Raw genomic sequence first — 72,089 nt, 5'->3', positions numbered from 1 at the left:
CATGGATGAAAGACCTAAATGTAAGACAGGAAGCCATCTAAATCCTCGAGGAGAAAGCAGGCAAAAACCTCTTTGATCTTGGCTGCAGCAACTTCTTACTCAACATATGTCCAGAGGCAAGGGAAACAAAAACAAAAATGAACTACTGGGACCTCATCAAAATAAAAAGCTTCTGCATAGTGAAGGAAACAATCACCAAAACTAAAAGGCAACTGACAGAATGGGAGAAGATATTTGCAAGTGACATATCAGATAAAAGGTTAGTATCCAAAATCTATAAAGAACTTATCAAACTCAACACCCAAAAAAAAAATAATAATAATCCAGTGAAGAAATGGGCAAAAGACAGGAATAGACACTTCTCCAAGGAAGACATCCAAATGGCCAACTGACATGAAAAAATGCTCAACATCACTCATCATCAAGGAAATACAAATCAAAACCACACTGAAATACCACCTTACACCTGTCAGAATGGCTAACATTAACAACTCAGACAACAACAGATGTTGACAAGGATGCAGAGAAAGAGGATCTCTTTTGTACTGGTGGTGGGAATGCAACCTGGTGCAGCCACTCTGGAAAACAGTAGGGAGGTTCCTCAAAAATTAAAAATAGAACTACCCTATGACCTAGCAATTGCACTACCAGGCATTTATCCAAGGGATACGGGTGTGCTGTTTCAAAGGGACACATACACCCCCATGTTTATAGCAGCACTATCAACAATAGCCAAAGTATGGAAAGAGCCCAAATGTCCATCGATGGATGAATGGATAAAGAAGATGTGGCATATATATACAATGGAGTATTACTCAGCAATCTAAAAGAATGAAATCTTGCCATTTGCAACTACGTGCATGGACCTGGAGCGTATTAAGCTAAGTGAAATTAGTCAGAGAAAGAAAAATATCATAGGACTTCACTCATATGAGGACTTTAAGAGACAAAACAGATGAACATAAGGGAAGGGAAACAAAAATAATATAGAAACAGGGAGGGGGACAAAACAGAAGAGACTCATAAATATGGAGAACAAACTGAGGGTTGCTGGAGGGGTTGTGGGAGGGAGGATGGGCTAAATGGGTAAGGGGCACTAAGGAATCTACTCCTGAAATCATTGTTGCACTATATGCTAACTAATTTGGATGTAAATTTAAAAAAATAAAAAATAAAATTTAAAAAAAAGTATAACGTGATTCACTTAGCCAATCACATTCTCTTCCCTGGCCCACCTTTGTGTGAAAGGTGGAGGCACTCAGGTTTACAGAGCTCCTACTCTGTACTGGATGTGATTTTAGATGCTCCACATAGGTCACCTTATGTATCCCTCCTAACACACCACAGAGCAGGCATTAATAGCTTTATTTACTAAAGAGGAACCTGAGGCTCAGAGAGGTCATGCCACTTGCCCTATATCACATAGCTCCTACATGGCATACCAATCTTCCCCATCCCCATGCCCTTGCTTCAGGCTGCTAACAATTTCACAGTGGCTGAAGGGGTGAATAAGTTATCCTTGTGAGGACATTGAGAGCAATAAGTCCCCTTGACCAGGAAGAGGAATTGGCCCAGTCTGTGACAGAGGTGCAGTCTGGCTCAGTCGACTCAGTAAAACACAAAAGATACCCACCTCTAGGACGCTTGTGTGCATTAAATGGGTGAATGCCTGGCCTATGGTAGAGGCTCACTCCTGTGCATTCCCCGCTCCACTGTCCTGATCTGACCACACTGTCGTTATCCGTGGATACTTTGGTTTCCAGCCTTTGCCCATAGTTCGTGCCTCTGTGTATCAGTTGCGCTCCCAGCAGGAGACAGGCCGTGTGCTCAAACGACTTAACTGAAGAGATTTTACAAAGGCACTAACAGGCAGGGGTAAGGCAACCGACAAGAGCTACTGAAGTACTAGCTGTGCAGATAAGCCCTTTCTACCCCCAGACCTGAAAGGCAGAGGAAGGGGACAGAATTATTGGAGTCTAGTAAGAGCAGGCACTGAAGAGGGAGGTCCGCAGTTCCACCAGGAACTGGGGCCATACATCAGCAGTTCTCAAACTTCGGAGACAATCAGAATCACCTTGGAGGGCTTGTTAGGATACCAAGGGTGTGCCCTAACCAAGGGGTGCCTGGAACCAGGGGGCCTGGAACTTGCATTTCTAACCAGCTCCCAGGACATGCATCTTCTGCTGAGGTAATGCCCACTGCCATGAAGGAACAGACCACAATGGGGAGAGGAGAGGGCAGTATAAATACCCGACCTGTCTCCCCTTCCACCTGCAGTCTTCTGCTAGTGTTTCCCATTGGCTGGACCCAGCCTGACACTAGGGAACAAGGAGCAGAGTGGTGGTGGCTGGGGAGGTCCTGCCGCTGGGACCCAAAGCCAGGAAGACAATGGGGCTGAGAGGTGGAGAACAAGGGCCACCAGAGACTGTCCCAAACTTCCCCTTGCCCTCCATTCCACCAGTCCAGTGAGCAGAGGACCCAATTCTCATCCAATACTGTTTTCTGCCCTCTGGCTTCCTTGAGTATTATTCTTGAGTGCTAGAATACATTATATTTTGCTCAGAGGCCTAAAGAAAATTATGACTCTCCCAACTCAATTAAATGAATAAGCTCTCATGTGTTGTTACCCTGCAGTAACTTTACCCATTTCTTACATTGAGAGATTCACATCTGGAATAAAGCTTTCTTTGTTAACCCTCCTCATTTCAGCCTTTTCCTCACAGCTGTTTCCAGGGGGCCTGTTTTCTGATTAATATACGGTATTTTTTTCTTAGAATTTGGGTGGCTTTTTTTAAAACTAAGGAAATGATAATAAAATGGTACTTCTTGAACTTCCTCACCCTTTTGCTTCTTTTTTTAAGTTTACTTATTTATTGAGAGACAGAGAGAGAGAGAGAGAGAGGGACTCTCCGCAAGGGTGGGGGAGGGGCAGAGAGAAAGGGAGAGAGAATCCCAAGGAGACTCTGCACTGGCAGCACGGAGCCTGATGTGGGGCTCGATCTCACAAACCACAAGATCATGACTTGAGCTGAAATCAAGAGTCGGACACTTAACTGACTGAGCCAGCCGGGTGCCCCCAGTTTTTTGTTTCTTATATTTTTTGCTCCCAACTTTGAGAATTAAAACCCTTTTTTTTTTTTTTTTTTTTTTAAGCATTGAGCCCGAATCTCTGGTGATTTGGCATGAACAGTTCAGGAGGAAGAAGATCTAATTAAAGTGCGTTTTCTGTTTGTGAATGCAATCGTGAACCATTGTTAGTAGTTCCTCAAGAACACCAAGTCCCCAAAGGTATCCCTGAGACTGACACAGTTTCCCCCCAGCAACTCTCAGAACCCAGGCAAGATTGGTAAGAAGAAAAATGAGGCCAATAGATGCTCCTGGCCAGGAGCCCACAGGGCTGGAACGTGTCCAAGTGTGACTTACAGGAAGTGTATCTTTGGCAGCTTCTGAGTCACTGAGGACATTCCCCCTCACGGAATGCCCTCCTGCTGCCCCACAACCCACCAGGGTTCCAGCTCTGCATCCCTCACTGAGGAGCCTTGCTCTGCACCTGCAAAGGTGAACGGGTTTGTCTTAGGTCTCGATTTTTACCCAGTGGTAGTGGTGACCAGTAGTGTGGCGTTGAGACGAATTACAGTGCTTAGCTTCTGGTAAAACAAGGAAACACATGAAGGAAGAAGATAATTCCAAATCGTGGTAAAGAGAGAAATCCTAACAATGAGAGTAACTGGTGGAGGCAGTTTTAAATAGAGGGGTGGTCAGGAGAGACCACTCCATGGTATTTGAATTTAAACTGAAGAATGGTACTTTAATACATACTCAAAAATGAAGTGAAGTCCTGGGGAAAGGGAAGACTTTGGCCTGTTCCTGGGACAGGACAAGGCCAGCGTGGCTGGAAGGAGAACGATCAAGGGATGGAGCAGTTTGAGGTAAGTTTTAGAGAATCTGGCCTAGGGTTGGTGCCCTTAGGATGCCTCTCACATTTGGACTCAGGCTGGCCAAAGAGCCGTTTGCACTCAGTGTCCTGTGCCCACACCTTGTAAGCGAGAGTGCCGTGTGTCTGACTTCCAGGGTACATGTTGAATGGACTGCAGCCTTTATTGCTGGGACAGCTGCAATTGGGTATCTAGCTTATGAAGATTTTTTGTTAAAGATTGTCACAGCAGGGCCGCCTGGGTGGCTCAGTTGGTTAAGTGTCCGACTTCAGCTCACATCATGATCTCATGGTTTGTGGGTTCGAGCCCCACATCAGGCTCTTTGCTAACAGCTCGGAGCCTGGAGCCTGCTTCAGATTCTGGGTCTCCCTCTCTCTCTGCCCGCCCCCCACTTATGCTTGGTCTCTCTCGGTCTCAAAAATAAATAAACCTTTTAAAAATTTTTTAAAGAAAAGATCGTCACAGCAAATCTGTAGTAAAGCTTCACATCCAGGAGGACAACCCAAGATAGAACATGCTTTTGACATGGAGGGTTAGGGAGACAAAGCTGTGTACCACTGTTGTTGGAGGCCAAAAGTTCCCATTCTATGATGGATCTCACACAAAACACAACAAAGTCAGAAGAGACAGTGTGGGACCTCCGACCATTTAGGAAAAAGAAACTTCAACCGACAGTTTTGATGCTGCAACCGAATTGTGATGATGTTACCTGAATGTTTAATTGGAATGACTACCACTTCTAACTCACCTCCCCTTTGATATATTGCAAACTGCGGTGTTCGTATTAACGGCATTTCCCTTACTTGTTGAACCATTGTGGTGCACATCTGTTTAAACAAAGAAGAAAAGGAAAAGAACAAAGAAAAAAATCAGCCTCATGGCCTATGGGTCTAAAAACATGAGCTCAGTCAGTAGAGCAGGTGACTCTTGATCTGAGGGTCCTGAGTTCAAGCCCCATGTTGGGTGTAGAGATTACTTAAAAAAAAAAAAAATGAAGAACATCAACTTGGTTTAATGTTATTGAGAGGTCAGGGAAGATGAAAACAGAAGTTTATTAGGTTTGGCAATATGAAGGTCATTGACACATTTAACAGATCTACCGTTTCTATAGAATAGTGAGAAACCATATATCAGATGTGCCATCATCAAGAATCTTCACAATAGCCCTTAAACCTAAAGATTATTAACCTTTCATATTACTCAGTTTATACCTGGTCTTGAAGATACTCTGGAGCCTGAATGCCTGGGTTCTAACCCTGGCTCCCATACCTACTGACTGCATTACCTGGACACATTTTTTAACCAGTCTGTACCTGTTTCCTCATCTGTAAAATGAGAATAATGATCATACCTCCCTTACAGAAGTTGAGAATTGTGTGAGTTGATATATGCAAAGCTCTTTGAAAGCTTGTTAAACACTTACTACCTACTTTATCACCACCATCCCCCCCCATTGTAGATGAAGGAACAGAGACTCCTAGAACTTTCTGTCATTCCCAAGACTAATAACAAGGAAGGATGTCAACCCTGTTCTCCTGGACTCTCCCTCTGAGCTAGAGTTTGAGCAGTTATTCCCACTCAGTCACCTGCATCTCCTGGAAGTTTCCTTTAAGAGCAAGAGGCCTCTTCAGGAGGTGAGCCAAGTGATCAGCAGGACCCGGTAAACAAGTCTACCCTGTGGCAACACTTGTCACCTCGTAAGCCCAGAGACCGTACATTTATAGATAATGTACATACTCCTTAACCATACAGTATGAGCATCACATCTAGTAGACAAGAACCATATACCTACAAACAATAACTCAGGTTACAAAGCCATAGTTTCCAAACATGATTATCATCTTCCCAAGCTATTCACTCCTTTTCAGTCTGGAGATTACTTATCTATGTCAAGTTTATTCATTCTTTATCAATGTTCCAATTATTTTAAGGAGACTGGAAAATAAATCACAGCACACGAACAACTACTATTGATAAACTCTTTAGGAAAACAATAGGATATTCTGTATCCAGGATCCAAATAAGGTTAACACTCTTTGACACATGAAATTCCATTTCTGAGAATTTGTCCTGAGGAAATAATCCAGCAGAAGGAAAGGAAATAAGGGGCACGAAGATGCTATATTATTCAGTGGAAGATTATACAGTCAGGCCTTCTCATCTCCACAGCAATATGACAATTACTTATGCTCCAATGTGAAAATTTTTTACAATACAAAATTATGTCTGTACTCTTATCATACAACAGAAGTGCACAAAAATCATTTATGCAGATTGAAGGAAATAATAAAGAACATTGCTTTGGTCGATATTGTCTCAACATCAGCTTTATGACCTGGGGCAAGAACCTCAGCAAAGACTCAGTTTCCTTATCGTAAAAATGGATATAATAATAACAAATATCTCTTAAGCATTTACCATGTGCTAGCATTTACCAGTACCATGTACTGGGCGCTACATGCTTTAGAGGTCTTATCTTATTTAACCCCTCAGCGACCCTGTGAAGTTGATATTATTCTTACCATCATTTTCCAAATATAGAAACTAAAGCCCAGAGATGCGAAGAGACTTGTCCAAGGTCACATAGTAAGAAGAGATGTGACATTTGAACCCAGACTCCCACCCAGCTGATCTCTGAGCCAGAGCTCATGATTACCAGGCTATGGTTGAAACAAACTGTGAAAATTAAAGTTAATACGTAAGAAGCTTTTAGCATATAATAGCTGCTACATACATAGATCTATTTGCCTTGTGGATAACTAGGTAAGGGGAAACATTAGAGTGGGTGGAGGGGACATTAAGAAGGCACGCAGCTGTGGAGGCAGTGCAGAATGTTGGGACCCAGAAAAGTATAAGAATAGCAAATTTGTGTGAATTGCTTGCTTTGTACTTGCCACTGTCCTAATTGTTAATTCACTCAGTCCTTGTAACAATCCCGTGAAGTAGAAGGTATTACTATTCCCATTTTATAAGGTGCTGATCAATTAAGAAACTTGCTTGAGAAGGACCTGGTTGGCTCAGTAGGTTAAGCAGCTGACCCTGGATTTCAGCTCAGGTCATGAGCTCTCGGTTCGTGAGATTGAGCCCCCAGTTGGGCTCTGTGCCAATAGCAACAAGCCTGCTTGAGATTCTCTCTCTCCCAATCTCTCTGCCCCTCCCCTGCTCTCTCTCTCTGTTTCCCTCTCGCTCTCAAAATAAATTAATTAATTTTTAAAAAAAATGAAAGAAAGAAACTTGCCTGAGTTCACATAGCCAGTAAGCAGAGGAACCAGGAATCAAACCCCAGGCAATGCTGCCTTTTCAGCCCACCTCCTTTGCTACCTTGCTATAACTGACACTCAGAAAGATTATACCGACTGCTCTATTATGTGGTCATCTCAGATCTAGGATTATCGGTAAATATTTTCCCCATTTTATTGGAAGTTCAATTACTGTTGCTATAGTGTTAATAAGTTTTTTTCAAAAGTAAAAATGTCTAAAAGCGGGGAAAGGACTTGAGTAGACATTTCTCCAAAGGAAATATACAAATGACCAGTAAGCACATAAAAGATGTTGAACGTCACTGGTCATTAGGGAAATGCAAATCAAAACCACAATGTGATACCACTTTGCACCCATTGGATGAATGGGTATTATAAACAAAAATAAATAAATAAAACATAACACGTGTCAGGGCATCTGGGTGGCTCAGTTGGTTGGGTGTCCGACTTTGGCTCAGGTCATGATCTCCTCCTGGTTTGTGAGTTTGAGTCCCACATCGGGCTTTGTGCTGACAGCTTGGAGACTGGAGCCTACTTAGAATTCTTTGTCTCCCTTTCTCTCTGCCCCTCCCATGCTTGTGCTGTCTGTCTCTCTCTCTCTCTCAAAAATAAATATAAACATTAAAAAATTTTTAAATAAACATAACAAGTATTGACAAGGATGTGGAAAAATTGGAATCCTGTGCATTGCCGTAGGGAATGTATAATGGCTGCCGTGAAAAACAGTATGGCAGTTCCTCAAAAAATTAAACATAAAATTACCATATGTTCTAGTATATATACCAAGGAGGGTCAAATAAATTTCTGTACATGTTCATAGCAGCATTATTGAGAACAGCCAAATGGTGGAAGCAATCTGTTATGGGCTGAACTGTGCCCCTCAACCACCTAATTTACATGTTGAAGTCCTAACCGCTAGCACCTCAGAATGTGACCCTATTTGGAGATAGGGCCTTTAAAGAAGTAATTAAGGTTAAAGGAGGTCATTAGTGTGGGCCTTAATCCAATACAACTGCCATCTTTTTAAGAACAAGAAATTAGAGGGCGCCTATGTGGCTCAGTCAGTTGAGCCTCTGACTCTTGATTTTGGCTCAGGTCATGATCCCAGGATCATGGGATCGAGCCTGGCATCTGGCTCCACACTGAGCATGGAGCCTGCTTAAGATTCTCTCTCTTCCTCTCTCTCCCTCTGCCTCTCTCCCTGGCTGAAGAAGAAGAAGAAGAAGAAGAAGAAGAAGAAGAAGAAGAAGAAGAGGAAGAAGAAGAAGAAATAAAGAAAAAGATAGGATGAACATGCACAGAAGGAAGACCAAGATACAGAGAGAAAATAACGTCTACAAGCCAAAGAGAGAGGACTCAGAAAAAATCAACCCTGTTGACACCTTAACTTTGGATTTCTAGCTCCAGAACTGTGAAAAAATAAATTTTTCTTCCTTAAGCCACCCAGTCTGTGGTACTTTGTTATGGCAACCCTGGCAAGCTATCATACAACCAAGTGTATACCAACAGATGAGGGAATAATCCACATGTGATATATATATATATATATATATATATATATATATATATATATATATACACAATGGAATATTATGTAGCTTTAAAAGGAAGGAAATTCTGGGGTGCCTGGGTGGCTCATTCAGGTAAGTGAAGGACTCTTGATTTCGGTTCAGGTCATGATCTCACAGTTTTGTGAGTTTGAGCCCCACGTCAGGCTAGGCATACTGACCACACAGAACCTACTTGGGATTCTCCCTCTCTCTGCCCTTCCCCTGCTCTCGGTCTCTCTGTCTGTCTCAAAAACAAAAAACAAAAACTTTAAAAAGAAGAAAATTCTGGGGCACCTGTGTGGCTCAGTCGATTGAGCACCAGACGTCAGCTTAGGTCTCACAGTTCGTGGGTTGGAGCCCTGCGTCGGGCTCTGTGCTGACAACTCACAGCCTGGAGCCTGCTCCTGATTCTGTGTCTCCCTCTCTCTCTGTCCCTCCCCTGCCTGAGCTCTGTCTCTCTCTATCTCTCAAAAAAAATTTTTTTTTTAATTTTTTAAGAAGGAAATTCTGACACATACTGCAACATGGATGAACCTTGAAGACATCCTGCTAAGTGAAGTAAGACAGTCTCAAAAGGATAAATATCACACAATTCCACTTATATGAAGTACCTAGGAGTAGTCCAACTCATAGAGACAAGAAGTAAAATGGTGGCTGCTAGGGATGAGGGTCTTAACAATGGGGAGGTACTAACTAATGGGTACAGTTTCAGTTCCGAATGGTGGAAAAATTCTGGAGAAGGATGGTGTCGATGGTTGCACAACAATGTCAATAAACTTAATGTCACTAAACTGTACACTTTAAAAAATTGTAATCTTACAAATGTAATGTTTAATGTTAAAGTTTTTTAATAAAAAAATAAAGAATTTCCAATAACAAAATAAAATGAAAGCTGTATTAGTACAAATAGGAAAACAGAATATTTCTGTTTTATCATAGATATTTTAAACAAAAAGAAGTTAATACCAAGAATTGGTTATAAGGTGTTGGAAGGAGCAAAAGAGGGAAATCACCAAAAGATTAACAATTGTGGAAAGCAGCTACTAACCCTGGAGCTGAAGAAGTAAAAGAGAAAATGGTGTTGTCACCCAGAGCCCAGGAGCATGCATCTCTGAGGATGCCAAACCCAGGAGACTGCACTGGCAGGCCACAGCTTCTGCCACCACTATGCCCAGGGTCACTTCCAGAAACAGAGATGGGGAAAAGGCTTCTCCTTCTCTCCCACCTTTGTCTCTGGCCAGTGCTTCCTATTGGAAGATCCTAACAGAAGCCAGCTGAGCAAGGATTCTGGGAAATGTAGTTTGCAGGGTTCCAGACTAGGGAGAGCAGAGAGGGGGAACCTGATTGGATGGCAGATTCCATCCAACTCCTAAGTCTTTAAATATAGTGATCAGAATATGCGCAGTACCACAGTTGCTGGATCGTGGGGTATTGTACATTTAATGTGACTAAGCTCTGCCTGTCTGCGACGACAGCCTGCAACCTACCAACTATGCATGAGGGCTGCAAGAGCCCCATGTCCCTACTAATACTTGACAGTGAAGGACTTTCGGATGTTTGCCACTTTAATAAAGTAATATTTCTTAAAAATATAAGTGAATGAATGAATGAATGAGTGAATAAATAAATAAATAAATAAATAAGGTGATCAGAAAGAAGGTAGCAGCAATGTGAAAGAAAATGAAGTTTTGAATTTCACAGGATTCTTATGGACATGTGTTACCTTCTAGCAACCCACCTCCAGTTTTTTATTTTTTTTTATTTTTATTTTTTAACATTTATTTATCTTAGAGAGACAGAGAGAGACAGAGCATGAGCGGGGAAGGGGCAGAGAGAGGGAGACAGAGTCCGAAGCAGGCTCCAGGCTCCGAGCTGTCAGCACAGAGCCCGACGCGGGGCTTGAACCCAGGAACTGCGAGATCATGACCCTAGCCGAAGTCAGACGCTCAACCGACTGAGCCACCCAGGTGCCCCAACCCACCTCCAGTTTTCATGGAACTTCCCAGTACTACTAATCCATGGGATTATGTGGGGCTGGCATTCAGGGAGCATGTTGCCTCCTACTCCACAAGGCCAGCAAGGAACCCTTGAAGAGTGATCAGAGCAGGCCTAGTCACAGCCATGTGAGGGAACTGCTGGGCATAAAAAGGATCTCTTTCTTTAAGAGATCTTTAGCTATAAGGACTCTGTGAGCCTGAAGGTATTGGAATCATCTTCCTACTTAAGGAGAAAAGGCTTGGTTTTTTAGTCACTATTATCAGCTACTGGTTAGTGTTGGACATGGGATAAATTAAAAACCCTAAGACAGCTTCTTCTGCTTCTTTTAAAAGTTGTATCTTCAAAGCTTTCTCATGTGAAATACTGTTGATTCAGATCTCCTCACTTTAAGTTTATGCAATGGACTTTTTTTTAATGTTTATTTGTTTTTGAGAGATAGGGGGTATGCAGAGAAAGGGAGAGACAGAGGATCAGAAATGGGCTCTGTGCTGAGAGGGGAAAGCCCAATGCAGGGCTGGAATTTACAAACGGTGAGATCATGACCTGAGCTGAATTGACATTTAACCGACTGAGCCACCCAGGCGCCCCTGCAATGGACTTTTTTTAAACCTTAAATTCAGGTTCAACTAGTCCAGTGATTTTTTTTTTTTTTTATATTACACTCTAGAGTTACACTCAGAAGCTGCCCTCAGGGTGCAGGTCCCAGCACTTTGGCCCTATAATTATGTGCTTTGGGACCTTCTGTAAATAATTGCCTTGGATGGGGTCCAAGAAGCTTTTTATTGAGCTCTGGTGTGTACAAAAAGGTGTCTCTGTGACATGTCAGTGCATTTGTTTGCTTAGTGAGGACAGAGGTCACCAAAGCCAGGAAAAACCTAGAAACCACAGCGTCTAACCCCATCACTAGGTGAAAATCAGAACACCTTGCATACAACCAGATGCTTTTGGAGTTTCCTATGCCTCTAGTTACTAATATGCTATTCATATAAATGGAATTCTTTCTGTTGCAGGTGACAAAAACCCAAATCAAACTAGGCACAAGGGGGAACTTGATGGTGTCTTAAATGAACATGTCAGGGAAATCCTCAGCCATGACTGGATCTGGATGTAGGAACCTGTCTCTGTCTCTAGAAGGTCTTGTCTTCTTCCTTCCTGAGACTGCCATGTTGTAATTCTGTTCAAGCCTCTCAGGCAAATACAAGCCCAGCACTTACTTGGTCAGGACACACCCAGAGAGTGGTATGCCATCTGGAAAGTCATTCCCCAAGCCAGGAGTGAACAGGTGCAAGGAGACACAGGTGGTGACATACCACGGATGGGGTGACGGGAGTCATCTGTCCCAACAAAAGAAGGAATTTTATCATTGATATTGTTTAGAATTGCCTGCACTCATGATGATAAACAGCTGCCTGACTGAGTCAGTTTTTGGTACTGCTTTGAAATTATCTACACGCAGTGCTTCATTCTTGCACCCAGGCCACTGGATCCCACCGCCCTGGCTTTGGCTCATGTAGGAGTCCCTCCTCTCACTCAGTACATTTCCCTGATGGGCTTACCAGTCCACAGCTTCACCTACCACCTCCTGGCTGGTGGCTTCCAAATATCTCTCTCCCCTGCCAGCACACACTTTCACTTACATCCCACTATGTCTGAAATGAACTCCACCTTGCCTCTCCCCTCCGGACTTCTGATCTCAACAAGATGCATGTCTGTTCCAGGCAGCTAAGAAAGCTCTCCAGAATGCATGGGCTGCTTCCTTAGTCATTATGACAGTCAGAAAGAGCCTCCCTCAAGCTGCCCCTACTTGAGGGCCTTTCAGAGACAAGCCCCTGTGCTGGACATACTCTGGGGCTGACTGAATGTGACCTGCATTGACATCAAGTTGTCTGTTCACGTATCTCCTTCACAAAAGCCCAAGACCCATGGAGCCTATGCTCTCCCCAGGTACTTCCCAGACACCCAGACAAAAAAGGGAACAGAGTGAGAGTCTCATTCCAAGAAGTCTCCTTCTTCCCTTTTTTCCCACATGGACTCCTGCTTTTTTGGTGCTCAGGCCTAAAGGAGGCATTCAAGAATGCCTAAAGAGGTTCTCTGAGTGGCCTCCCACATACAGCTGGCAGGCCCTGAGCCCCACGTGGGGTGGTGGAGGCAGGGTTTGGGGGATACGGAAGCCCCACAGAGTTCAAGCATTTCTGAAATTTATCTCCAAACCTCACCCCATATACCAGAATTTCAGTAATTTATTTGGATTTATTTCCACAACATCGCAACCTTTATTCCCCAACCCTGACAAGACTAGTCCACACATGATATTCATTAAAATGTTTACCAAATGCCCAGCAGTCTTTTTTACATTTACACACTCACCTTTTCTTTCCCAACACCCTGTGAGGGCTGGAAGAGTGATTTCCCCACTTTAGACAAAACGAAATTAACATAACTTGGCTACCATCCCACAGCTGGCAAAGTGGGGGAGCCAAGATCCACACCCAGACCTATGCTCCAAGATCTCATACGATGCTCATTGGCAGGGAAGGATGTCAATACCCCGGGCAGGGCTACTCACAAGATGCCTCCCCCACTGGCCTGTCCCAGCAATCAAATCAACACACCAACAGAGACATCCCTTTGAGTAACAGCTGAATTGTTATACATTGGCTGGGGTGAATTCATTATCAGATTGCCTCCTGAGATTATAGGACCAAGGATGTAGGCATCTTGCCAGGAAGAAAAGGAAAATACTAGCAGGCTGCCAAATGCTGTGTGGAAAAGGGGATACCTGCAAAGTGGGCCCTCATGGGGGAATGAGCACCTTAGGACGTGGGAATTTCTAGAGTAGAACCAGAACCAGCAACAGGACATTGATTTGCCTTCTGGCTGTGTCTAGATTCTCTCCCTCCACAACAGGGTCAGAGGTCAAGGGCAGGCATCATCCCTCTAGCTGCATTCACCTACCTGAAATCCTACAGCTAAGTGTGCTCAGCAGAGGGACAAACACAAGGAAGGACAAAAGAGATTCCATATGAGGTTGTCACTTACACTGGTGCTCTTCCCTAAAGCCGCTGACTTTTCTGACTCCATCATGATCTTAAAGAGACATCAGTTCTAACTATGGTTCATTCAAACATTCCCTGAGGACTCCATGCTGGATTCTAGGGAGCCAAGTAGACACAGATCTGCCTTTCAGGCCATAACTGATTTTCTAGCCTCTTCTAAAATCCCAAACTCCCTTGTCAACTTGACCCTAGAGTTTCTTAGCCTAGGATTCATTGGCTCCTGGAAGAAATCAATGGAACTTTCATATTTTTCTTTATGAGTATGACTTTTTGCGGGGAATAGTCCCTTCCTTGGCTTCACCAGACACCCATGAAAGAACCCACTGCTTAGGTCATTACCAAGGCACTGCTGCAATGTTATTCTTCCACAGAAACTTCCAATAATACATACTGTGCTGCAAATCCCTCCCATTTGCTGCAGCAGGTTCTATAAAGGGAATGAGGGCATGAATTAACCAACCCTGCAGTTATAAGTTTCTCTATATAACTTATTTTTTAAATGAGGACTAATTTTATTCACATTCGGTAACAGGAAGCTGGAGCTGTCAACACCGACGTTTATACATGTCATAAAGGCCCTAAAATAGCACTTGAAGCCAGCCACTAGATTCCATAAAGCTGATGCCTTAATGGAACCATTCTTCCCTTATTACAAAACAGTCTCCACATTGATAAACATGTTGTCATCTGTGGCAAAGAAACATGGGTTTAGGGTTTTTTAAATAGTAGCACTGCTGTCTCTCAGGAAGAACTATTTACATTATATTTTCAGATTAATATTAGTTGGGTGTATTTTAAGCAGTTTTAAAGGGTGAGAGCCTGTTTGCCTCTGCAGAAGTAAGATTAATTCACACTGTTTTAAGGAAGTGAATCCAATCTGATCTGATGGCTTCCCTGCTGGTTGCTAGCAGTACTGAGGGTTTTAGCAGTTCATTTGGAAGCTCAACAAAATCATAGCAAGTGAATAACACAAAATTTTATATGCAAAGATTCCTGATAGCATCTGTACTTAGCTACTTTGCTCCCTCCTCCTTCCCTTTTTTCCCCTCCTGAAAGTTTTTGAGCTCATAGCAGGGGATTCACTTTGCAGCCAACCCCCCAAGGATACTTGATATCTTGAACAGCTTTTAAGCAATTATTGACTACTGGGTTGGGATTTACTAGAGGCACTTAGGAAAAGACTAAGATCTAACTGTGAAGGCAAGACTGACACAAAATAAGTAGAAAGGAATATAAGATGATAGGTAATTAAGTATTAAATTAAGTTCTGACTCAAAGTGCTATCTGAGTTTAGAGAACAGAGACGGCAATGTTGGTTTGATTATTGTGATAGATTTGAAATAGAGGTAAAGATCAAGTTGGACCTTGAAAGAAGATGGTAGTGATAATATTAATATTAAAACAGGTGCCCTTAAGAGGGGGAAAAATTAAGTAAATAAATAAAGTACCAATTTTCACAACCTATTTCCAGCAAATACTTTCTTTGTATGAATTATCTCATTTAATTGTCAGAATGACCCATTTCACAGATGAGAAAACTGGGGCTCAGAGAGGTTAAAGACCTTGGCCAATGATGGAATCAGGTTTCTCTGCAACTTAAGCCCATTTTCTTTCCACCACACCACATGTACCAACTCCCCAAGAAGCGGACACAGCACTCTTCCTCTTCTCCTAATGACAATTCTTTTAATATTTTGGAATTGTAAATCTTGAGTAATAAGCTTCAAGAAGAGCCATACTCCAGCTGCTCCTAGACTCTCAAAAGGTAGACATGGTTTGTTAACTGAGTCAGAGAAGACCCGGTCATTCATCTGGCTCAGAGGGTGTCCCAAATTCCCTAAGGAGTGGGGTCAGAAGGAGGGAACTTCTACAAACTAAAAACAAGAGGTAGGAGGCCAAAAGGAAAACCCCTACTCCCCAGGTAGGAAGAGGCAAGGAAATGTCTAGCTTTCTAAGAAAGGTGACTGACCCAATGCTATGGAATTCTGGGTAAAGATGAGGGGCCCAAATGAAACCATTGGATGCCTGGGAGACCAAAACTGCATGGTATTACATCTCGGATCACAGATGTCAATCCAGTTTAAGCATAGGTTATGTGGTACCGAGCCTCCCAAATAGCCCCAATGATCCCATCTCCTTCATTTTTTTTAATTTTTTTATTTTAACATTTATTTATTTTTGAGACAGAGAGAGACAGAGCATGAGCAGGGGAGGGGCAGAGAGAGAGGGAGATACAGAATCTGAAACAGGCTCCAGGCTCTGAGCTGCCAGCACAGAGCCCGAAGTAGGGCTCGAACTCACGAACTGCGAGATCATGACCTGAGCTGAAGTCAGACGCTCAACCGACTGAGCCACCCAGGCGCCACACCCCCATCTCCTTGATTTACACTCTTGTGTAGTCTCCTCCCATAGTGCACCAATGTTGGTCTGTGTCACAATAGCATTGATGGAAGTGATGGGATGTCACTTCTGAGATTAGATTATACAATACTGGCTTCTATGAGCTCTCTTCTTCTTTCTCCTCCTCCTTCTCCTCTTCCTCCTCCTCCTCTTCCTCCTCCTTCTCCTCCTCATTCTTTTCTCTCCCTCTCTTTCCCTGAAGTAGGCTACCATGTTACAAACATCCGTATGGAAAGGCTACATGGTGAAAAGCTTGACAACAACCATGCAAGTGAGCCAAGAAGCATATTCTCCAACCTGAGTCAAACCTTAAGATGACACTGGCCTTGGAGATGGCTTCACTGCAACTGCATGAAAGATCCTGAGTCAGAACCACCAGAAGCTAAGCTGCTTCCAATTCCTGACCTCAGAAACTGCATGAGATAATAAATATTTCCTATGGTAGGCTGCTAAATTCTATATTAGATCTTAGACAGCTAATACAGAAGAGGACAGGCTTTAACAATCAGGCAAACAAGATGCTCCTGATCAATACAGCCCAACAGAGGAAATGAGCTGTTTGATTCTCCTGCCTCTGGGTCCCAAAGCTCACCCCCTTGTTCTTTGTTTCCACACAGGCTATTTTCTCTGCCCAGGGCATCTTTCCCTACATGTTGTCCTGTCTGCCCTTAAGAACTGGGTTCCAACATCACCTCCTACAGGAATCTCCCCTGATCTCAGCTTGCCAAGCTGTTCTATCTTCTAGGACCCCATTCTTCCTCCCCACCCTGTGCTTACCTTTATCACAGCCATAGTTTTTATGCCCATTTAATGTGTCTATCCACTCCACTAAACTGTGAGCAACTTGAAGGCAGAGCTGATCCCAGCATCTAGCTAAGTACTTGGCACCTAATAGGTACCCAGGAAGATTTCAAGGGGCTTCTGGAAGCTTAGATCTATAGAAAGCTCCTGGAGAAGAGAAACACCCAACTGCAAAGCAAATGGTGACTGGTCTGAAGAGCAAGGAGAGAATCTTTGGGACACACAGGAAACGGACTTCCTCCCAGAGAAGCCAGGGGGCAGTGCAGGGATCAAGGCAACTAGGCTGCCTGCCTCAGAGTGGAAATATCAGAGTGAGCTGAGGAGAGTGACTTGGGGCCCAAGGCCTGAGACTGGGAAGCCAGCTTAGGACAGGACACAGCATCCAACCAGAACTGGACATCAGGCCAGCCCCATTGACCTTGGCCTAGAAGCCAGACATTCTTTATTTAGGACCCAGACAAAGCAGCCACGAGGGAAAGGAGCCAGGGCCCAGGTGTGAGATCAGCAGGGTCAGCCAGTCTAATCTGGGACTAGGCTTTGGTTAATCAGAAACAAGGTTTCTAGGGGCGCCTGGGTGGCTCAGTCAATTAAATATCTGACTCTAGATTTCAGCTCAGGTCATGATCTCACGGTTGGTGAGCCCCACATTGGGCTCTGCATTAAGAGCACAGAGCCTGCTTAGGATTCTCTCCCTGTCTCTCTGTCTCTCTGTCTCTCTCCCTCTCAAAATAAGTAAACTTAAAAAAAAAAAAGAAACTAGGTTTCTAGAAGTAAGGCAGTGGGGGAGGAGAGCAGTGCACAGGAGTTTTGCAGTTGTTTCCTTTTTAAAATTTAATTGGAGAAAACAGTTCAAACTTACAAGAAGGCGATTTTTTCCTACATCATGATCAAGACGCAGGAGTAGGGAAGGAGGATATCCTGGGGATGGAAATCTTCCTCAATCCCAGTGCCACCCTAGTTAACCTGGATTGGCACAAACACCATACACCCAAGCATGTGAGGTCATGATCACTAATAACAGTGGCAACAGTAGTAGCCCACTGGTAGTCTGACGCCCAGGTGGGACACTGCACATAGCACAGATGGGATATGCTCTGTTAATATAAATCACTTCCTCCAGCAAGCCACGCCCTCTGTGATGAACCTAGCCCAAATCCAGTTCCTAGCCCCAGTCCTCAGAACACACATGCCCTTATATCCCACATCAGGCTCAGTTTTGAGACCACCTAGGTCTGTATTAACACACTCAGAGTACTTTAAGAACAAGAGAAACCAGGTTGTAAATATTTACCCTAGTTTGTCATTTGTTTTCTTCCTTTGTACATGATATTTCTTTGCACTATAGAAAATCAGCATTTTTAGAATCAAATTTATCAGCCCTTTCTTTTATGCCATCCAGGTTTTGTGCCATGTTTAGAAGAGCCTCCTCATACCCAAATTACATCTTTTTTGGAGTCTCCCATGATTTCTTCTAAAATGTTTATGGTTTCATTTTTACAGTCAATTTTATTGAGATATAATTACATACAATAAAATGCACCCGGCTCAGCCATACAGTTCAATGAATTTTGACAAATATATACAGCCAAGTAACCAGCCATATGAGTAAGACTATTTCCATCACCTGATTCATTTCCATCCATTAAGTTTCCTCCACTGAGTCTTTGTCCCCTTTACAGTTAATCAGCACCTCCAACCCCCACCCCAGGCAATCATCCATCTGCTTTCTCTCCCTTTAGATTAGTGTTGCCTATGCTACAATGTCATATTAGAATTGTACAGCATGTCCTTTGATTCTGGTTTCTTTCACTGAGCTTCGTGTCTGTGAGATTTATCCATGTTATTGCATGCATTTTCTTTCTTCTCTATTGTTAAATAGTATCTCATTGTATGGATAAACCACAATTCATTTATCCTTTCACCTGCGTATTTTCCAGTTTGGAGATATTATGAATAAAGTTACTTGGCTTAGTGTTATTTTTTTTCTGATAATTTCAATTTTTAAAATGTTTTTAAAGTTTATTTATTTTTGAGACAATGCAAGAGACAGAGTGCAAACAGCAGAGGTGCAGACAGAGGGAGACAGAACCTGAAGCAGGCTCCAGGGTCTGAGCTGTCAGCCCAGAGCCCAACACGGGGCTCCAACCCACAAACCGTGAGATCATGACCCAAGCTGAAGTCAGACGCTTCACCAACTGAGCCACTCAGGTGCCCCTAGTAATTTCAATTTTTAAATAAACTTTATTTTTTAGAGTAGTTTCAGGTTCACAGCAAAACTGAGCAGAAAGTAGAGAATTCCCATATACCCCTGACTCCACACATGTACAACCTCCCCATTGTCAACATCCTCCGTCTGAGTGGTACATTTGTTATCATTGATGAACCTACATCATCTTTGTCACCCAAAGTGCATAGTTTATGTTAGGTTTCACTCACGGTTGTGCATTCTATGGGTTTTGACAAATGTATAATGACCTGTATCCACCATTATAGTTTCACTGCCCTAGAAATCCTCTGTGCTCTGCCTATTCATCCCTCCCTCCTTCAACCCATGGCAACCACTGATCTTTTTAATGTCTCCACAGCTTTGGCTTTTCCAGAATGTCATATGAATGGAATCACAAAGTATGTAGCCTTTTCGGATTGTTTTCTTTCTCTTAGTAATATGCATTTAGGATTCCTCCATGTCTTTTCATGGGTTGATAGGCCATTTCTCTTTAGTGCTGAGTAATATTCCACACATGGATGTACCACAGTTTATTTATCCATCACCCACTGAAGGGCATCTTGGTTGCTTCCAGGTTTTGGCAATTAACTAAAGCTGCTATAAATATCTGTGTGCGGGCTTTTGTGAGGACATGTGTTCAGTTCTTCTGGGTAAATACCAAGCATGATTGCTGAATCATGGGATAAGAGTATGTTTAGTTTTATAAGAAACTGCCAAAACGTATTTCAGATAACTGTACCATTCTGTAGTCCCAACAGGAATGAATGAGAGTTCCTGTTGAACCACATCCTCATTAGCATTTGGAGTTGTCAGTGTTTTGGATTTGGGCCATTCTAACAGGTGTGTAAAGGTATCTCGTTTTAATATGTATTTTTCTGATGACATATGACATTGAACATTTTTCATATGCTTACTTGCCATTTTGATATCTTCTTTGGTGAAGTGTCTGTTCAGATCTTTTGTCCATGTTTTCATCAGATTGTTCTTTTCTTATTGTTGAGTTTTAAGAGTTCTTTGTATATTTTGAATAAGAGTTCTTTACAAGGTATACGTTTTGCAAATATCTTCTTCCAGTCTGTGGCTTGTCTTTTCATTATCTTGATTTGGCTTATCTTTTTGTATTTAAATCTTTGATCCAACTGGAATTAATTTTGATCTAAGGAATGACATTGGGAGTCCAAGTTTTGTTTGTTTTTAGCAGATGGGATAATCTGGTAAGCCCAACGTGAAACTGTTTTGAAATGCCACTTTTACACTAAATTCTTATATGTATTCGGATCTAAAAAACAGAATGCTTTTAAAAGTCTGTACCTGGTGATTACTTAAAATAAGAGGTGTTTATACACTTCCTAACGCTTCTCCAAATATGATAAGGTATACGCATGTGTTCACCGTATCCTAGAGTTTACTGCAAACAGCGGTTGTATAACCACTCAGTGGGGCTCCCTGAGAACAGACACCATTAGCTTGGGAGCTCCTTGAACTTGTCTACTCTCTCAAACTGGTCATTCTCTACATGCAGCAATACAGTAACCTCCTCTTCCAGCAGGCTAGGTAACACAGTAAGAAGTTTCCTCCTCCATCAGGAGAAAGGGCCTTTTTGATCCTATTTGGTGAGAATGCCCTGGGGCAGAGGCTGTACCACCTTCTGAAAATCACTGGATACCTGCCCAAGACACCAGCCACTCCTTCCTCCTTGTTGACTATTTCTTAAAACTATTCCTGGCCCTGGGACTCCCTGAAGAGAAGGTGGCAGTGTGTGCTGTGGCCAAGTAAAAATAAAGACCATTTCTGTTTGGTGTCCATTGCTGACATTCCTCCTGGCCAGCAAAAAACCACTTGGGGGTGGAGAATGGCCTCTCCTCACCCACAGCCAGGCAGCTCTGGTTAGGCACACATTACCCTGCTCAGTGGCCCCCACAGGATGAGGAGGTCTTCAGCTAGACGTCTCTACGTCCCATAACCCACTTCCTCCAGGACTGCCTCTGCTTTCCCAATATTGCTGGCTACAGTCCTTCCCTTCCTAGGCTTCTCTCTCCTTTTCTTTCCCTTTGACCGTTTTTTTTTTTTTTTTTTCCTTTTCATAAAAATAAGCTTGCAGCTTTCCTCAGGAGGGCTGAAGAATGGAGCTGAGCAGAGAATACTCTGGGTAGAGTGATTATCTCTGGTGGGACAGAGCAGAGGATCGTGAGATAGAACTCTGCTGCAAACCAGAATCGGAGGGGGGCTGGGGTTCAGTACTTTCAAGACTGCCACAAGTCAAAGTTACTCACCGCTCCCTAGCATTGCATTAGCAAGAGTTCACAATTAGTATTTCATTGAGAACAAATTAATAAGACATGCAATTAATTGTTCCCTTTTAGCAAGCCTATCTTACTAAAGGCCTGTAGCCTCAGGACTCCACCATGGGGCTCACTCCACTGGCAGATCTGGTGGGCTCAGCTGTTCAGAGGAGATGAAGAAGCTAACACCTCTGCCTGAGCCCAACAGTGAGCAGTGGGTATGGCCTTGGGAAGGCCCAGGGGAAAGAGCAGGGTACTGCAGGATATCAGGAGGGGACTGGGAGAGCGGAAAGTGTATTACCAGCTTTGATGCTCACCTGTGGTTTCACTAAAGCCTGCATTTCTCCATCTCTGCAAGGATGGTAGCAATTCCATCTCACGGGATTATCTTGAGGATGAAATGATACTGCATATAAAGCAATTATCTGCCACACAGTAGAGGTTCAATAAATGGAAGTTAGTATTCCAATCAAATTATCCAAGACTCATTATCCAAACACCTTGTTTTATACTCATGGAAGGTGCTTAACAGCACCTTCTACTCACTATGATGACTCTCGGTTGAAAATCACATTTTTATAAAAGATATCATGTACTTTCTTCCTCCTCCCCATTCACTTACTCCTCCCCTCCCCCCAGCCTACTTATTACTCCTCTGACAACCCTCTGTCCAAGCCACCACCTCAATAGCCTTCTAATACGTTTCCTATTTCTTTTTTTGCCTTCCTTGCATCCAGTTTCCACATGAGAAGAGTGATATTTTGAAACTGAACACTGAGTCCTTGCACTACTGTGCTTAAAACCCTCCAGGGGGCTTTCACCTCAATTAGGCTAAAATCCTTGCTGTGACTTACAAGCACCTACTGAGCTGGCCCCTGGCCACCTAGCCAAATTCATGTCCAAACAGTCTTTCCGTGCTCATTCTGCTCCTGCCCCACTGCCCCCCTTTCCCCTTAAACTCACTCAGGGCCTTTGCACGTGCTGTTCCTGAAAGGGCACTTCACCTCTGCTATGGGTTGATTGTGTCCTCCCAAAATTCACACGTTAAAGTCCTAACTCCCAGTACCTCAGAATGAGATTGTATTTGAAAGATAAGGTCTTTAAAGAGGACATTAAAGCAAAATTCAAGAAAAAAAAAAAGGCAAAATTCAGTCATACAGGTGGACCCTAACCCAATATGACTGGTATCCTTATAAGAGATTAGGACACAGACACACACAGACTAAGGGACAATCATATGAGAAGTCAGCCATCTGCAAGCCAAGGAGAGAGGCCTCAGAAGAAACTAAACCTGCCAACACCTTAATCTTAGACTTCGGGCTTCCAGAACTGTGATAAAATAAATTTCTGTTGGTTAAGCAACCCGGGCTGTACTATTTTTGTTATGGTAGTCCTAGGAAACTAATACAAACCCCCATCTTTACATGACTGGTTCCTTATCACCCTCAGTTCTCAACAAATGCCATGTCCCCAGAGAGTACGTCCATAGCCACTCAGTCTAAACTACGTTTTCCCATCGTTTGTTTTTCTTCACTGAAAAATTTCATAGTCAAAATTATTTTATTTGTTAACAGCATATTGTCTAGAATAGAAGTCCAGTCAGAGCTGGTCCATTCAGTGTCTTGTTGCACTGCTGGGACAGTACCTGGCACAGAGCAGGCACATGGAAAATATTTAGTGAATGTCCACGATATGCCAAGTGCCAAAGAGGCTACAAAGACAAATATGAAATGGTTCCCAACCTGGAGAAGGTGGTCTCTATGGTGTGCCAGGAATCCTGCCGCTCAGGGAGTGCATGGGCTTGAGGAATGGACAGGGCATGATCTTCAGAGGCCAGTACAGCTGTTCGAGTGTGGGCAATGCCAGCAGTTTAGCTGGCCTAGAAGGGCCTGTGCCTGCAGGAAGAGGTGGGAGAGCGGGAGGGAGAGGTAGATGTGCCAGGCTAAGGGAGCTGAGGCTTCCTCTCCCCACTCCTCTTCCTCTCTCTCTCTCTCTCTCCCCTTCCATCCCTCCATCTCCCTGATAAGGAGGGAAGAAAATAAACCCAACCAAATGGATGTGTTGTGAGAATAGAATGAGGTAATATATGTGAAACATCCACCTGTGTGTTGGGTCCCTAACTGATAAAAATTACTTGACTCTAAGTTAGTTGCATAACTGTAATAAACATTTCATTACTTGGACCAGAAAGGATGGTGTACCATTTCTAATCCACACTCCCAATTCCACCAGTTTATCACTTCTTCGATGACCTACCTACTACCACACACATCTAGCAGCTCACCACTACACTGTGTTTGTATATCCTGTCTTTGCCAATGTAAGAGTAGAATCATGCATGCACTTAATTTATAGGAATCAAATTATAGGAGCAGTGGATGCACTCGAGCTTGAAACAATCACATAGTTCAGCTAAAATCATTTTCATAATTTCAACTCAATTCCATTGTGGTTGGAGAACATAATTCACATACCTTGAGTCCCCTTAAATTCTTCCAGATATATTCTGTTAGCCTAGAATCTGGTTTTTCTGGTAAATGTTCCCTGTGCACTTGAAAAGAATGTACATTCAGCTGTTATTGAGAGAAGTGTTCTATACAAGTATTCTATGCAATTAGGGCAAGTTTGTTGATAGTTCAAAGCTGCATACCCTTGCTGAGTATACCCTGTCTGTCTACTTGCTCTATCAATTATTTAAAGAGGGGTACTGAAATCTCTCTGATTGTAATTTTGTATTTGCCTATTCCTCCTTTGCAGTTCTAACAGTTTTTGCCACATGTATTTTGTAGCTTTATTTTAGCTAAATAAGAATTTAGGACAGTTATATCCTCTTGATGAATTGACTGTTAATCATCATGAAATGACCTTCTTTATCCCTGATAATATTCTTTGTGCAGAGACCTACTTTGTCGAATAATACAGCTCTTCTGCTTTCTTTTACTAGTGTTAGCATGGTTTATCTTTTTTTTCATCTTTTTGCTTTTAAGATATTTGTGTATGTTATATTAGTGGGTGCTTTAGGGCTTACAGTGGACATTTTTAACTTATCACAGTTTACCTTCAAATGATGCTATACTCTTCCACATGTATGTAAGAAACCTATAATAGCATATTTGGGGGCATATTTTCCTGCTTCTTTGCATGCCTGGTAATCTTCGATTGATGCCAACATTGTAACTTTTATCTTGTTGGGTGTTGGTTGTTTCCGAACTCCTATAGATATTTTTGACCTTTGTTCTGGGATGCATTTAATTGCCCATAGTTTAGTCCTTCCATTCCTCACTTTTAAGATGTATTATGCAGGACCAGATCAGTGTTTAGTCTAGGGCTACTTCCTCCCCACTATTCTTCCCCACTTGTGAGTCAAGACTCTTCCGAGTACTCGACCCATCACCCCATGATCCATGAGGTGTTCCACCGTGCTGATGGGAATAGGCACTATTCCTGGCCCTGCAAGAATGACAACATGATGTTCCCTCTAATTCTATGAGATGTTTTGCCTCCTTCAGGCAGTCTCCTCATGGGATTAATACTCAGATGGAAATTTAAGGAGGACCCTCTGGAGTTTTTGGTACTCTGTGCTCCACACTCTGGCTGCCTTGGTCTCCCTGAATTCTCAGCTCTGTGTCCTCGATCCAGGGAGTCTGCCAGCTGTGCCTGGTTTTCCTCTTCCTGTGGTATAGCTACAAACTCTCTCCAGGCAATAAGCTGAGGCAATGACATGGCCTGCTTTGTTTCCCATCTCTCAGGAATCATTGTCTCCCATTGCCTGATGTCAAGTATCTTAAAAATCACTGGCTTATATATTTCACCTGGTTTTTAATGATATTTCTGATTCTTGGTACTCCCTCTTGTTTGGAAGGAAGTCTTACAGAGCCAAAATTATGGAAAAGCTGTGAAAACAACTTCAAGTATTTTCTAATCAATGACAAGATGAAAAACACATTGTTTAGCTGTGGCCAAGAAACTGGATGGTGACAGTCTCACCAACATTCTGGAACAAGACATTAAAGGATTAACTGAGGACAGAGAGAAACATTTTAAGTCTAAAAAGTTCTTAGTATCCTGCATTTCCGGGAGATTTAAGGGCTTTTCCAAGGTAATTCTGACTATGGTGTGTGGGGCTTTCCTACCAGCACTGATCATTGATCCTAAACCCAAGTACAATGGGACTCCCCAGTCCTGTTCTCCATTTCCCTTCTGTTCACTCAACTATTAAACAACCTAAGAGTGTATGGCCTGGAGTAGAGGCTGGAGAAGTGAAAAGCTGCTGAACCTGTTCTTCCCACACCAGGCTCAAGGGAATTGGCCACTTGTGAAATAAAGCTGTTATCACTCTTCACCAAACATTTGTCAAGAGCCTCTTCTCAGAGCATTACTGCCAAACCAGAAATTTATCCTTTTAACTTCTGGCCCCTGACCCTAGGTACTGACTTAGTGCTAACTTCTTCCCAGGTACTATAAGGGAGAGATAATATCAAGTACTATTTTGGCTCTGAGGACCGAGAGACCAAACTAGCATATGTGAAACCATTAAAGAGCTCTCTAAGCGTACATCTTAGATTTTCATTTCCAGACTGAAAGGGCCCACTGGGTACCCAACACAATGAATGTAGGAATGCCACCACCATCCTGGCACTTTGTCATGGAATTTCATGAGAAAGGAAAAACCCTAAAGGTTAAAGGAGCAAAAATCATGTTATACATAAAAGACCAGACGTATAAATGGAGTCAAACTTCTCAATATTAGTCCTGGAAGCTAGAAAACGATGGGGCAGTGGCTTCAGAAGTCAGAGGGGGGCACCTGGCTGTCTGGGTGCGTAGAGCATGTAACTCTTGATCTTGGGGCTGTGGATTCAAGCCCCACATTGGGTGTAGTGATTACTTAAAAATAAAATCTTGAAAAAGAAAAAAAAGCCAGAGGGAAATGATGTTCAACCCAGAATCCCATACTTAGCCAAATTATCAAATGGGAAGATAAAATAAAAGCATGTATTATCATAATAATACTTCCTATATACCTTTTTCTTTGGCAGCTGCTGAAGGATGTACTTCAGCAAAGTGAAGTGGCAGATAAAGAAAAAAAAAAACCAAAAAACACATGAGCTCTAGCAAACAGGTAGGGGCTGTATAAATCCCAGAATGACAATTGGCAGCCAAGAGAGCTACTAGTTCCTGTTGAGGCAGGAAGATGGAAGAATCTAGGAGGGAGAGAGGTCTTCAGAGGGAGCAAAAAAATGGGGTTGAAAGACTGCTATATAAACATTTAGAAAATAAGATTTCTAGGCCATCAATAGATGTGATGTAGTATGTGAAAAACATTAAGGATAGGTATAGAAAATTAAACCAGTGGGAGAAACATACAATTGTTAATTCCAAGAAGACTAAAAAGTTGTACAAGAAAAACATGTACGCCATTTGGCTTTGCAGGGGACAAAATTGACATAGTCATAATAAGATAATTGCAGAGTTAACCGAAAGACCATGATTCGACTGGGAAGCTGCAACAGGGACAACAGGGCGGGGTTGGAGAGGGGGGAGGCAGAAGTGGAGAGGAGCTAACTCTGCATCTGTTATAACAAGAGGGTTCAAAATTAATCAACCAAGAAAAACAACATGAACTGCTATCACTGAGAAATATGGAACTGAAGAAAAAGAGTTGAAAGTGGTTAGCTGTAGGAGCAAAAATGAGACAAAATTAAATGGGTCAGGAACCTGGTGTTTGTCATTATAACTTTTCTAACACTATGTATTTACTTTATAACAGCCATGTGCATTGCTTACATTACTTGATTTTGAAAAATATTTGTAACATAAAATTTACCATTTTAACCATTTTTTAGTGTACAATTCAGTGGCATTAAGTACATTCGCATTATTATGCACCCATCACCACCATCCATTTTCAGAACTTTTCCAAACTGAAACTTCATACCCACTAAACACTGACTCTCCAATCCCCTCTTCCCTTAGCTTCTGGTAACCACTCTTTCACTTTCTTTCCCTAGGAATTTGACTATTCTAGATCTTTCATGTAAGTGGAACCATACAATAATTGTCCCTTTATGATTTTTTTTCATTTACCATAATGCCATCAAGATTTATCCATGGTGTAGCATGTGCCAGAATTTCCCTTCTTTTAGGGATGCCTGGCTGGCTCCGTTGGTGGAGTGTGTGACTCTTGATCTTGGGGTTGTGAGTTTGAGCCCCATGTTGGGTGTAGAGACTACTTAACAATAAATCTTAAAAAGGAAAAGAAAATTTCCCTCCTTTTAAATAAAGACTGAATAAATATTCCATTGTATGTGTATATCATATTTTGTTTTTCCATTGTTAAAAAGAAAGCCACAGACCCAAAATGGTGCCACTTAGACCCAGTTCCCAAACCAAGGCTTGACACACTATCTAACTACAGTTTCAACCTCCCCGAGAAATGGAGTCTTGACCAGTCAGTCAGGAATTTTTCAGTCAGGGCCAACCAGTCTGCCACTTGGGCCCTCTGCATTTCCCCAAAGAAAGATGAGGTCATCAGCATAAGACCCTTTGCCTTTCCCCCTAGGGGAAAGCCACCTTGTCTGAAACAATCCTCTTCTTATGCTAATAACTTTCTCACCCCCACCCTCCTTCTATAAAAACCTTCCATTATGTACATTTCCCATGAAGGTCCCTGTATTGGCACGATGGGATGCTGCACAATTCATGAATCATTTAATAAAGCCAATCCGGCCCTTAGAGTGTAGTCAGTTGAATTTTTGTTAAACACCATTCATCTGATAATGGACACTTGGGTTGCTTCTACCATCTGGCTGTTGTGAATAATGTTGCTATAAACACTGGTGTCAACTTCCCTCTTTGTTCTCTGCTTTCAATTCTTTCCGGTATGTACCTAAAGGTGACATTGCCAGAACATATAGTAATTGTATGTTTAAGTTTTTGAGGAACTGCCATAGGGTTTTTCACGGCAGCTGCGCCATATTACACTCCTACCAGCAGCACACAAGGATTCCAGTTTCTCCATCTTGGCCAACACCAGGTATTTTCCGTTTGTGTTTGTTTTGTTTTTACGGTAGCCATCCTAATGGGTGTGAGGTAGTATCTCACTGTGATTTTGATTTGCATTTCCCAAATGATTAGTGATGCTGAGCATCTTTTCAAGTGCTTACTGGCCATTTGTATATCTTCTTTGGAGAAATGTCTATTCAAGTCCTTTACCTATGTTTTGAATTGAGCTGTTTGCCTTTATTATGTTGTAATCAAAACAAAGAATTAATGTTAAAAGCAAGATCCCTTCCCTCCCCAAAAAAAGCAAGATCCAAATGCCAATAGGAAAGTTGGATTTCGAAGCAGGGACCCCTGGTAAGGCCCTTAGATGGATTCTTAAATGGGAAGTGGGGTACTTCTCCCACATTACCACAGATTGTTGAAGTCCCAGGCATTATCCAGACAAAATTCAAAAAGTGTGTACCCTTATCTCAACAAAGTCTGTGCAATTCTTTGCAAGTTCTCCTCACCTTTCTAATACCCTTGTCTTGGAGGGCAGGAAAAATTGGATTTTGGTTTGTTTTTTCCAAGCCTCCTGGGACACATTCCTGAACTGCACCCTGAGGGATAGTGTTTCCTACAAGCAAACTCTTGATCTATTCTGGGTAAAACCCATTTCTCTAACCTCCTTATCTGTCTCCAACACAAGCTCTGCTTTCATGAGAAGGACCTTTTATCTCTGAATGTAAGTGTTACGCAGAGTGTATAATGGAAGTGGTGCTCGGTGGGAGATCAAACCTGCATGAGGGGGGCAACTGCTCTCATGACTGTCTATCTGGGGCTCAGATGTAAGAGCACATTTGTCCTGTGGGCACCACCTCTTCGTAAGTTCTTCTAAAAGTTCCCCACTCCTTGCCCTTTTGGAGTAACTATAGCTAACATTCTCAATCAACCAAAAACACAATTGAGATGGTGTAGAACAGAGGATGAGCTTACAGCCTCTGAAGTCAGACTACCTAGATCTTCATCCCAGCTCAGCTACTTGCTGTTGAGTCACCTTGACAAATCCTCTAACCTTTCTGTATCTCAGTTTCCTCATCTACAGACCTGTCCCTCATTAGCTTCTAGAGAGAATTAATTTAAGTACACGTGAAGAGCTTGCAACAATGCCCAGCACAGGACGAGTGCTGCAGAGTTCGGCTCTTCTGAGATGATTGCCATCATGGCATAGAGTACCTAGAAGGGCACTCGCTCAGCTCCTACCAATGATTTCTTCTGAGGAATGGGATTTAGGAATGGAGGTTGAGGAGAGGATTTTCATTTCTATTTCATGCACCTCTGTATTGTTTGAACTTATTACTTTTTATTAAAAGCAAAATAGGAAAATAAATTAAATGCCATCTGGCTAAGAGAATGTAAAAATATCTCTCCCAACTTCCCACTAAAATAGTTAAGAAGGTACAGAGATTAAAAGAAAAAAATCCTGGAAGTGCCTGGGTGGCTCAGTCGGTTAAGTGTCCAACTCTTGATTTCCACTCAGGTCATGATATCATAGTTCATGAGACTGAGCCCCGTCGGGCTCTGGACTGACAGTGTGGAGCCTGCTTGGGATTCTCTCTTCCTCTGTCTCTCTCTCTCTCAAAAATAAATAAATAAACATTAAAAAAAAATCCTGGGGCACCTGGCTGGCTCAGTCAGTAGAGCATGTGCCTTGTGGGGTGTGAGTTCAAGCCCCACCTTGGGGGTAGAGTTTACTTAAAAAAAAAAAAAAAAAAAAAAATACTATCCAAACAACTAAAACTAATGTTGCCCAGACCCTTGGCTGGCTCAGTTGGAGGAACATATGACTCTTGATCTTGGGGTCCTGAGTTTGAGACCCAGGTGGGGTGTAGAGATTACTTAAATAAACAAAACTTAAAAAAAATAAAATAAAACTAACGTTGTCAATCCAAGGTTTGAAACTCATACAAATTGGCTGTACCTACAAGACCAATAAAATCTAAGTGTGTGGGGGGCAGGGGAGGCTGGCATCGGTGTTTCATCCATGCTCCTCCACTCTCCCACAAATTGCTACTGAGAACTTCTCTTTAGCCCATTAGTAATTAAAATTCGAGGTCAGTACCAATCAGGAAATAGAGTAGCAGTGCTCTCTACAGTAAATTTATTTGTTCGTTTTGAGATAAGTATCCTGTTGAGGCCACCCCTTCCCCATCAGTTTCTCTTTCTAGATTCAATTAAAAACTACAACTCCCAGAAGTCCCCTGGGAAGGAATAGGGAGGTTGGGGGAGATGAAACGTGATCTTAGCCCCACTCACCCTGCCTTAACATTCTCCTGGAAAAGCACCTGGAAGCTCAAGAAACCTCTCTGTGCTGGTCTTGAAGGAATCGCTTGAAGGCGTGCTCTTGTCAACAGGAGCAGGCAGATGGCAGTGCTGTGAAACTTCAAGCATGACAGGCAACTCAACTCCGGATCCCCACAAGAATGAGGACCTCTGCAACCACACGCAAGTGGGCGGTGCCAATGTCGTACCAGCCTTAAGGCGCAGGGGTCAGAGTCTCCTTCCACGATGGCATCTGAAGGAAGTTCAAAAGCAAAGGATCACATATGAACTGTTATTGCCCATAAAGGAAATAACTGTTACACATAAGAGTTCTGGCTCCCTCCTCACCAGTTATACAAGATTCATTAAATGTAATTGACATTCACTATGTCAAAAACAGGCAGCTAGAGCTATTGTCTTAAAAGAAATACATCTAAAATGGTGCAGTCACTTTGGAAAATAGCGGAAGGTATTCAAGGGTTTAAACATAGGGTTATCCTAAGATCCAGCAATTCCACTCCCAAGTGTATTACTGAGAGAATTAAAAATGTATGTCCGTGCTAAACCTTGTACACAAATGTTCATGGCAGCATTATTCGTGATAGCCAAAAAGGGGAAATAGTCCAAAGAGCTGATCAGTTGAGAATGGATAAACAAAATGCGTTATATCCATACAAAGGAATACTGTTCAGTTGTAAAAAGGAATTAAATACTGATACGTGCTACAACACGAATGAACCTTGAAAACATTATGCTCAGTAAAAGAAACCAGACACAAAAGGCCACATATTGTATGATTCTATTTATATGAAAAGTGCGGATTAGGTAAATCCAGAAAGATGGAAAGTAGATTAGTGGTTGCTGCAGGATAAGGGAGAGGAGAATGAAAGTGACTGCTAACAAGTGTAGGGTTTCCTTTTGGGTGAGGAAAATGTTCTAGAATTAGATAGCGGTGATGGTTGTATGACTAGGAAAATATACTAAAAACCACTAAATTATATACTTTACATAGGTGAAGTTTATGGCATTGTAAATTATACCCCAGTAAAACTGCTGTAGGGGTGCCTCAGTGGCTCAGTCAGTTAAGCATCATCCTACTCTTGATTTTGGCTCAGGTCACCATCTCGAGGTTTGAGGTTCGTAAGCTCAAGCCTCACAACAGGGTCTGTGCTGAAAACACAGCCCCACAGTGCTCTGGCAGTGAGTGCACTCTCTAAACAAACAAACAAACAAACAAACAAACAAACTTAAAAAAAAAAACTGCTATAAAGAAAGAAATGGTCCCCAAATGTTACTGAAACAGTTTTGGATAAGTATAGCTGGGTGGCAATTTTTATTTCTACTTTTCTAGGTTGTTTTTTCCAAAATGTCCCCCCCTCTAATGGGTAGTGATTACTTTACCAAGTGAAGATATGGAATCGGACAGATCTTGCTGGATTCAAATCCAAGTTCCTTCTGAATTAACTGGATAATCTTGGGTAAACTACTTAATTATTCTACACTTCCGGCTCTTCATGAGAAATTGGGGTGATATATTGCTTACCACAGGGGAGTTGGGTGAATTTAATAAGAGAATGCTGTAAAGTGCTTAAATCAGAGCATGGCATATTAGTAAGTGCGTAAGAAATATCAGCTGCCTTTTTTTTTTAAGCTTTTTTATTTTTTCAAGTCATCTCTATGCCCAATGTGGGGCTTGAATTTACCACCCAGAGATCAAGAGTTACATACACACAGAACCTGGTGGCTCAGTCAGAAGAGCATGTGATTCTTGATCTCAGGGTTGTGAGCTGGAGCCCCATGTTGGGTGCAAAGATTAGTAAAAATAAATAAATAAACTTTACAAAAAAATAAAATAAAGTTTAGTGTCTTGAATATCTTCTAAAAAAAAAAAAAGTTACATGCTCTACCAACTCAGCCAGCCAGGCTCTGCCTGCCATTTCCATTATTAAGAATAAAAGACAATAAAATAATACTAAGTTTTACAGATAGTGCTTATATAGCACTACTGTAGATGTTTTACATATTTTAATGTATTTAGTCCTCACAACTCCCTCGTAAGGTAGGACACTCTTATGCCCATTTTATAGATGAGTATTAAGTGTGACATTTACCAGTGACATGCAGTCTGCACATTTTGTAGTAATTTAGGAACACATAAAGAGCATAGAAAGCTGAGGCAATCAGGGGGGACTTCATGAAGCAAGTGGCCATGGAAGGAAAGATGGGCCCTGGTTAATCCTACATGGCTGGGAAAGGGTAGTGAGGGCCTTGCATGTAGAATGGAAGTTTCCAAACAAAGGGGTGGAAAATAACATTTGTACAATGTGGTGATGAGTACAGATTTTGTGTTATATTATTTTCTGTACCTTTGTGCACCTTAGAAATAATTAACAAAAATTAAAATATTTAATTACTGTGTTCTGAAGAAAGAACACATTTTCTTTCTCTAAGTCTTTGATATACGTATATATATTTACCTATATATTTACATTTACATATATATAAGTAAATGATAGTTTTCTTTATTCTTTCTAAAATAAACCTTGGTTTTTAAATTCTATTTGCCTGTTAAACTACTATGCCTTGGAATTTTTTTTTCATATGGATCTCTCTTACTCCTTATCACAACTGCATATTCCACACTAAGAATGTTCCATAACTTATTTTTCCCTTCCTCACAGATCCCAAGTTTCTGTTACAAGCATTATTTGTAAACACTGTACCAACCGTAAAAGCCTTTCCCATGCACTGTCTGAGGTAGATATCAGGAAGCGGAAATGCCATAAATCCCATATTCAAAAAGTGAATCAAGGGGTGAATGGAAAATCTCTGTACTTCCCTGTCAATTGTGTTGTAAACCTAAAACTGCTATTTAAGAAAGAAATAGTCTTAAAAGAAAAAAGTCACAGACGGGCACGCTGGCGAACCGGGAATCCAGGCAGTTTCTCACCTGCTCCGGGCCGGAGCGTGGGGTCCCATCAGCCCGCCCGCTGGCGGGCCCAGGAGGCACCTGGTGGAGCCTCCTAGCCCCCGGATTAGGTGCAAAAGCACGGTGACCTACTACCCTAAGGCCACGCTCTCCGCCCCGCCTCGAGGCCCTTCATTGAAAAAAAAAAAAAAAAAGAAAGAAACCTTGGCGATCACGTGAAACCGGCATGCCGGCCTCATGACGTCACGAAGCGCGGACCAATGGGAGCTTCTGTTTATGTCGGGGGTCATCAGAATATCAGAGCCCCCGCGCGCAGCCTCACCCCGCCGCTGCCGCGCCGCTCTCCGGCTCTGGTCGAGAGCGCCCAGTTGGAGCGGGAGGCGGCGCGGCTGCAGCGCCGCGGGGAGGGCCGCGCCGGTTGCCTTCTGCAGCCGCGTCTCCGCTAGCTGGCCCTGCGCCGTCCCTGGGGCACTGTGCAGCTTTAGTCCGGGACTGAAGCTGCCGGCCTTCGCGGGTGCCTGGATCCGCGTCCCGCCTCAGCGCCTGGAGGACATGCGGAAGAGAGAATGAGCCAGAGGGACACGCTGGTGCATCTGTTTGCCGGGGGGTACGGTCCACACTGCGCGTGCGGGCTGGGGCTGAGGGTGCTGGGCTGAAGGCCGTGGCCTGACACGCGGGCGACACGGGTGAGGGGGCTCCAACCCGCGGGGCCGAGAGGGTGAGACCCGGGCGGGGAGGGGTGAGGGGGCTTGAGCCGGGGGTGCTAATGAGGCCGAGGTCGGACGGGGAGGGTTGGGGGCTGAAGCCGGGGCGGGGCGTGAGGCCTTAGGCCCGCGGAGCCGGGGCGAGGCTGGAGCGCGAGCCCGAGGAGCGGCGGGCGGGGCTGGGGGACTACGCGGGCCAGGGCCACGCGTCGCGGCCTATCCAGTGTCCGAGATGCGGGGCCGCGGAGAGGAACGTGGCTGCAGGCCTCACGGACGTTCCTAGGCCTGGGGGTACTGGGCGGAGGTGCCGAGGCCGAGGACAAAATGGGCGCCGGGGCCGCCTCCTCCCTCCCCCCGTGCCGCGCGTGCTGCGAGGCCTCCTCACGTCGCTCACGCAGCACCTCGGACCTCGGGTAGCTGTTTTCCCGGCCCACTCCGCGGGGGTGGGTCTTTGGGGGGCTTCCGGCACCCGCGGGGAGGCTTTGGTGTTCGCTTGCCCGCTGGAGCTGTAGGTTTCTCGCTCTCGGAAAATTTTCTGCCCGGGTTTCTCCAGGTTGCGAGATGCGGTGCAAAGCGTCAGTGCCTTTGGGGTCAGATTCTTTTTGTGAAAACCAACCCTCTTGCGCACCCGCTGCTTTTCGTCTGCTGAAAGGAGAAAGTCGGGGGTAGGGAGAGGTCAGATGCTTTGGCCATAGTTACTGTGTGTACAAGATTAGGACTCAGCCTAAAGTCTCAGTTCCCTGATTGCCAGCCTACATGCTACAGATACTTTGTTGAGCCAGTTTAGTCTCTTTTTTAGGTTTATTCCTTCCAAGTTATTTGGGGAATGCTAGAATTTTTTAAGTTTAAGAGTTACTTGTCTGTGGGATCATGTTACTCCAAAAACGGCTTTGGTGAATTATGCTGAGGCTCTTTTCTGTCTATATGACTGTATAAAGTCTCATCCCCTTAAAGCGTACAGTTTGTTTTAAAATCGACCACTTTAAGACTTTATTGCCAATGATGGCAGTACTTTTCTTTGGTGGGCGTATTCACTCAACAAACTCACTGTGCACCAGCCATGGGCCAGTCACTGTTGTGGCATAAAAAAGTGTTTTTCTTGTGATCTGTGAGGCCAAGCTTAGGCGATGTATTTTCCACATTTCTGAGACTTTTACCAATGATCCATCTTTCTGATACGTTAACTAAATCTTAGCAAATTAAATCATTTTTTTAAAAAACCATTAATCATGTAGGTAGGTGTTCTTGTAAAGGTATCTTGTTATGCAAACAATTGGGCTTCCTTGCGTAATTCTATCACAGGTAATACCTGAAAGTTAGGAGACTGCGCTGCTATTTTGAGTGAAAAATGGACAAAACCTTTTTCCCATTATGTTATTTTAATAATGTCCATTATTTTAATTGCTTCATTTGTAAGGTGAGAGAGGTGTACTATATGATCTCTAAGGCCCTTCCTAGGTCCTAACATTTCTACTACTCTACGTTCAAGATTCCTGTATTAAGTTTTGTTAAAAGTGGGGCACGGTAACTTGAAGTGTTAGCTTGATTGCACTGACTTCCCTATTTGGATTAAGATCATCGGTCATTTTTTTGTTATGAATACATGTAAAGGCCCTCCTTGTTAGATTTTTCCCTAAAAGCAGAAATGGAGAGTGTTTGCAGCATCTAAACAATAGATTTAGGAGCCTCTCCTCCACAAAGAACCTAGCATTTGCAGGTTATTTGGAGCATTAAAAGGTACTGGGATGTAGGGCCTGATACAACATAGGTGATCAGCCTTGTAAATTCCCTTCCTTTGTATCTCTTGACTTTACATTTATATGTGGTTGCATAATTTGCTGCCATAAAATCTGGTTTATCTTTTTTTTTTCCCCTTGGTGTATCGTTTTCAGAGAAACATTAGAACTAGGAAGGATGGTAAAGATCATCTGGCTCATCCCCTTAAAAATGTGGAAAAATACTGAGGTGTATTGATTTACCCAAGGTCAAACAGCTTTCCATTCATGTAAAATGAGAGCTAAATAATGTCTAACAGATCCTTCTATCTCTCTGTTATATGAAGTCAATTTTATAGAATATTCTGGAAGTCTGTATGTTAAGCATTGTGGAAGTACACATTGGGTTGTGCCAGTAACGTTCTCAATTGGAGATGTTGAATTTTTTTATATATGAAAGTTGCTTACTTAGGCAATTGTTTTCAGGACATTCTTCATAGAAAACTAGATTTCATTATTTTTATCCTGATAGAATTACATTAATTAGGAATTAGGAAAGTTTTTGTTTTTTGTTTTTTGGGTTTTTTTACTTTAATAGTAATAAGCTGAAGAAAAGGAGAGAGATCTTTTTATGAGCTTTACACACAGGGATCATTTAGATTAAGTTCTAAAAACTCAACATATTTTAACAACTAAATAACCTTTCATAGTGGCATTTAATCTTAGGCAAAAATTGAGTATATGGCCTTTGCATCATTTCCCTGATAATTATAATTATGTTCAAGTATGTGTTTATTAGGATTTCAGAGAGATTTCAAATAGCCTAGTAGCTATGTTATTAAATCAGAAACATTTGCAACAGACCAGTGCTGGACCTTGGGTCTGGACCGGTGCTGGACCTGGTTTATCTTTAGGACACCCTTTGGTCCTATTTTGTATTTGCCAGAGTTAATCTTCAGAATTTATAAGGTCATTGGTTAGGTCAGGGAAGTTACAGAAGCAACTCGTGTTAACCTGCAAAAAAGGATGTAGATAAGATTTATTTAAGCTGTACTTCTTAATTTTTTTTAATGTATATTTATTTTTGAGAGACAGATAGATAGACATGAGCAGGGGAGGGTCAGAGAGAGAGGAAGACACAGTCTGAAGCCGGCTCCAGGCTCTGAGCTGTCAGCACAGAGCCAGATGTGGGGCTCAAACTCATGAACGGTGAGATCATGACCTGAGCCCAAGTTGGATGCTTAACTGACTGAGCCACCCAGGAGCCCCTGAGCTGTACTTTTAATAACACTATATGTATGTGAAGATACAAACAGTATGATATATATTTTTAAATTCTTTAATAAAACTATTTATTGTCTGTTATTATGTCAGCTACGCGTGTGCACCAAGAGGCACTTTGCTTTTTTATTTTGTTCTTTGAGAGAGATTGTCTCAAATAGAAGGAATAAATCTTGGAAACTGTCCTTTCTAGATTTTTTTGATGTTATAGAATAATGAACTTGTATGCTGTTCAGCTGTCAAACTTGGCTGTTCTTTGCTTGCTAATCAAAGCACTTAAAGCCAGTGAGCAAGTGGCTTTGAATTGTAACTTTGTCTTTTAACAGTAAAGCATCCAATTTAGTACTTTATTACTAGTAGTAGCAAATCACATTGGTGATACCTTGCAACTGATCTTAACTCATAGGTCACATCACTGGATCAGAGGGACTCAGGACCAGTTAGAAGGCAAAAAGAAAGTGAAAGCCTGCTTTAAGGCACTTGAAGTGGGAATGGTCAGGGGAAGTGTGAGAGGAAGTTTGGAATGCAGAACCAGAGAGGCTTGAAGATAGCTGGATGTCAGAAAGCCTCTGTATGCCTTACACACTCTTCCAACTGATGATTGTTAGCCTTTAATATCTCATACAGAGGAGCTTCTTCACATGGTCTTTTTTTTTAAATTGTGTATATTTAAGGTATACACCACAACATGATGATTTGATGTAAGTATACGTAGTGAAATGATAACATCACATCTGATGCAGTTGCCATTTTTTGTATGTGAGACCATCTGAAATCTCTTAGCAAATTTCCAATATTCAGTACAGTAGTATTTTAATCATTATGTTGTACATTAGAACTTTAGACTTACTCATCCTACATAACTGCAATTTTGTACTGTTTGACTAATACCTTCCTATTTCTCACACCTCTTGCCTTTGTTAACTACCCTTCTATGGTTTTTGACTTCTATGTTGTTTGACTTTTTTTAGATTTTACATATAAATGAGATCATGCAGTTTTTTTCTTTCTGTGCTGGCTTATTTCCCTAGTATAATGCCTTCCACGTTCATCCATGTTGTAGACGGCAAGATCTTATGCATGGCCTTCTTGATCTTGGAGTCATCGCAGCCTCACTACATTATACATTTCTATTTTGCAAGTTTTTTTCTTTATTTAGTTTTTAAATGTTTATTTTGAGAGAGAGTGCACACACATGAGCAGGAGAGAAGGACAGAGAAGAGATAATCCTAAAGAGGCTTTGCACTGTCCGTGCAGAGCCCCATGTGGGGCTGCAGGGCTTGAACTCAGGAACTGTGAGATCAGGACCTGAGTCAAAATCGAGAGTCGGATGCTTACTGAGACACCCAGGAGACCCTATCTTGCTAAAATTTTAAAGCATTATATTGGCTGTACAAATTAATGTTCATGAGGAGTTTGCTCATTATAAATGGTAAAAAATACGTAAATCAGTATTCATTGCTAAGAAACTTTCTTTTTGGGAGACTAGAATACACCAATTTTTTTTTTTTAACGTTTTTATTTATTTTTGAGACAGAGAGAGACAGAGCATGAATGGGGGAGGGGCAGAGAGAGAGGGAGACACAGAATCTGAAGCAGGCTCCAGGCTCTGAGCCAATCAGCCCAGAGCCCGACGCGGGGCTCGAACTCACAGACTGAGATCGTGACCTGAGCCGAAGTCGGACACTTAACCGACTGAGCCACCCAGGCGCCCCTAGAATAAACCAATTTTAATATAGAATATTTTATTTTTAATATTTTTATATAGAATATTTTAAATATTTTAAAAATAATTTCTAGTCTTTTCCATTAATTGTTTTATAACTTGGTTGACATAATAAAATGTGCTATCCAAATCTTACAAATTGATAAATGAGACAGTATATATTTAATATATTTTAGTTGTACTCACACATTTAAGTTGTGAAGCTGAATATGCATGTATTGTCCCTGCCTTCCAGCTATTAAGTTAGCATGCTGCTTTAATCTTGCAGTAAATTGACCAGTGCATAAAAAATACCTCTACCCCCAAGCACTTAAGATGTGTAATAATAACAATACAGAAGAACAGATTCTTCTCCTTATATCCTTCCTGGTTAAATTGCATCTAACTTAATATAGAACAGCATGCTTCAAATTTATAGCAACCCATTAGTGGATTATGAAATCAATTTGGTTTATAACCAACATTTTTAAAAAAAGATAAAAATTCTGCAAAATGTGCATGGGGATATACTGCATCTTGATGTAAAATACTCCTTCTGGATTTAAGTTAGAGATTTGAAAGGAAAAGAGCTGAACTAAGAATCAGGAGATTTGGTTTGTTCTTTAATTGACTGTGAACGTAGAGCAACTAATTTTCCCTTGGAGGACTTTTGTTTCCTCATCTGCAGAATAAGGAAGTTGGGCCAAATACACTGTCTCCTACCTGTTAAATCCTGAGTTATCAAATGCTACAATGTTCATTCACTCATTCAGCATGAGTGCTTGCTATGTCACAGGCCTTAACAGAGATGTTGGGGTTATTAGTATTGGATATAAATTGCTGATTTCCTGATGCTTACATTGTAGCATCAGGGAGCACAGCAGAAGATAAAGTAAATAAAATATGTTAAGTGACAATATGGGCTGTAGAAAAGAGTAGTGCAGGGAAGGTGGATAAAGAGTCAGTGTAGGGGTTTGAGAGAGAGAGAGTGCAAGCAGGGGAGGAGCAGAGAGAGAGAGAGGGAGAAAGAATCCCAGGCAGGTTCTGCACTGGCCACAGAGAGCCCAGTGTAGGGCCCAAACTCATGAACCGAACTGTGAGATTATGACCTGAGCTGAAGTTTGATGCTCAACCGGCTGAGCCACCCAGGCACCCCCATTGTAGGGGATTTTTTATATGGTGATCAGACAGGACATCACTGAGAAGTGACAACCAAGCAAAGATGAGGTGAGGTAGTAACCCATTCTCATATTTGAGGCAAAAATGTGAAGATGAAACAGCAAGAACAGAGATCCTGAGGCAAGAGCATGGTTCATGTAGTAAACTCTAATTAGAGTTAGAGCAGAAGCCAGTGGCTTGGACCAGGATGGACATGACGAGAAGTGGTCAAGATTCCTGATTTATTTATTTATTAAAAAAAAATGTTTTAATGTTTTTATTATTTATTTTTGAGAGCGTGAGAGAGAGCATGAGCAGGGGAGGGGCACAGAGAAAGGGGAGACACAGAATCTGAAGCAGCTCCAGGCTCTGAGCTGTCAGCACAGAGCCTGATGTGGGGCTTGAACTCAACCACCAGCTGTGAGATGTGACCTGAGCCGAAGTCGGCCACCTAACTGAGCCACCCAGCTGCCCCAAGATTCCAGATTTATTTTAGGGTACTGAGTCCAAGACACTTGCATACCATACACATCATTTTTTCATGGGGTCCAGTGAGTGGGTCCCAGAAACTTCAACCATCTGCTCCAGTTAAAAACCCCTGCTGTTCCAAAAAAACAAATACTGCTAGAGTTTTGATTAAAATTATTTTAAAAATAAATGTATGCATATCGTGTTTTTTTAAGCTCCTTTAAGATTTTTATTAATCAGCATTCCCCATCTCCCCTCTCTCCACATTTCCTTCCTAGTGGGAACCTAGTATATGTCTTAGCTATGTGGAATTTTCTTCATACTTTCTGTTCTGGTAGATGAGGATTTAGTTATACCATTCTCTAATTCCCCTATCTTTCTATTCTCAGTAGATAGTTACATCACAGTTTTTTGGTTAAATCAATGGGCAGTGTTTACCTTATTGTGACACTATAAATATTGGTGATAGTAGGGCTCAGTTATTGACCTTTTCTTTCTTGAATAACTTCATTTTTCCTCCCTTGGAGTTAATAATCGCTGCACATTTAAAAATGCTTAGTGGGGCACCTGGGTGGGGTTAAATGTCCTATTTCGGCTCAGGTCATGATCTTATGGTTTGTGGGTTTGAACTTTGCATCGGGCTGTGTGCTGATAGTTCAGAGCCTGGGAGCCTGCGTTGTATTCTGTGTCTCCCTCCCTCTCCGCCTCATCCCCGCTTGTGTTCTGACTCTCTCTCTCAAAAATGAATAAATGGTAAAAAATTTTTTTAACAAAAAAATTAAAATGCTTAGTAATATGGGTACTTGAATATTTAGTTTTATATCATCAAATATATTCATCTGTCAGTCTTTTTTTCCTGAAGTTCTTCATCCCTCTGAACTTTGTTACCCAAATCCTTTCTGGACTGGTTATTTTCTAATCCTGACATTTCTTGGGATTCCTTTCTCCCTCTCCTGTGTTATTCATTCTGTTCCTAAATTCAGTTCCCCAGCCCCCATTTTATTGAGATATAATTTGACGTAGAACCTTGTATTGTTTTTAGGTATATTCCCTCCTCTTTTTTAGATTAAGCCCTTAACTCGCAGAACACATTCTTTAGTAGCTATGTAAGAAAAGGTACAAGGTAGGAAAATTCTTAAATATTTCTTTGTATGCGAGTGTATTTATTCTTTCTGCTTGACAGGTTTGGTACAGAATTCTAGAATAAGTAATCTGCAGTTGTTGGGAATTCTATTCTTTTTTTTTTTTTTAATGTTACCTTTTATTCTTCGTGGAAGTTGATAATATCTTTGTTCCCAGCATTTTATTTTATTTTTTAAAGTTTATTTATGTATCTTATTTTGAGAGACTTAGCAAGCAGGGGAGGGGCAGAGAGAGAGAGCATCTCAAGCAGGGTCCAAGCTGTCAGCACGGAGCCCAACACAGACCTTGAACTCAGATCGTGAGGTCTTGACCTGAGCTGAAGTCTGACGCTTAACCAACTGAGCCACCCAGGCACCCCTTTGTTCCCAATATTTTAAAAGATTGTAGTAGTGCAACTTGGTGTGAGGTTTTTAAATATCTATTGATTCTACCTGTGAAACCTGACCAGAGATTCTTTTAAGCTTTTTTTTTTAAAGTTTATTTATTTATTTTGAGAGAGAGAGACTATGAGCAGGGAAGGGGCAATGAGAGAGGGAAAGAGAGAATCTCAAACAGGATCCACACTGTCATCGTGAGTTCAACCTGGGGCTCCAGCCCGTGAACCTAGCAATCATGACCTGAGCCAAAACCAAGAGTTGGTTGCTTAACTGACTGAGCCACCCAGGCACCCTGACCTCAGAGATTCCTAAATTCATGTTCTTTAGAGATTTAAGCTTCTGCCTGGGAGCATAGTTTTACTGGTAACATGGTGGTGAGTGAGAGGGGTAGATCCCACTACGGTATCCCAACTTCACTATATAGCCTATCAGCCAGCCCTTCTATTTTCAGTTCTTTGCCTTACTTCCATCTTGAATACTTCATGCCCTTAATCTTTAGGCCTCTGAGATTCTGCAGGGTAAAAACTGCTGCTTTCCTTTGGTATTTCCTTCTTTAAGCCTTTCTTCCTCTTTGTTAAGTCAGTTACCCCTTCCTACTTGCTTCATTGCTTGAAATCTTAGGTCTTGTTCATTTCTCCCCTGGTTCTCTGTCTTTGTGGCATATTTCTTTAGACAGTTGAGGTTTTTGACGTGGAGAAGAAATAGTCTCTAGTTAATCCCTGTTGTCATAAGTAGAGATTTTATTTTTTTTAGTTTTTTTTAATGTTTGTTTATTTTTGAAAGAGAGAGAGAGACAGAGTGTGAGTGGGGGTGGGGCAGAGAGAGAGGGGGGGAGACACAGAATCAGAAGCTCCGAGTGATCACAGAGCCCAATGCTGGGCTTGAACTCGTGAACGGCGAGATCATGACCTGAGCTAAAGCCAAACGCCAAACCTAATGAGCCACCCAGGCGCCCCTCGTAAGTAGAGATTTTAAGTGTATATTGACTCCAAGAGTTTTTTTCTGCATCGATTTTAATGATTTCAGCTTGGATAATAATTTTAAATGACTTTAAGATAAAAACAGCATGAGAGATACTGGAGTGTCACCCCTGTGCTTGCATACCTGTTGCATTTTGTAATGTAAAACTGCTTCAGGACAACCTGAGTGCTTGTGTGAACACCTACTTACATCACTCCCTAGCTCTGTACAATTTAGATCCTCATTACTTGTTGAATTATGTTTTTAGGAATTACGGTATATATATATCTTGTCTGTGGTCTGACCTTAAAGTATTTGTAGTAGTTTCTGTTACAGAATTTTAGGTATTACTATCAGTAATAGATGCTGATAACTTCAGTAGGTAATATTTTTTTAGTATTTTCTATGTGCCATGTCATGAAATACTGTACATGGGTTATATCATATATCATTTTTACAAGAAGACTGTTTTCCCCCAGTAGATTGTTTTTTGTGTGTATAATAGGTTTATTTTCTTGGAATCAGGAGTAGGGTAAGAATCATGGCCTATGTGCTACCTTGGCTTTTTGTTTTTATTTATTTTAATTTTTAAAAAATACTTTATTTTTAAGTAATCTTTACACTCAATGTGGGGCTTGAACCCATAACCTCGAGATCAAGAGTCGCACACTCCACCGACTGAGCCAGCCAGGCACCCCTATATTTATTTATTTTAATTATAGAAGTAATTCATGTTCATTCTGAAACCCAAGAATACATTTTATGTTTTACAGAATATAAAACCAAATATGCATGATTATTAAAATTTGGGGCCTATTTCATTTTTATGTTCAATAAATTTACAAAGTAAATATACTAAGTAGTTAAAAAGAAAAAATCCAGGTAACTTCACGTTAAAAACAGCTATGATCTACTCTAAGTAAACCACTATTGTAGTGTGAATACGGTGTTTTACTGCACAGGTTGTCTTCAGTTCTGCAGCATATACTACAGCATGTACTGTGATGATTCACATTTCTTGCCACTTAGCCCTTACCAATGAACAGAAACAAACTTGTGGCTTCTGTTTAAGATTTTGCTTCTGGTCTTTTACATAAAGGTGACCTTTGGGGCGCTTGGGTGGCTCAGTTGGTTGAGTGTTCAACTTCAGCTCAGGTCATGACCTCACGGTTTGTGAGTTCGAGCCCCTCGTTGGGCTCTGTGCGGCCGGCTCAGAGCCTGGAGCCTTCTTCGGATTCTGTGTGTCCCTCTCTCTCTGCCCCTCCCCCAGTCATGCTTTGTCTGTCTGTCTCTCTCTCTGTCACTCTGAAAAATAAATAAACATTAAAAAAAAATTTTTTTTAAGTTGACCTTTGACCAACATTGATATGAACTGCACAGGGTCCACTTACAGGCAGATTTTTTTGGGATAACTACAGTACAGTACTGCAAATGTATTTTTCTTATGATTTTCTTAATAACATTTTCTTTAGTTTTATTGTAAGAATACAGTATATAACACATACACAAAGTATGTATTAATCAACTGTTTATGCTAGTGGTAAGTCTTCCAGTCAACAGTAGGCTATTAGTAGTTAAGTTTTGAGGGAGTCAAAAGTTATGTGTGGATTTTTGACTGCATGGGGTGGGGGGGAGGGGTTGGTGCCCCTAACCCCCATGGTATTTTACGAGTCAACTGTAATGAGGTTTTAAGCCTGTTTCATAGCTGTTTAAAAATAATATCTGTTCCTTGTTTATTGAGAATAGAGTCTCCCTTGAGCTAGTTAATTTTGTTTCAAATCTCTTACAGCCCTACTATTTATCTAGTTGATGTGTTAATTTCTGACACTATAATTATGGTTTTGATCTTTTCTTTTTGGGGGTTTAATTTTTTTAATTTCCTATTTAAAGCTATAAGTGGAATTTTTAGGAGACATTAAGTTTATTATGATTAAGATTTTGACATAATGTAATTGTATTCAATTGCAGGTAGTTCATATACTTAACATTTTTTTTTTTACTAGTTTTCACATATTCAGTTTTTTCATCAGATTTATCAAGGTATATATAATAAAACTCACCCTTTGTTAATTGCATAATTCAATGAGTTTTAGCAAATGTATAAGGTACTGTAACTACTATAATCAAGCTATAGAACCTTTTTTTATCCCAAGAATTCCTCTGTGCCCTTTGCAGTCGGTTCTTCTCTCCTCCACTACCTCTTGGTAATCACTGATCTCGTTTCTATTGTTCTAGTTTTGCTTTTTCCAAAAAGTTATAAAAAAGAAATGTCAAAAAATAAAAGCCTTTTGTCCCTGACTTTTTAAAGTTAGCATAATGCTTTTGAGATTGATCCATGTTGGTGCTTTTTATTGCAAGATAGTAATAATTCATTATACTGATACGCCATAACTTGTTTATCCGTCTTCAGTTGATAGACATACTGGTTTTTTCCAGTTTGGGGTTATTAAGAGTACAGCTACTGTGGGGCTTCTGGCTGGTCAGTTGGGTAAGCATCTGACTCTTGATTTCCGCTCAGGTCATGATCCCATGGTTCATGAGATTGAGCCCTACGTTGGGCTGCACACTGACAGTGCAGGGCCAGCCTTTAGTAATTTAGCCATTAATAAATAGATCTACATCTGTTATATGTCTATTGTATCTCATTGTGATTCTAATTTGCATTTCCCTGATAAATGATTTTGAAAAACCTTTGTATGTTTATTTGCATCGATCTGGTGAAGCGTCTTTTCCAGTCTTTTGAGTTGTTTTTATCATTGAGTTATGTTTCTGGATATAAGCACTTTATCAGATACGTGTTTTGCAAATACTTTTGCAAAATATTTGCAAAAGACTGTTGCTTATCTTTTCATTTTTTCAATGTTTATGTACTTAATTTTTGAAAGAGAGCAAGAGCAAGTGGGGGAGGGACAAAGAAAGAGAGGGAAACAGAATCCCAAACAGGCTCTGCCCTGCCAGCAGAGCCTGACATAGGGCTTAAACTCACAAACCCGCAAGTTCACGAACCGTGAGATCATGACCTGAGTCAAAATCAAGAGGCAGATGCTTATTAACTGACTGAGCCACCCAGTCATCCCTTGTCTGTTCATTTTCTTAACAGTTTCTTTAAAAGAGTGGGAATTTTTAATTTTGGTAAAGTCCAGTTTATCAATTTTTTTCTTCTAAAAAAAATTTTTTTAATGTTTATTTTGAGAGAGAGAGACACAGAGCAGGAGTGGGGGAGGGGCAGAGAGAGGGGGAGATACAGAATCCAAAGCATGCTCTAGGCTCTGAGCTGTCAGCACAGCACAGAGCCAGATGCAGGGCTTGAACCCACAAACTGTAAGATCATGACCTGAGCTGAAGTCAGCCACTTAACCAACTGAGCCACCCAGGCGCCCCTATCAATTTTTTTCTTTTATGATTTATGCTTTTTTGTTGTTATCTAAAGAAACCTGTGCCTAGCCCAAAGTGAAAAGAATTTTTCTCCACATGTTTTCTTCTGGAAGCTTTACAGTTTGATGTTTTACATCTAGGTCTATGATTCATTCTGAGTTAATTTTTTAAATATAGTATAAGAGTCCAGTTTTATTTTACATATGGATGTTCTCAAATTTTTAAGTTGTTATATTTTTCACTTTTAGCTCATAAAATTTGTTCTGGTTTTATTTCCTTGATGGCATGTACTATTACATCAATATAAAATACCATATTTTCTTAAATTTTATTTGTAGTGATATTATTGCCATGCCTCTGTTTTTTATTATGTGTTATATATATGTATGTGTGAGTGTGTGTGTGTATATATATATATATGTATATATATATATATATATATATATGGATGTAAATAAACATACAAAGGCTTTTCAGAGTCATTTATCAGGGAAATGTGAATTAAAATCACCATGAAAAAAAATATATATGAAAATAAATATATATAGAGATACATATATATATTTAATTCTAGAGGTAGAATTGTTTAGTGTATTTCTGTGGTGGGCTGCTTTTCTTTTTCTTCCTTTAATGCCCATTTTGGAGGTCTAGGTTTCCTCTGATTTGGTCTGCTTTTCTCTTTGACTGTGGTAAGAGCTCTCCTGAGTGATTTTCATCTGGTTAAAAGCAATTCTCAGGGTTTCACTAAGTACTTATTAATGCTTTAATTATGTCCCACTCTTCCATTTAAAAAGAATAATTATTCAGCCTATCTCAAATTCCTTTAAAAAGTTTAAATGATGTCATTTGTTAAGAGCTTTATTATTTATCCAGTTTTTATGTTTAAATTAGATTCTTATAGGTAAGCCTGCCTACCTGGTACAGATTTCTACATGTGGGCCTGATATTACTGATTTTGAGATTCACATGTAATTTTTTTTGTAGATAAGACACTTCTGAATATTTGAATATTTAAAATAGGAAATGTATGATTAACCATCAATGGTTAATTTTTATTGCTCTGAAGACAATTTCTCCGAAGTTTTGAAAGATAGGATAGGAGTTTGAGAGAGAAGATAATACTCAAATAGTGATCTAGGTTTCAACAGAGCCACGAGTAATATTTGGGTAAGGAGCACCAAAGAAACCCTTAGAAAAGTATTTCAAACTATGATGTGACTTACCAGTAAATTTTAGTAACAATATCCACCATTAGGAGTCTTCTTTAATTATTTTTGCTAGGTAAATATTAAGTTCAGTTCTTTTTCTTTTTTTTTTTTTTTTTTTTTTTTTTAAGTTTATTTTTGAGAGAGAGCACGCACATGCGCATGAGTAGGACAAGGGCAGAGGGATGGAGAAAGAATCCCAAGCAGGCTACACACTGTCAGTGCAGAGCCCCATGTGGGGTTCTATCCATGAGAGGCTTGAACTTAGGAACCATAAGGTCATGACCTGAGCCAAAATCAGGAGTCGGACACTTACCTGACTGAGCCACCCAAGTACCCCTAACTCAGTTCTTTTTAGCTACTAATGGTGTTTATATGCAGTCAAATAAATGAAGCATTAAAATAGTTTAATCTTCTAAAATAAAAAATTGTACATTTTAGTGCCTTGATGAAGCCCCCAGTTGCCCACTCATTTTACAGTCTAAATGTGTATACTAAGTAGATTTGTTCTTTTCATTTTTTCCCAGATGTGGTGGTACAGTAGGAGCTATTCTGACATGTCCACTGGAAGTTGTAAAAACACGGCTGCAATCATCTTCTGTGACGCTTTACATCTCTGAAGTTCAGTTGAACACCATGGCTGGAGCCAGTGTCAACCGAGTAGTGTCTCCTGGACCTCTCCATTGCCTAAAGTGAGAGCACAGTATTCGTGAATCTGTTTTTTTTAGTCTGTTTACCTTAGTGATGCCTGTGTGTTTTGTTCATTTATATTCTGCCACATTTAAAAAGGTTAATAACAGAGTTACTCAATTATATTCATCAGAAATGATCATCCCTAATGGAGAAGAATAGTTAGTTGGATAATATAAGATGTAATATTATTTCCAAATCATGTGTATTTGGAATATTTTTCTACATTTATCCTGGATTTATTTTCTAAAGCTATTATAGGTATTCTATTTTGGATTATTTATTTATCTTTGAAATGTGATAGTGTTAAATGCTAACTCTTTGTGTATGTGCTTTTAATTTTCCAAGTACTGACATACTGACACAAGTAAGTACATCCAATTAATGGCAGTCTGTGATTTTTATATAACCTAAACATAACTGAGATTTAAAGCAGAATTCTACTGATTTTAACAGACCATTCACTGTTTGCTTGAAATTTTTTGGTGGTTTGAAAAAGATTTGTTTTTACATTTTACCATACTTCATTATGTTGCAAATTAGATTTGAAATTTCAAAACTACTGAAATTAGGTTTTACGTGTTCAGACTTAGGTATGTAACTCGTATCTGCCTTATCAGGTCACTTGGGACATGATCTGTTTGAGCTTAGTTCAGTAGTGTTTATTTTGTGGTAGCAAATAAACTCATACTGTGTGTTTACCGTGGTTACCAAAAGATTTCATCAGTCTTTTCTTTTTAAACTTCTCTAAGTACGTGGATAGGTAGAATAAAATTGCTACCAATTAATGAAAGTTACAAATATCTGATGAGTAATAGTATTATCAATCCTGATTAGTAATATCTTGATTAAAAATAGAATATTTTATCTACTAATAATAGGTTATTTAAATATCATGATTTTGCCTTTATTACCATTGGTTATCTCTCCTAAACTTCTTCCTTTGACTTTCGTAACAGTACTGTATTTTTTGTCTTTTTCAGTGGTTTTGCTTTCTCTGATTTTCCTCAGCATTAGGAATCCCTCTCTGCTTCATTTTAATTTCTGTTTTTCAGGCCCTCTTATAAGAGCTAATTTAACATGTTTCACCTATCCTCAGTGTTGAGGTGACTTCCAAGTCTGCATTCTCTGCCTTAACATCTCTTCACTCTCATTCCCATTGTTTCCCTGTTCAGGCTCTGTCCCAGTCAGTCTGATTCATGGCTGCTTTTTTTTCCCTAACATCTTTATTTGAGGAATAATTCACATACCATAAAATTCACCCATGTAAAGTGTAAAATTCATTTTTAATATATTGACAGAGTTGTGCAACTATCATCACCTTCTAAATTTGGAACGTTTTCATCATTCATCACCAAAAGAAAGCCTTATCTTGTTAGCAGTCACTTCTCATTTTCCCTCTCTTCTCTCCCCTTATCCTCTATCCCTAGGCAACTCCTAACCTACTTTCTGTCACTATACATTTGCTTTATCTACTCATTAGTTGATAGACATTAGGTTGTATCCACTTTGGGGGTATTATGAATAGAGCTATTATAGACATACACATTTTTATTTTGGGGGGATATACTAGGAGTGGAATTGGTGGGTCATATGATGACTTTATGTTTCACATTTTGAGGAACTGTCACACAGTTTTCCAGAGTGGCTGTATCATTTTACATTCCCACCACCAGTGAGTGAGATTTTCAATTTCTGCATTGTTTTACTGTCTTTTTTTATTAAAACCATCCTAATGAGTGAAGTGTTTCATTGCTTCTTAACCAGCAACTTTAGGGATCCCCTGCTGGGCTCCCTTAGTTTCCTAGGTAGCTCATGGATGAACTTCAAGAGCTCAGTAAATTACATGAAATTGTTTGCAAAATTGTGAGTGTTAGCAAGTGTGTATTTTTTTAAAAGAACATTTACTACCTTCCTTAATTTCTCAAGGGGATTTATGATACAGAAAGGGCTAACAAGCATTTAATCTTTAAAATGTGCTCTATAATTTGTTATTTTTAACTCTGCTTCTGTCTAATCTATTTTATCAAAAGGGGTTCCGTATCACCTGTGTCAGTCGTCTGAAGGCATGGTAAAATGCAAATTACTGAGCATTGTCCTATACCTATTGAATCAGAATACTTGGAGGGTGAGATCAGAGCAATTTGTGTGTTTTGGGGGGTTTTGTGGGTGGTTTTTTTAGTTTGTTTGTTTTTTTTTAATTTCAAGTTAGTTAACATATTGTGTAATAATGATTTCAGGAATAAAGTTTAGTGATTCAGCACTTATGTATAACACCCATGCTGAAATTGGCATTTTATTTTTTTTTCAAAAAATTTTTTTTTAACGTTTATTTATTTTTGAGACAGAGAGAGACAGGGCATGAACAGGGGAGGAGCAGAGAGAAAGGGAGACACAGAATCTGAAACAGGCTCCAGGCTCTGAGCTGTCAGCCACAGAGCCCGATGCAGGGCTCGAACCCACGGACCATGAGATCATGACCTGAGCCGAAGTCGGACACTCAACCGACCAAGCCACCCAGGCGCCCCGAAATTGGCATTTTAAAAAACACTCCATCAGTAATCAATATTAAGATTTATCAAGTGCTTACTGGGAGCCAGGTGCTCTTTTAAGCACTTTATATATTAATTTACTTATTCCTCACAGTAACCCAAAAAAAAGAGTACTGTTTTTCTCTGTTTACTGCTGCTGTAAATAAAGATAAAAGACATTACTTTATGTTCTTATAACTGGTCATTTACCAAAACTGGGCTTCATATTAAGAAGTCTGGCCCCATAATTCAGGCCCTTATTGAACCATTATGCTCAACTGCCTTTTAAGCAATTATTCTTCTGTGTATAGGTGGTTGAGAACCACTGCCCTAGCCTATTAACTCTAAGTTAAAATAAGTTAAAATAGCTATTTTCTTTGTTTCTTCTCACTTTCAAAACTTAATACCTCACCCTCAGAAAGCCTTCCTCTTCCTTTCCCTGCTGGGCATATTAATCTAGCTTGTATAGCATTTGCTTATTAATATAGTCTGTTGAATGGTTTCAGTATAATTCTTTTTTCCACAACTGGTTATCAAATTTCTCAGTGGCAGGTGCCTTACCTTCTTTCTATCTACTTACTCTGCTCAGTTTTTATACAGTAAGTATTCAATATAGTAAATGTTAAATGAATAGAGAGAGAAGTGGTAACAGGCTAACCATTTTAGTACCCTAAAGGAGGTTAGGGTAACAAATTTTGACAGCATTTCACAGGAATGGTTGTATGAGATAATGTTGCAGTACTGAGAGAATTGTCTGATACCAAGAAAGGACCCCAAATACTAGATGGGGAGCTGCATTTCTCACTGGGAATTGAATTTGCTGGTAAAGATGGTAAAATGGAGGATATCGAAGATCATAGTAGCATGATCATATGAAAATAAATGTAGAAATTATACTGTAGTCTTTAAAAGTTTTAGGAAAGAATCTGATTGGAGTTCTTTTCACTATCATTTATCAGTCTGTGCTGTGTCAGGAAAAACAGATGTTCACAAGTAAGAAAAACTGACCAGAAAAGCACAACATCATAGTAGAAACATATGGGTTTAAAAGTCTAAGTTTGCTATACAGATAAAGTACTAGACTTTGAAAGACATTTCCTTTCTAAATAACATTTTTCTCTTTCAGGGTGATCTTGGAAAAAGAGGGGCCTCGTTCCTTGTTCAGAGGATTAGGCCCCAATTTAGTGGGGGTGGCCCCTTCCAGGTAAAAATAATTTTTTTAAGTTAAGCAAAATTGTGGCAGTCTTTCTTGTTTCAAGCTTAATGACAGAAGATGCTGAAGAGAAGTCAAGGTGGTAAGGATAAAGCACTAGGGTGTAAAGAACAGAAATCTGTAACCATCCAAAAAGATGGGCAGTTTGCACCATGTGGAGGTCATTGGGAAGCAGTTTTTGTACCAAGTTTCAAAAGGCAAAAACCAAACTAAAGGAACCAGCAGTGAGAAGAATACCTAGAACTCTAGAACTAACCGTATTTTTTGGATTCTAGGACAAGCTAAACAGGTAGAATTGTTTCATTGCCTATTAAATAAACCAAAAAGGCCATAATACATTAGTCATTTTTCTCTGCGGTCCTTTTGTCTTAGACTTTCTTCTTCCATGATAGAATACTGTAGAGTTCACATTCAAAATGAAAATGCAAATCTAGCTCTCTGTATCCCATGTACTAAGTCCATGTCTTATTATTTATTGGGTTTCAGGTTTTTATGGGCTCTTTTCTCTCTTAAAAAACTATACTAAAAATATTACCCTTACTGTAGAAATTTAAAAAAATGTATAGCATAAAGCTTGACATTCCATCTTAAACATATCACCTCTTGTGCTGTATGCCTTCCTGCAGATACTTACTCTTCTCTTTACAATAACTATCGCTAAAACAGTTTGGTGTATAGTCTTCTGTTCATTTTTCTGGCTTATCGTGTATGTAAAATATATAGTATGTATACTTATCACCATTTACATTAATTTTTTTCTTTTATAAATTTACTTATTTAAATTCAAGTTGGTTAACATACAGTATAGTATTGGTTTCAGGAGTAGAACCCAGTGATTCATCACTTAGGTACAATACCCGGTACTCATCCCAACAAGTGCCCTCCTTTTTTTTTTTTTTTTTTTTTAATTTTTTTTTTTTTTTTTTTAATGTTTATTTATTTTTGAGAGAGACAGAGACAGAATGTGAGTGGGTTAGGGGCAGAGAGAGAGGGAGACACAGAATCCAAAGCAGGCTCTAGGCTCCGAGCTGTCAGCACAGAGCCCGACATGGGGCTACAACTCACCAGCTGTGAGATCATGACCTGAGCCAGAGTCGGACGCTGAACCAGTTGAGCCACCCCGGTGCCCCAAGTGCCCTCCTTAATGCTCATCACGAGTCTAGCCCATCTCCCCCACCCACCTCCCCTCCGGCAACCCTCAGTTTGTTCTGCATTTAAGAGTCTCTTATGGGGGCGCCTGGGTGGTTCAGTCGGTTAAGCGGCCGACTTCGGCTCAGGTCCTCATCTCGCGGTCTGTGAGTTCGAGCCCCGCGTCGGGCTCTGTGCTGACAGCTCAGAGCCTGGAGCCTGTTTCAGATTCTGTGTCTCCCTCTCTCTGACCCTCCCCCATTCATGCTCTGTCTCAAAAATAAATAAAGTTAAAAAAAAAAAATTTTTTTTTTTAAAAAGTCTCTTATGGTTTGCCTCCCTCTCTGTTTTTGTCTTATTTTTCTTTCCCTTCCTCTGTGTTCATCTATATTAATTTAATCATATTAAAAGTAGTTCATGAAATTTGCCTTGAAGCTTTTTCCATTGGAAATCATGTAGGTTTTTTTTTTAAATTGCATAGTATGGCTATTCTGTCATTAATAAGTATTCCCTTACTGATAAAACTTTTAGATTTATCAGATTTCCACATTTTTTTCTGTTAAACAGTGGTTTTGTCAACATAGTTGTACTTTTATCTTTGATTATCTAAGCAAGTGTATTTCTTTATGATATTTACTTAAAAGTTAAAATTTCTATATAAAAGAACATAGGCCTATTGTAAATTAATATTGTTCAACTGCCTTCTAAAAAGGTATCTCATATTTTTATTCTCAAGTAGTGAATTAGTTGCTCATTATCCATATACTACTCATGTTGGCAACTATTCCTGTCTTTTAATACTTGCTAAAGAGACCAAACGTGATTTTCACTGTTTTGATATACATTTGTTCAATTTTTGGTATAGTCACACCATCATTCTTATAATTATTTGCCATTTGTATATCACTTCCATGAATTACCTGTATATATTCTTTGCCTGTCTTCTCATTAAGAGGTCTTTTTTCTTTTGTCTTATTCATTTCTAGGAATGCATTGTATATACCTCTTCATAATTCATCATCATTAAATGTATTTTTTTTCTTACTCATAAAGTAGAATGTTTTTGTTTTGTTTTTGAGAGAGAGAACACGAGTGGGGGAGACAGGGAGAGAGGGCATCTTAGACTGGCTTGATCCCATGACCCTGGGATCATGACCTGAGCTAAAATCATGAGTCAGACGCTCAACTGATGGAGCCACCCAGGCACCTCAGCATGTTTCATTTTAAATTATATTAATTTCCATTTTTCTTCAGCACATGAAAAAAGACTCTGGCTCTTGTACTTGTTTGCATATTATGTTCCTTATTAGACAGATAATCAGGATTGTTGGGAAGTAATAGGATATTTGATGCAGCAAGCAGGTAATTTAGAGCCTGGAAAACAAAACAATGAGGAAGTAGTTGAGATGCATAGAGTCACAGTCAATAAGTTAATGGGAAATATTTACAAATTTAATGAAATGTTTACAAACATTAAAAAATATGACATGATAGGGCTGATTTCTTTGGAATTGTGTCTATTTAAGGATACTGTGAACTACTCTGTGTATAATGTAGATTAGAATATACCACAGTATCTCAAATTTGTTTAATATATTTTGATTAATTGGGTCAGTTCTACAACCCTCTCCTCACTTAAAAAAATGTTATATATATATATATGATATATTGTATCTTAATAGTTTATATTAATATAAACTAATTATATTAATTACATACTTAATATTTTTTTAAGTGCTCATGCCATATTTACTTAACTCAAGTGTGTTTAATTAAGCTTTACCATTACATAAGCCTTCCAGCCTTACGTGTTTTCCCAATATCAAAATCTTCTACAAATACTTTTTATTTCAGTTGCTGTGAAAGTATTGGGGCTGGGGTAGTGAGTGTCTTTTTGTTAGAGGATGCTTTGCATTTGATTAACTTTACATCAAAGTTTGTCTTTTTCTTTCTTTCTTTTTTTTTTTTTTAATGTTATTTTGAGAGAGAGAGAGCATGCAAGTGGGGGAGGGACAGAGAGAATCCCAAGCAGGCTCTGTTCCACTGGTATGGAGCCTGATGTGGGGCTCGAACCCATGGACTGAGATCATGACCTGAGCCGAAACCAAGAGTTGGACACTTAACCAACTGAGCCACCAGGCGCCCCAGAAGTTTGTCTTTTTCTTAATGAGTCATTGTAAGAAGTACTTCAGGATCTTCACAGAAAAAATACAGAAATTATAGAAATAATATAGAAATTAACCTGAGGTTATGTGAGACTTGGCTAAGACTTTGTTTTTAGATTTCTCTAAAATTATAAAGATTAATTTACTTGTCATTTAAATCTTATGAATTTAAGCAACATGCTTGTTGATAAAATTTAAATCTTTATTTTAGAGCAATATACTTTGCTGCTTATTCAAACTGCAAGGAAAAGTTGAATGATATATTTGATCCGGATTCTACCCAGGTACACATGATTTCTGCTGCAATGGCAGGTATGAATATCTAATATTAAAAGGCAAAAAAGTTTCCAAAAGCTAGAGACTTAATACTGAATTACGATGAATTTACATTGTACATTTGTACTTTTAAGACAATGTTCTCTTCATTGATTAGCATCTACAAGCATAATTCTTAAATTTATTAGTATATAGTAAATTTCATCAGGAGGTATACGTAAAATCTGATACCAGTTGGTATTTTTGTAATTAGGTTTGTGATAGCATACAGGTAATATAATATTTACATTGTCTTGTGTAGTCCACTGTATATTTAGTGATCATTTTTAACAGTTTAAAGAATCCAACCATAATTACATATAAATAAGTTATGGAGCTGTAATTTACTCTTCTCTCCTCAATTTCTGTTAGTGCCTTTTCCCTTTTTGCTGCATGTTTTGGCTTCTGTCTGAAATGTGCCGGCAGTTCTTGGTAAAGTATTCATTTTGTCCTGTGCTCAAATGCTGAAGTTTTTGTGATGTATTATTGATAACTAAGAGTCACTAATTTATGTATTTTGAAATATATGTTTAGCATTCCATATAAATCACACTAGATAGCACTTGAAATTTAGGCAACGGCTATGTGTACATGCTTGCTGTAGAAAAGTTTTCCAGGGACTCTTCTATCATCATTATTGGGTATATATGATTCTGAATCAAAGCAGCTAGTTCTGGGCCTCTGCACTGCCTTAAAGATAAACTAGGAGATTGATTTGACTAGTCTGGTTTTGGAATCATTTGTTGCAATGCGTGTTAGACAAAGCCACGACCTTTGTTTGGTTCATTCTCTGCAGTTTTCTGAGATTCATTGCGTATTTAACCATACCTCATGTTTCCAAATTATGCTATGACTTTATTAAGCAGATTATGACTACTTTCATCAACTGTTGAGCAGTAAATGGAGTGTCAATTACGTGTTTAATGAGTGCTTTAAACTGTTAACCATTTTCTGTTTAGAAATAAATTGGATCAATTTGAACCACATACTTTAACAAACTAAGTGTAAGTTGGAAATAACTAATTTCTGAAAGGTCAATAGCCGTAATAATCTACCATATACTTTACAATTATTCTCAAGTCTTTTTATACTCTGTAATTGTTGACTGACTTGTTGAAGTTTTAAAGCTGGAAGGAAAAACCTTAGAGGTCAAGGAGTAAACTACTCTTATTTACCCATGAGGAGAGATCTTGGGCAAGTTACACAGTTTGTATGAACCTCTCTTACCTTATCCTAGGGATGTAGATTGCGCTACAAAGATTTGGATTTTGAGAATTAGTTCTTTAATACCATAGAGATCATCTAGTTACAACCAGAATTTTTTTTAATGTACTTTTTTATAGATGTTGAATATGAATAGAAATGATTTTCCCTCTACAAATTTGAGTGGTATAAGGTAAAAGTTAGTGGCTAATTTCAAATTATATAACCACTGTATTAGGATCTTTAAGAATGTATTTCTGGATTACCAGTGTTCATGTTTTTGTTTTTTAAACCCAGAAAATTATTAAAGAAATGTTAATCTTTCTTTTTTTTGTTTTGTTTTGGAAGACCTGAAGTCAAGAAAGTAGATGAGTGGTCATTTTTATTTGAGGATAGTTGTTACATATTCAGTGGTGCAAATTTAGGGTTTCAGAATATCTTGATTCCCAATGGAACATCTTTTTTTCATTAGGATAGCTCATCAGAATTTATTACTATTTTTGTATCATGTTGCAAAGAATTTCAGTGGAATTGTCATTTTGTACTTTTTTCTCAAATGTGTACAAATGTCAACTCATAGTTTTATATCTATACGTTGATATGATTTTCCAACTTGAATTCCTTGAGTTTTTGTAAATTGATGGTCCTATTGTTCAGAGATTATTACACTATATACTTATTGTGTAATTTGCAAATACTTCTTCCATTTGTTTGCAGTTACATTTTTCTGAGAATTGTGCTTTCAGAGCTTCCTCGCACTATTCATGAGCATTAACACTTAGCTTCGCAGTTTTTATACATAACTACATGGTTGGTGAAACTGAATGGTCCCTGTGCAGACTCATTAAGGGAGCCTTTTGCCCCCTTCATTCTTGAAATAATCTAGACCAGATTGCTCTGGTTTTTCCTCAGCATTACTTTTAGAAGTCTTCTAAATATGAATTGGGGGTACAAAGTGCTTAGAGGCAGTCATGTGAAAAATTGTTTTTTAACTGGCTATTAAAAAAAATGCTAACCTTGTCATGTTAGTATCAAAAAGTGCACTAAAATAGACTGTAATGATATTGCCTGCAAGATTTTGCCACATCAAACAAAACATTAAGGATTTACTAGTAGACCTTGTATGTAATTTTTATTCCAGATAGCCTGTTGATTTTGTATTTTATCCTCTTGAACTCAAGTGTTCAGATAGTAAAACTTTTTTCTCAAAATGACAGTTAATTTAAGGTGGATCTTATTCTGGTTTTAGTGTTTCAAGAGAAGACTATAGGAATTTATAAACCTAAATCTGGAGGTATAAATTAAAAAATTATTTCCAATTGGAAGGCTATTTAATCAAATTAAGTATTGTTGAGTCTTTATGTTTTACCTGTTTTTTTTTCCCTTCCCTACATGTAACCTTTATCAGACTGAGAGTATTTATTTCGTTGAGGTTATTTGTATGTTTTTGTTTAAATGAACTTGCTTATCTCTATGAATATCCCTAGACACAAGTATGCATACAAAAAATAGTATTGTTTCTTTATAGTGATTCCTAATTTTCAAAAGTTTTTATCTGGAATGTATATGCTTTTCTATACAACATTACAGATTAAATGAAAAGAATTCTGATTTTTATTGGATTAGATATTCAAACATTATCACTATATTTTTAAAATACCAGTAATGTAATCATTTGTCATTTATAGCCTACCTTATGGGTCTTATTTGCTTTTATTTAGCATTCACTGTTATTTTTCAAAATAAATCTTTCTATCTGACTTAGTTTATTATTAAAGATTAAGTTTTACTCATTACAAAGAAATTTTGTCTTGCCTATATAAAATATATTTTTTAATATTTTTCCATGGCAGTTTATTCAGCCAAATGGATATTTAGACAGATGTTTTGTGTGTTTGTATGTAAACATTCTTCCTGTTTTTTGTTTTGTAGAACACAAGAAATTAAATATAAAATAATCCAAAATATTCCATAAAAATGGATGTGCAATATTATTGGCCATAGTGCAAAGGTGAAAGGTATTATTCTAGCAACATATACTTTATTTTATTTTAAAAAATTATAAATTATTACAAAATGTTACTTGAATATTCTGGGGTTTTTTTTAAGATTTACTAAGCAAAAAGGATTTACTAAGTAAGCTGATGGTTAAAGTATAGAAAATTGTGATTTCACCTCTGATGGTAGATAACTATGATTAGAAAATGGGATATGATAATCCCTTCTAAATATTTTCTTAGATTCCCCATTGACAAGGTTAGCATTTTTTTTCTTTAAGGCAAAATTCATCTTTTAGGTAAGTATTTGGACTCTGAAACTGCTGCAGATGGCAGAATTTTCAGTACTCGGTGCATTTTTTTAAAAAAATTTATGGCCCATTCTGATATTCCTTTTTGTTTTTTAACTTAAAATTTTCAAAAAAGTTAGATCTCACAGTAAATATTTCTGAAATCCTTCCAATGGGATTCATTTTGTACACATGTTTCTGATGAGGTCACTGCTTGTTGTTATGATACAGAAAAGCCTGTGTCTATTTTAGGCATTTACTGTACATTTCTCCCGAGAAAAGAGTGAGATCGTGTCATCTCATGCTCCCCATCCGCAGGTCACTTCCTGTAGAAATATGGACTAACTTAAACCTCGTGAGTACTGATCTGAGCATCTCTTGCAGCCTCTAGTTTTAAGAAACACACCCTGGGAATTTATGATAGCTATGGAATTAATAGAAGGCGGGAAGAACTTTTATTTCCTGAATTTGTGTGTGCGTTCTGAGTATTTTATAAAACTTTAATTCTGATCCCTTTATACTATTCCTTCTAGAAGGAAGAATGGGGTAATTTTTCAGTCATCGTGTAATAAAAGCCTGGGGTCTTCAGCTTGGCCATAATAGCCTTGACCTCCAAAGAATTTGATGACAGTATTTAAGATAAACATAGTTGTAAAGGTATACCATCCTACAGCTTTCAGGAAAAATAATAGTTCTCTTTGCTTAGCATAACATATTTTAAAAGTCTAATACAGTGCTCTCTATTCTCTTGTCTGTTGATACTAGCTTTCTACTTCCTTGCAAAAATAATCTACCTACATTACTTTCCAATAAATGCAGGTTAAGAATATGTGGGATCTAAGCTGTTTTAGTTTTAATTGGGTTTTTTTTTCTTATAATTTTAATGTATTTTTCTTAGAAGGTTAGGTGGGCTTTGTTCTTACAGAACTTGATGAAATAAAAAGTACAGAAAATGCAATACTACAGGTATCACTCACTTAATGAAATAGACATTTTCAGCAAGTTTCCTATAAGCAGGATTTCTCTTAATCTGGTTTACATTATCAAATGGAGTCTTAGATGAAGCAGAACTCTAAAAGTTGCATTTTGAAAATTTTAAACATTTTTCTAATAACATTCTAACTGTACTACTATACATACTAACTATAACAGTATGGCCATTGCCACTTTGCTTTAACTGACTAGAGCAATATTCTTATTATCTTACAAGTAGATCCTTCAGATACCTCTTAATGTTTAACAGGTACTCAGAATATTAATATGAACTAGCATATTACCAAAATTTCACAAAATTTAAATGCCAAAATAAAAAGCTACAGTGAATATCTAAACTTCAGGGATTATTCCCAGTATCTTTGTGTTAGAAGTAGGAAGATCTGTTTAGCTTTGGCTGTTGGCGAACGTCAAATTGCCCTACCATGTATAATTCTAAGTTGGTGACAGATTTTTGTTTCTTCCCACTTCTTTCATTTCTTGAATTAATAGACTATGTTTTTATAGATTGAATTAGCCTAATATCTAGTTAGTTTAATAAAGTGTGGTTAAGAGAATGTAATAGCATCAAATTCCAGGACTAGAATTTTAACTATGGTAAGGCCAATAGCTAAAAAGCTGTGCATTATGCCTAGATTCTGTCTAATGGTTCGCCAGCATTTAGGCTAGTGTCTTCATTAAGATCTGGCTTTTTATTGGGGGATTTGAGCCAGAACAACTCTAGTTAAAGCACAAGTTACTGATAGTAGCAGTTATAGAGGGATAAGATGGCAGCACTCTCTTACCTGAATTTTAATGTGTCCTGTTCTATAGATCAGTTTGTATCTGGAAATGAATTTTAGTTAAGTGAGAAATACCTGTTGTTTGCGCCCTATCATTGTTCATTAGTGTGTACAGAATAATTTAAAATTTTATTCACTGATATTTAAAAATTAATTTCTAGTAATAATTAAATGCAACATTTTAAAGTTTACATATGGTATTTTTTTCAGCTTTTAATTGAGGAATTTTGTGACTTGGGAGAGTATCAAGTTTGGGTACTAAGTTTATTTTTTAAAATACAACTAATATTAAAAAAACTTTGCTCATATTTACAAATAAAGTATAATAGATTGAATGAGATTTTTACCTAGACAGGTAAAAGTTCGGCATAAGGATTCCCAGTTTTAGGCTTTCAAAATTTAATGAAAAGCAAATATTTTTTCTTAATTTCCACAGGATAATTAATAAAGGCTATTGTGAATAATGCAGAATATTTTGTTGCCTTGTGCAGCTTTGTGGGCTTTTACTAATAAACCCCCTAATATTGCTATACAGATATTTAGCTAATAATAACTATTTAAGTTAAAAAACAAAGAATCATCAATTTAGGGGTATGGCCAGAATACTATCAGGTGCACATTTACCTTAAAATATAATTTGAATGTATTTAGTTTGAGTTTTTCACTTAAGAAAATGAGAGTCAAGAAAAGAAAAAAAATTCTTTTAACTTTATTCTCCTTTAAGCTGGAACATGCAAGAAAAATCTTTCCAGAATATTTAAACTGATCTAACAGGGTCATATTTTTCTTCTCTTCTCCTTTTCTAAGAATTTATATATGAAAAGAAACTCTTATTTATTAAAAATGCTCCTGACAGCTGGTCCAACACTTTAAATTTTTATTATTTTAATACTGGCACATAGAAAATTGTTTCCATACTAGTTTTATACATATGTATGCAGTATTAAAAGCACTAAAGAGAAATGGAGACTATAGAACTATTAGAAAATTGGGCAAGTTATCAAACCAAATTTCTATTCCATTTATCATGTTTTATAAATAGATTCAATTTTAAGCATCTTTTTGTGAGACATCTGGCTATTTCTACGGTGTTAAAACAGTGGATTAAGGGAATAACGTTTGAGTTAGCTAACTGTCTGACATTATGGTAGGGAAAAGAACCTATGAGACTAAATACTACTTTGTACAATTTAGTAAAATTATTTTGCATTTTAGATATACCCATAGTAACTTCAAAAGCCAAGGAAGGATAATGATTGGTTCTGCAGTATATGTTAACTTAGAAACCAAAATTATTTTTAAGTGCACCCCAGCATTTTTCTTTCTGAATTCACTTTACTCACATTAAATGTGCTGGTTATATTCCACCTTTCTAAAAGCTAGTTGATAGAAAGTATTAAAACAGTTAAGATCCTTAGACATTTCTGCATGTAAGTTTCACTGAATTTAAAGGCCAGTTGAATAAATCTGGCTTGATAGAAGTAGTTCTGTGAGGTTTCTGTAGTGATCTTCAGTGTTCACAAGCAATATATCAAAGCCCTGTTTTATAAAGATGAAGCAATCTTCATAAATTCCCGTTTTCAAGATGACATTTCATGGGCTATTTTTCAGTAACAGTAGGAAGATAGCAAGTAAAAGATATGCAATAGTCTAGATACCCTGTTCCAGAAATGTTAATTTACTAACTAGAATGAGCCATCTTAGGTGACCACCCTCTGCACTGATAATATATAGTACTTAAGTTTTAAAGTAAGTTAGAACTACCTTCTACTCTGAGTTTCTCTCTTAAGTGTCTATAAGTGAGAGGGAAGTTTCAGTTTGTTACTTTTCGAACTTTTGAATTTTTGTATGTGTTTAAGTGGATGAAAAATAGATCTTTCCTATTAACCCTAACAGAAACCTTACTTCTGTGATACCATTATTTTAACAGTATTAGTAAGCATACGTTTATATAAAGCATTCATAAGGGCAAACAACAGTCCTGTTATACAGCCCCATTAAGATCATATATAGTAAATGCTGGCCTTTAGGTAGAATCCACTTTTAAGATAGAGAATTGTGATTTAAGGATGTCAAGTAGCTGTTGTAGAGCTTGCATGCTAAAAAGCCCTAGAATATACCAAATTTCTATTAGATTTGTCTGTAAACATGGGGTTTTAAATTTAGCTTAGAGTGTAGATGGGTGCCCCAGAGAATATTCTGAATATGGTGGGAGAGGAATTTATATATAATCAGAATTTGCTCTTAAAAGAATTGTTTAGTTACGGTCAGAATTTGAGAATGTAGATTGGAAATAAACTACAAACGTTCATGATTATATGGGTTTGTAAAATGAAAGTGTAAAGTATACATCACTTAATAGTTTAAATATTTATTATGCATTTTCTTTAATATAGATTTATATACTATTTAAAACCTTTAACTTAATAGTTCTTCATTTTTACCAGAGTTCATTTTAAACATGTTTGTTTAGGTTTTACTGCAATCACAGCGACCAACCCCATTTGGCTTGTAAAGACTCGGTTACAGCTCGATGCAAGGTATGTTAATTCATTAAAACAAAATTAAAGTTGGTTTCAACTAATTTTTTCCTATAAATTTATATGTGAGATTTCAGTGCCATGTATCTAACTATGTTTTTTCCCTTTTTTGGCTGCTGAATTTGCTTTTTTGTTTGGTTTTTGAAACTTGGGTCTGCCATCAGAAGCAAAAGTGATATATATAATAGTTGGCAATATGACACTTGCTAAGGAAGAATGTAGATTATGTGTTTCTATTTATGTATTTATTTATTTGCTTGCTTATTTCCTTATTATTTTATTTCTTGAGAGTGCACCTGAGAGCAGGAGAGAGGCAGAGGGAGAGAGAGAATCTTAAGCAGGCTCCACGCCTAACGCAGGGTTTGATCTCACGACCCTGAGATCCTGACCTAGCTGAAATCAAGAGTCAGGAGCTCAACTAACTGAGCCACCCAGGTGCCCCTATGTGTTGTGTTTTTAAATAAAAGGAAAAGAATATATATTAATCTAGGCCAAGCAGTGATAGTTTCACTACATGAATGATTATAATCAACCACCCAACAGTTAACCGACAGGATCAGCTGGTCTAGACTGAATCTTTGAGGAGCATTGCTCAAATTTAGTAGCCTTGTGTACAGAGAGGCCTGGCATGGGATTTAGCTCTCATATATTCATAGACTTGATCTGTTACCACTGGCCACTTTATGGTAGCACAATTCATTCATTTGATAGATCTATGTTGAGCAGATACTGCTATGTTCTAGGGATATACCAAGAGACATTGGGGACCAACATTAAGTGGAATAGTTGGGGAATGTTGCTTTGAGCCCATTTTTAAGCAGAGGCAGTGGTCTGTGCAAACCTCATAGGTCTTGAGGTTAGGGCCTCTGGTGTGTTCTGGGAACTGAGCAAAGGCCAGAAGCAGTGCAGTTTAGAGTCTTCCCATCTCAATTCCTGTTGGCCTTTAGTATGGATGATGGGAAAAATAATACTTTTATGGAAAGATGATCCTGTTGGCGTATTATAACAATAATAATGAGACTTTTGAAACTTTCAGCCTTTCTGAAGTAGACTATAACAAATTTCCACCTTTTTTACATTTTATGGCATGGGAAAATAGTGTTATATCTCATAGACTATAAATAAAACTGATATGAGAAATCAATAATTATGCCTGCTTAAATATCTGTTGTTTACATTTTATGTTGAACTGTATGCTATTTGGAGACTTGAAATAGCTCTAATTCTTGTTTCATCTGAATAATTTTTAATGAAATCCTAAATGGTGAAGCAAAACTCAAAGTTTATTTCTTTTTTTTTTTTTAATGTTTATTTATTTTTGAGACAGAGACAGAGTGCGAGTGGGGGAGGGGCAGAGAGAGAGGGAGACACAGAATCCGAAACAGGCTCCAGGCTCTGAGCTGTCAGCACAGAGCCCGATGCGGGGCTCGAACCCACAAACTGTGAGATCATGACCTGAGCCGAAGTCGGACGCTTAACCAACTGAGCCACCCAGGCGCCCCTCAAGGTTTATTTCTTAAAGCTAAGAGATCTGAAAAGTAGTGGCAGCTAAAACAACCCAAAGGTTAAAGAAATGTGAGATGCCGGTCCATATTATACTACTATAAGCTACCAGGGGTATACTGCAGGATGTTATAAGGTGGATCTGTAGGGGGTCCTGAGAAAAGTATGGCTTAAAACTCTTATTATTTTTTTCACTTCTAATTTTAACGCACAACAGCACAAGTTCTTAGGCTTGGGAGTGGTGGGGAATGGGGTGGGTTTGGGGTAATAGTGAAAGGCTGGTTTGAGGATGCTCATTTATAACTGAGATCAAGAACAGAGCTGTGTTTGTATATTACCCTTTGGACTTGTAGCATTTTAACTTCTTGTGAAGAAGTCTCTGATGGCAGAAACTGATTACAATTGGTTGTATGGATCACTCAACTGAGAAAGTATTCATACAGTGTCATTAGTTGAGGATAGTCATTAGCTCTAAACAATAATTAGTTCATAAAACTGGAGGAATCTGTAGGTTATCAGGTGGGTATCTTAATTGTGTTTTTATTTTATGTCTGAAACAGGCTGTATTAATTTATAAATAGGTAAATTTTCTATTTTTTTCCCTGTAGGTAGCATTTAAACCCATTTCTTATAGGTAAGGTTTTATTGGGAGAATCATAGTATAAAGTAATACTTTTACAAACTCAAAATTGTATATGTGTAAGAGTAAATGCTGTGCCATTAAGTAGCACTAAGGAAGTTTTATTGGACACAATACTCAATAACTACTTGATAACTATAGAGATCCTCATTCACTTTTCACCATGATACTGGCTGTTGCCTTAAAAGGATCATAGGAAATTTGACTTTAATTCTCATAGTCATTTTTAGGGAAGAACTGAGTGGGTTTGGAAGAATCCCTCAGACGTACAGATACTAGATTAATTGTACTTGCTTTATGATACACTGTCATCACTGGTGTCTCAATCACTCTTTTATGTTATTAAGTCCAGAAGAAATCTTCTCATTTGAACTGGATTCAATGTGATGTGACGGTTTGTTTTATCTTGAGCTGCAGTCACAGCGTATTTGGACTAAAGGATTTTATTGCTTATCCCTACAATACAAACTTCAATGAGGACATGAAACTGAAGATTTAATATACTGTATTTTGCATTTGTAAAAGAAAGTATTTACATGTTACCCATCTAATATGACAAACTTCAGGCAAAAGAATAGGAAATCTAAAATGAATGTTTTAAAATTTTGGTTTCACTTCTTCATGAGTTACAGAGGATCATTCTGTACTAGAGTGGCAGATTTCGTCTATACTTTATTTACCTTATTTAAAAACCTATACTACTTTATTAATAAGATTTTTCCTTTTTGCTTTTCAGGAACCGTGGGGAAAAACGAATGGGCGCTTTTGAATGTATTCGTAAAGTGTATCAGACAGATGGACTTAAAGGATTTTATAGGGGCATGTCTGCTTCATATGCTGGCATATCAGAGACTGTTATCCATTTTGTTATTTATGAAAGTATTAAGCAAAAACTACTGGAATATAAGATTGCTTCTACAATGGAAAATGATGAAGAGTCTGTAAAAGAAGCATCAGATTTTGTGGGAATGATGCTAGCTGCTGCCACCTCAAAAACTTGTGCCACAACTATAGCATATCCACATGGTAAGAGATGTTTGAGTTTATAGGAGTAAAATTCTTTTTTTTTAACATTTTTTTTTTTTAATGTTTATTTATTTTTGAGACAGAGCATGAACGGGGGAGGGTCAGAGAGAGGGAGACACAGAATCCGAAACAGGCTCCAGGCTCTGAGCTGTCAGCACAGAGCCCGATGCGGGGCTTGAACTCACGGACCGTGAGATCATGACCTGAGCCGAAGTCGGCCGCTTAACCGACTGAGCCACCCAGGCGCCCCTATAGGAGTAAAATTCTATTAATTTAGAAATTTTCCCATGTCAGCCAATGGCCCACTTATTAGCACATTTATAATTTTATTGAATTCCAGTAAAACAGTATATGGTTTCTTAGGAGTTCATCATAATGGGATTAAATCTGTAAGTAACGGTTTTAATAGGTCAGTATATATTATAGTAGCATGGTGGTGATTTAGCATGGGCTTTGGATAGTCACATTTCAGCCCAGAGTCTGTCAGATTATAGCCAGGTGGCTTTTGGGAAAGTTTCTTTAAATTAAAAAAAAAAACTATGGATACGGTTATGGTATGCTAGATACTTTATATACATTAGTGCTAATCTACAAAAAAATTTCTGTGAAGTACTTAACCGTCTCTGTTGAAGTCTAAGCATACTAATACATACCCAGAATTTGTCTTTATTTTCAAATGGGAAACAAGAAATGTTAAGATTGAGTTGTCCAAGGTCACACAGCTTACTCAGATCACATACCTTTTTTAGTGGAGGAGCCCAAATTTGAAATCGGGTCTGTAATCCCAAAGGCCAGCCTATTTTACAGTATTTCATGTTGGCAAATAAGTATATATGATTTATTTCTCTCTGAAGTTTTACAGTATTAGCGTATTTTATTAATAGATGACAAAATTACTTAAGAATTCGTCTTGCGATGTGCTGAGGGTTTGGGGGTTTTTTTGTAACTTTTATTGTTTTGTTTAAAGGTAGCCTTTGATTTTGTTGTTTGGGGTTTGTTTTGCTTCAGTATTATTTTTGTTCATTTATTTTTGAGAGAGAGAGAGATTGAGCTTAAGCTTGAGCAGGGGAGGGGGAGAGAGAGAGAGGGAGACACAGAATCCAAAGCAGGCTCTAGGCTCTGAGCTGTCAGAACGCATGAGCTATGAGATCATGACCTGAGCTGAAGTAGGACGCTTAACCGACTGAGCCACCCAGGTGCCCTTTTAAGATGTTATTTTTTAAGTAATCTCTGTATCTAGTATGGGGCTCGAACTCACAACCCCAAGATCAAGAATTGCATGCTCCACTGACTGACCCAGCCTGGCACCCCCGCTTTGGGATTTTAATCTAAATGCTTCACTCTTGTTACACTGATGAGCATTTAGCTTCACCCTTGTGAAGCTAAAGCCCTGTAATTAAAGCTATATCAAGACAAATGAAACAGGGCTATGAGTAAAATGAGAATTTTACTCGTAAGATGTAATTTACGAGTAAAACCAAGTCTAACCAATTTGCACTGTGAAGTTCTCTCAGTTTCCTGAGGGAAGTTCCTAACTTCTTTCTTTAAGAGAAGTCAAAAGAGGACAGTATCAGCATTGTTTAGGTTCTGGCTCCTATGGGATGCCTAGAACCATGGCCTGCTAAGGTGAGAGACAGAATTTTAGAATTGTAAGCACCTTGTTCCTTCCAGTGAGATGACGTCACTACAAGAAGAGGTAACTTATAAACAATATTTTAGAGTGGAATATGTAAATGGCATTAATTTTTAAGAGAGGACACGAGATTTCAGATATTAACATTTGCAGTGAAAATGTCTCTAGGCCATTTCCCTCAGGCCCATCAGGAGTAGTGTGCTGGAAAAACAGACTCTTCAGTAGAGAGCTCTGAATTCTTGTCCCAGCCTCTCAACTGACTAAAACCTCTCAGCAGTCCTGATTCCTCATCTTTCAAAACTAAGAAATACGGACTAACTTATACGTAATCTTTTAGATTTCTTAGAGCTCTAAAACTTTACAATTTTTGCTTAGTTGCTTCCCAGATGGAACCTTTCAGCTGATTGGCTAGTATTTTGAACATATCCAGCCTCATGAACATGAGATTTCTTGTTGGCATTTGTGGACCAAATAGATTAGTTGTGGTGAATAGATTAGTTGTTCTATTTTTTCATTGTAGGGTCCACTTAAAATCTTTTCTGTCACTATATCTTTGTGTATTCGTCCTTGATACCACCTACATTCCTTTTCCTGTCTCTTTACCTTTTTCTTACAAAATCTATTCTCCCCTTTGTCTATATTAGTATACAACTGATACTTTTGTTTTATTCTTTTACCATTCAGGAACCTATGTTATAATTACCACTTACCACTAGTGATTTTAGCCAGCTGACTTAGAAGTTTGGTGTTAGTGGGGCTCCTGGGTGGCTCAGTTGGTTGGGCATCTGACGTCAGCTCAGGTCATGATCTCATGGTCTGTGAGTTCAAGCCCCGCATCAGGCTCTGTGCTGACAGCTCAGAGCCTGGAGCCTGCTTCGGGCTCTGTGTCTCCTTCTCTCTCTGCCTCTCTGCCTCTCTGCCTCTTATGCTCTGTCTCTGTCTCTCTCAAAAATAAATAAACATTTAAAAAAAAAAAATTTTTTTTTAAATAAAAAAAGTTTGGTGTTACTGTAATATAACCAGTTTCAATCAGTTACGCATTAAAAATCACTCCTTATCCGAAGTGTACACTTAAAAGACTGGTAAATGGGATATGCTCAGCATTAGGAGGGTATAAAGATATCACTAATGTTTTAAAATGACTTTTTTCCCCCTAAACAGAAGTCGTAAGAACAAGACTACGTGAAGAGGGAACAAAATATAGATCTTTTTTTCAGACACTGTCTTTGGTTGTTCAAGAAGAAGGTTATGGGTCTCTTTACCGTGGTCTAACAACTCATCTGGTGAGACAGATTCCAAACACAGCCATTATGATGGCCACCTATGAATTAGTGGTCTACCTTCTCAATGGATAGCAACTTCAGGCTGCTGTATACTATGAAGAGGGAAGACCAAAAGATGACAGTGGACCATGCAGTATCGAAGCCAGCATGGTGGACAGAAGAAAATAGTTTGGGAACATGTAACTATGCCTAAAGGAAAGTTTGGTTGTAGGAATTAAAGTAATCATAATAACCGCATTACTTGGTCTTTTCAGTAATGTGAAAAAAACCTAGGCTGCCCAAGAAAAAGCCTTTAGAAGCACTACTTCCTCCAAATTGCCATTTTCTCTACCATGTCCATGGGACATAGTTGCATTTTGTTGATTTATGGCACAATATAGTGTTTATTCCATGAGCACTTTTTCAGTCTTCTAATAAAGCCATCCATAATTATATAAATATTGTAACTATCCAAAGATAGTATTGACAGTCATAAATGTCTTACCTCTGGCTTCTGTGTAATTTCTGTAAAATTGTAAAATAACAATAAGTGAGATCCTTAGTATTGTTTTCACATTTCCTTGAGAGGATCTGGAATATTTTAAAGTTAATTATTTGGCATTATTCATCACTAGTTTTGACAGCTAATGAAATAGTATCTAAATATCTTGCGTATTTTTAGCTTTAAAATGTTTTGGTTTCCACTGCTAACAGGAACATGATGTTTAGCATAATGTGGACACTTAAATTGTTCGTTAACATATCAAACTCAGTGGTAATAGTTTGGGACAGAAGAAACCAGTAAAATGTTGATTCTTGGCCATTTCAATAACTTGAGCATGTCCTCCGATCTTTTCTATCTTTATGATATGTGAATGACTTCAGTTGTCTTTTCAGTGGTTTATTAGTTATGGACTTAAGTTATCATCTATCATACCTAGGTATTATTTTCTTAAAGTGGAAAAAATTTACCACTTCTGAATCTTTCTCCATTAGGAATTTGAACCTTTGAATTATTTCCAGATGATCAATATAAATTGCATTTATTTTGTAGAGAAAATGGTAATTTTCAGCTTTGCTGTAATAGGTTTTTTTTTTTAAGGTGGCATTATAAATATCTGGGGCAGTATAAACATCGAAGAGGGGCCCTTTGCCATCTGATCGAACAGGTGGTGATCCTAATTGACTTACAATTTTGTAAATGAACAAACTGCTTTTGACAAGAAATGTATGCTATCCTAATTTCTTGAATGGTAAATCATAGAAAGATTCAAGTTAATTCAGATTCAGTGTGCTAACAGGATATAGCTTTTACATTTTGCTGTTGAGTTCACCTGTACCTCTTAATACTTAAATGTATTATATGTATGGCCTTTATGAAGATGTTTGCTATAATTCTGTTAAGAGACTTTGCTAATGGATGTTGCTATACTGGTGTATAAAACATCTACAATTAAACTCCAGTGTGGTACTCATTTCAGTATAGATGAACTGTACATTTTGTGCAATGGCTTTATCTTAAGGATGACTCTTTGTGAATGCACTTTGTGGCCTTTTTTTGGGGGGTGGTGGTGGGGTGAGAGTAACAGAGAATTCCACTTTAGGATTATTTTTTTTTAAACATTGGTCATGTATTAGGCAGAAACAGTGTTCAACAAAACATTTTTCTGGGTTTTAGATACAGTGTTTTGGAGATCTTTAATAACATAAATGTTTTACATATTCTATGTACGCTCTAGTGCCCCTAATATAGAAAATTGTAGCACGTCATTGCAAGCTTACTCTGTTGTCACCAATGAAACACAGTGCCCTCTTAAATTCCTCACCTTCTTAACTCATTATAATCAACAGTAACTGGATGTTTTTGAGGTGCTTTGATTGGAATTTAAAAATATTCCAATCTCTTTGGAGACCAAAGGCAATTTCAGTTTCATTACCTTTGGGATTATTCATACCTTTTATGGTGACTTTTAGCTTTGACATTTATTGTGAGAAACATGCCAAAAAAAAAAAAAAAGCAACCCAATAATAGGGGGTTCTAACTTAAATCTGTAGAGAAAGTCTCAATCTAGAGTGTTTGCCTTTTCAGGTGCCACTTATACTGCCTAATACAGTGCCATTTGCCTTGTGAAGATGCATAAACATTAGTTGTGCTGAATGTAGGACAGACATTCTCCCTAATCTTAATGATCTCAGTACACCACAGATAAGATTAAGAATGATCTGAAAACCAGCAGCTAAGGAACATCTTATTATTTAGCTGTAGCAAATTCATAATAAGTGTCCTTCAAGGATGAACATGTATTCTATTCTGGTTTGTATTTAGCAAGTAAAACTTATGTTGAC

The 72,089-nt window shown here is 39.0% G+C and overlaps 1 protein-coding gene across 1 annotated transcript; it reads left to right on the top strand.

Moving 5' to 3' along the window:
• Positions 1-34,072: 34,072 nt before the first annotated feature.
• SLC25A36 (solute carrier family 25 member 36) lies at positions 34,073-71,201 on the top strand. The gene is made up of 7 exons (XM_042955198.1): positions 34,073-34,348; positions 48,360-48,524; positions 52,180-52,257; positions 55,771-55,871; positions 63,613-63,679; positions 66,559-66,848; positions 69,643-71,201. The coding sequence occupies exons 1-7, from the start codon at positions 34,308-34,310 to the stop codon at positions 69,834-69,836; spliced, it is 936 nt and encodes a 311-aa protein (XP_042811132.1). The 5' UTR covers positions 34,073-34,307; the 3' UTR covers positions 69,837-71,201.
• The last annotated feature ends 888 nt before the right edge of the window (positions 71,202-72,089 follow it).

This window comes from Panthera leo, chromosome C2 (genome assembly GCF_018350215.1).
Source record: "Panthera leo isolate Ple1 chromosome C2, P.leo_Ple1_pat1.1, whole genome shotgun sequence".
Lineage (NCBI taxonomy): Eukaryota > Metazoa > Chordata > Mammalia > Carnivora > Felidae > Panthera > Panthera leo.
The sequence above is the reverse complement of the archived record's forward strand: the minus strand, read 5'-3'. Positions and strand labels throughout refer to the sequence as shown.

Coding starts and splice junctions, on each gene's coding strand:
- SLC25A36 (XM_042955198.1), top strand. CDS start 34,308: ATGAGCCAGAGGGACACGCTGGTGCATCTGTTTGCCGGGGG. Junction 52,258..55,770: donor GTGGGGGTGGCCCCTTCCAG/GTAAAAATAATT, acceptor TCTTTATTTTAG/AGCAATATACTTTGCTGCTT. Junction 66,849..69,642: donor AACTATAGCATATCCACATG/GTAAGAGATGTT, acceptor CCCCCTAAACAG/AAGTCGTAAGAACAAGACTA.